This window comes from Bos indicus, chromosome 23, assembly GCF_029378745.1.
Source record: "Bos indicus isolate NIAB-ARS_2022 breed Sahiwal x Tharparkar chromosome 23, NIAB-ARS_B.indTharparkar_mat_pri_1.0, whole genome shotgun sequence".
Lineage (NCBI taxonomy): Eukaryota > Metazoa > Chordata > Mammalia > Artiodactyla > Bovidae > Bos > Bos indicus.
The window spans coordinates 24,567,187-24,639,275 of NC_091782.1; the positions used below are offsets into that span (position 1 = coordinate 24,567,187).

At 42.9% G+C, this 72,089-nt stretch overlaps 1 protein-coding gene across 11 annotated transcripts; it reads left to right on the forward strand.

Annotated features, from left to right (window-relative positions):
- Positions 1-954: 954 nt before the first annotated feature.
- Positions 955-29,949, forward strand: TFAP2B (transcription factor AP-2 beta). Of its 11 annotated transcripts, none has more exons than XM_070778099.1 (9): positions 955-1,220; positions 4,265-4,291; positions 5,484-5,942; positions 10,688-10,748; positions 18,395-18,614; positions 20,128-20,246; positions 22,363-22,504; positions 25,399-25,658; positions 26,716-29,949. In XM_070778099.1, the coding sequence occupies exons 1-9, from the start codon at positions 1,140-1,142 to the stop codon at positions 26,775-26,777; spliced, it is 1,431 nt and encodes a 476-aa protein (XP_070634200.1). In that variant the 5' UTR covers positions 955-1,139; the 3' UTR covers positions 26,778-29,949. The 11 variants fall into 11 exon arrangements, 10 of the variants coding, with proteins under 10 accessions (XP_070634200.1, XP_070634197.1, XP_070634204.1 ...); XM_070778103.1 differs by having other exon boundaries at positions 956-1,220; positions 5,775-5,942; XM_070778096.1 differs by having other exon boundaries at positions 4,265-5,942.
- The last annotated feature ends 42,140 nt before the right edge of the window (positions 29,950-72,089 follow it).

Here is a 72,089-nt window from a genome sequence, read left to right on the forward strand (position 1 = left end):
TTTCTTAAAAAAAAAAAAAGCTATACAAATTACCTTACCAAGAAAAAATACACTCAAACGAACAAACCCCCACATATCTTAAAGTATTTTTCAGTATCTTCTTGAAAAAACATTCTTAAACCTTCCAAAGGTTCAGGTGACCATTTCTTGATTCTCCGTGATTAAAACCACTTAAAAGTTATAGACAACAAATGCAGATATAAAACATCCCATCCCTCTGCAAAGAAGGCTTGAAAATAACATTGCGAGATTGTACACCTATGTTGCTTCCGACATCTGAAAAAAAAAAAAAAAAACCCAAAAACTTCATAAAATGGAGACTTCAGCCAAAGAAAGAATGGCACATGGAATCCGTTGAAAATACAAACAACCCTTAAAGGATGAGTAGGACAGACTTAGGTGGTTACACAGTATTTAAGTTTTTAAATGTGTTGGGCAGAATGACTGGGAAAATATAAGAAATGGTCCTTGTGGTGAGCCGGCTTTTTTGTTCTACAGTGACTAAGGTACAGTGAAGGAAAAAAAAAAAAAAAAAGTTGTGTAGCCATCAACACAGAGAGATCACCCTTAAAATCCCCAAATCCAGCTTTCAAAAGCCTCCTGCTGAACAAACAAGAACAGGAGCTTTTGTATTTAAAAATCTCAGTAATGGTCCTCTTTTAAAATCTACATAAGAAAATGGGGGAACTGTGGGCACCCTGGTTTCCCCAAATGAATTGTAAAGATTTTAAATCAGTGGGTACAATGATTCATCATTTTCAATATAGAGGTTTTAAATGTGTATATTTATATTAATCATGCTGACCAACTCTCTCTCTCCTTTAAATACATGTTTAGAGTCTGTAGACTCTTCCTGACCCAGGGGTGCTTATATAACTAAATGTGGGTGTCTGGGTGTAAATACGTGTTTATGATTTTTTAGAATATATATGTCTGTGGGTTGCATCTAACTCCAGTGTGTGTAATCATGTTTTTCTCTCAGCTGAGGCTTACTTCTCCAGCCTATTGTTTGAGACAACAGATATAAGTTGCGATGGGAGAGGAGCGTCGGATTTGGTGTGTATCCCCCATTTCCAATTATAGATGGATCATTACAGACAGCGGAGTCCTGAGAAGCCAGACATCTGCTCCTCACATGAATGCACTCACCTCCTAGAGACCAGGCTGCCATCATGCTCTGGAAGCTCGTGGAGAATGTCAAGTACGAAGATATCTATGAGGTGAGCCGACACCCCCAGATGCATCTTAGAGCTTTGCAGATAGAGAATTTGAGCTTCTTGACACCCCAACTCATCTATATTTTTAAGCTATTTGCTTGTAGATTTCCAGCCGGTTTTCTCAGCTTTCTCTAACTTTTCGAAAAGCTGGCTTGGGGAGACTTCGACATTCTGAAAAGGGACTTTAAGGTGGAAATCTGACTACTTTAACCTAGGAGATTTCTCTGATTTTTGGTATTTTATTTTTCTTTCTCTCTTCCTCGCCCCCCACTCCTTCAGGATCTGATGAGGAACGGGTGCTAGTGAATGTGGGCAGAGAAAATAGAGACCAATAAAGGCAGAGGCTCCTCGTTTTGAGTGTGGGAGAGAATTAGACTTTCAAGCCTCCTTCGCAACAGACTCGGGCTTTGAATTTTTATTTTTAATAAAAATTTTGAGATCGATAACAAACGGATCCAAGTAGAGCACGAAAAATTAGAAGGAGGGTGGTCAACGGACAGACGGATAGATGGATGTAGAGAGAGCGCAAGCCAAGGAGCCATAGCAATTTTTTTAATTTTCTTTTTTTCTTTCATGTTTCGCTTCTTTGAGACTCGGGGCGTACAAACGGCCCCATGTCTTGGCATTTTTAACGAAATTTTCTACCCGGGTTGAGTGCGCACGGTTCGTTAGCGCTGAGGCCAGGGGGACTCCCCTTCGGATGGAGATGCTGTCTGCAGCCCGGCGGGCGTCTGCCTCCTTGGGGCCGGGCGCGCGGGCCGTGCGCTCGGGTCTCGGGCGCCGACGGAGCGGCGGGGTGGCGGGGCTGCGCGCGGGACGGGCGGCCGGAAGGAGCGGGGACAGCGGCCCAGGCCCGCGGAACTTCGCTCCGAGCGCACCAGCCCGGGAGCCCCCGAATTAGGGGCTAGGGGGGAAGGGGAAAGCGAAGATTCCGAGGAGACGTCGAGAGAGGGAAGAGAGAAAGAAAAGCTTGGAGGAAGGTGAAAGGAAAGGGGCAGAGGAATTGGGGAAGGGGAAGGTGGAAGCTGGCGAGCGGGCGGTGGCCGGAGATCGGGAGGGAGTCGGAGAGGGGACGTTGAGAAGCCAAGGCTCGGGCGATCGGCACGGGAAGCGCTGGGTCGGACGAAGCGGTCGCGGTGGAACGCAGAGGATCCCCAACCCGCGGGGGACACGCCACCCCGCCCGCTCCGGGACGATCCTAGAAAGCCGGACGGGGAGCCGCCTTGCGGACCCTGGGAGTGGGCTCCTCCCGACTCCGCCGGCCCAGCCCCGCGACCCAGACCGCGGCTCCGAGGAGCCGGCGCGCGCCTTACGGCCACTGGTGGAGTTTCAGAGCAGCGCCCCGCGCCCGCGCCAGGAATCTCCCAGCTCTGCCCAGCCCCAAATCTTGATTTTGGGGGGTGTGTGTGTGTCTGTGTGCGTGTGTGAGTGAGAGAGAGAGAGAGAGGAGAGAGGAGATTCGTCTTTCTGCGCAATGATGACTTGGGACTTTCCTTTCCTCTTTGTGGTTGTGTATTGACTGGAACAGAGAGCCGCGCCTCCGCCTGGTGGGGTTTGTTTCGGTTCGGCCTCCTTTTCTTTCTTTAACAGCCGGGATAATGGTCAAGTCGAAGGCGCTAAAACCGTCCTAAAGAATGTGAGCGCCCAAAGTGGGCTTGGCGCGGGCTGCGATGGAACCACGGTGTAAATAGCTCCGGGTATATAGAGGGGCTTCACTGGGTTCCGAAAAGTAAGCAGGATAAACTCGTTCTAAGAATCCAAAAGTAGACTAGCTAAATGGGAGGGAGGAGGGAGGAAGAGGGAGGGGTGGAGTGGAAGGGGGAAAGAGGGAGAATAAAGAGGGTGGGAGAGAGGAGAGACCGACGGAGAGAGACAAGAGATACTGCAGGTACTCCTATCTGCCTAATTTTTCTGCTCAAAAAAATATAAGAGAACGCGAAGCCGGTGGAAGGAGTCTATTTAAGTCGGAAGGAAGGTTGAACTTTAACAGAAATGGCAGTCAGGCCAGTTGAACGGGTTCCTGAAACGTCCAAAAAGGTTTTCTGTTGCCCCTGGCTTTGCCTGGAAAGGATAACTTTAGTGTACTTGAAGATTGATTGCATATATTTTAAATTGAAGTTAAAAAAATCACAGACTGCAGGAGCACTAACGAGGGAAAGGCTACACAAGGGATGCAAAGCCCCCCATCTCGCCTCTGTCCTTTAATAAATAAGCATCATCTCCAGTATACTGTGAGTCTGTAAACGTCACTGTAAACAGCCGGGCCCACCGGTTCCTTTGCTCTCCCCTCCAAAGGGGGAGGCAACGCCTTTTTATTTTGTTTTGTAATCTGCGCGCCAAGCACCTAGGGCGGTCAGTTCTTCCCATTAGGAAAGTCCCTCTCCAGGAACCTAGACACCTACGGTTCAGCACAAGACCCCAAGGATGCTCTCTTCTTCACCGTCTGGTTCAGGGGAGCAGGGGCTGCTTTACGCGCGTCCCTGGCTCAGTTAATTGAAGTTCTGCCTCTTTCCTGCTAAACTTTTCCCCCGGTCTGCCTTTGCCAGCCCCCTCGTCTGATTACATCTAGTAATTCTCCACTGAATGAACGTCATTTACAATAGTAGGGGAGCTCTGCGCCCGCTGCTGCTTCACGCTCCATTTGTCCTCCATTCTCCCTTTAAAGTACTCGTGTAATATTAATAGTCATGAATATCAATTATTATGAGGCGGTGTAGGCAAGCGGAGGGAGGAAGGGGCGCCCGAGCAGTCTGAGCCCAGCTTCGGGCGGAAGAGGACTGCTCCTGGAGTCCCGAAGAACCGCAGAAGAAAAAAGGCCAAAAAGACAAGCAAGAGGCCGATGAACAGCTCTGTCTGTGTGTGACAGGCGTCGCCAATCTCGTTTGGGGGTGGGGGGGGGATTTTTTTTTTTTTTTTTTTTTGATGGCTTGTCCTGGAAACACCTCAAGCTCGGCTCCTGTGTCCAGCTCGTTTCTCTGCTGGACTCCTTGATTTTTTTTTTTAAATCATTGTTTGATTTTGAGCAGTAACCAGGCTTTTTTTTCCAGATGTTAGTCCACACCTATTCATCCATGGTGAGTCTGGATTCACGTTGTACCAGAATTGCATGCTCTCTCCTCTCACTGTCTCTCTGTCTCTGTCTCTTGTGTGTGCGTCTCACTCTCGCTCTCTGTCTTCCTTCGAGCGCCTTTGGCTTGGTAATTTAGCACCATAATTGGACGAGGCTGCAGCTGCTTCTCTGCATTGTGTGTTTGTCTGAGCTCCATGAGTCAGCTGGGGAGTAGGGGGAGGCCGAACAGAAAAACTTTTTATTTGCCATCGCAGTTGGGAAATTTAGGTGACTATTTCTCCAGAAAGAACCATGGGGACTTTACCATGGCATTTCCAGAGAGGAGAGGGAGAAACACACACACTCAGGCACACCTTCCCCTTTCACTGAGTTCAGCAGTCCACTTAGGACCAACACTAAGTTGTCTAGGCCTTTTGTTTTTATTTTTTGGTTTCCCCCCCTCCCAACCCCAGGTCTTTCATCTTCACACCCTGGAGTAGGGACAATATTAGATACTGAAAAGCAACCTTAGAAAGAACTCCTTTGAACTGCAGTTCAACTTAATTTAAGACGGACTCAGGATATGATTTTTGAATGAGATCCATTTCGACCCAACACTACATAAATTATTTAATTCCTCTTGGGGAGGAAGGGGTGACAGGAAACTCAGATCAGGCAGATTCCTAGGTGTCCTGGAATGACCAGGTGGTGTTGGGGAACTCCTGGCCAGCGGGCTGGGTTGCCAGAAAGGCAGAAGTTGGTTTTGAACGAGAGGAGCAGCACAGAAAATAGTAGGAAGTTTTATTTGTTATGCTTTGGACCTCTGGAAGAGTTAGAAAAACATAGTCTAAAACACCCAGAAGAACAAATACAGTGTATTAGACTCCTGTATTTTTCATTAGGGAATTGATCATCTCCCCCAACCCCATACACACTGTTACTTTACCTCATCCCTTTTGCCGGCTTTGCACCCCAACAGAAGGCTTAGATGTTGGTTCAGTGGGTGAGTCGCCCCCATGTTCCCCCAAAGCCTCGCGTTTGGAATTGCTGAAATCATGTACCCTCTGAGTCAGCTTGGGAGGCTAAGTTTCAGACTCTTGTTTCCCCTGTCCTGGGAAGAGGATGCCCAAGCCGGGTTTCTCCATCTGTCGCTTGTGTTTTTTGTTTTTGTTTTTTTTTCCCTTCCCCTTCTCTCTCTCTCTCCTCTCCGCTCCCAGGACCGGCACGATGGCGTCCCGAGTCACAGCTCGCGGCTCTCCCAGCTGGGCTCGGTGTCCCAAGGACCTTACTCCAGCGCCCCGCCGCTGTCGCACACCCCGTCGTCAGATTTCCAGCCGCCCTACTTCCCGCCCCCCTACCAGCCGCTCCCTTACCACCAGAGCCAGGACCCCTACTCCCACGTCAACGACCCCTACTCCCTGAACCCCCTCCACCAGCCCCAGCAGCATCCCTGGGGGCAACGGCAGCGGCAAGAAGTGGGTTCAGAAGCCGGTTCTCTCCTGCCCCAGCCTCGGGCCGCCTTGCCCCAGCTCTCGGGCCTCGACCCCCGGAGGGACTACCATTCGGTCCGCCGGCCCGACGTGCTCCTGCACTCAGCACACCACGGCCTTGACGCGGGCATGGGGGACAGCCTCTCGCTGCACGGCCTCGGCCATCCCGGCATGGAGGACGTCCAGGTAACGGCACACAAACAATAAACAAGTAACAAATGCCCAGGGAGCGGGGACGGGTGGGGAGGGACAGCTCTGTCTTTTGGAGGGGTGGAGGGAAGGTAGTTTGTATAGGAGCAGATGGACTCGATGTATGTAACTGTGTATTACCTGTATGACTCTCTAGTGGCATTTTCTGGGGTTTCGATGACGAAAGCTAGAAGTGTGAGAGATGAAAAAATGAAGGAGAAAAGTGTACTGTGTTTTGCTAGTTTGGGGTCATTAGAATCAAAGCTAGGTGGTTTTGTCTTGCCTTAGCTAGGGTACTCCTTCCAGTTCTCTTGGCTTTGTGTAACCAGGCCGGGTGCCCTCTCAACCTACCCCCCTGGGTCTGGCCCCCTGACGTGGCAGGTGGAATCCTGGCTGCCCGGAGGCTGGAGCTGCAGCATGGAGGTGCAGGGACCTCTATACAGGTTCCTGCTAAATTTGCAAAGACTCTGTTAAGCATGACAATGCACACTGGAAGAAAAATGTGTTATTTTGTTCAAGCCAGGTCTTACTTTGAATGTCCCATAAGCTGTAGAACCCTTTTCCAAGAGAACTGAGCTCCAGAGGCAGCATCTGAGCAATGGAAGATTTATGGGGAGAGACCCAGAAAGTCATAATTCTGTTTGGGGGTTCATGAGGACACATACCATTTTGGAGGTTCTTTTCCCCCGTTTGGACCATGAAACGGCAGTTGAGCCACATTCTCCACGTCCTTCCCCAGTCCTTCTTTCTGCTAGCACCCTCCTCTCCCCAGTGTCACCAGTTGAAGAGGCATCACATGTTTGTTTCTTAAAACAAAAGGCTCCAAACACCCCCCCACCCCATCACTATCCCATCTGCAACCTACACAATGGAGCCTGATTTGGTGGAGAATACTTGGTTAAATTAAACAAAGAAACATCAAAGAAATGATTTCTGAAAACTGGGTGATTCTGAGCAGGTCTCCTTTTGCTCTTTAATTTAGTCTCTAGAAAAGATAAATACGGTTGAAAGGTTTTCAAGGGATTCTTCAATCTCATTGGCATGGTTGTCTATATCACGCACCATTATAGACATACCTCTAAAGCGAAGGAACATGAAATGGGAAAGAGAAAGGGTGCATGAGTCCCTTCTCTTTACCTTGCTGAAGAAAATGTATTTTGAACAGTTAAAATGTGGTGATAGCATTAAATGCTGCCTGTGTCTCGTCTATGATGGTTTACTGATTTAGGGGAAATTTAGTTATTTCCAGAAATAATGGAATCACCTGAGTTGTGGCTGGATTACCCATAGTCATAAGTGGTAGTTTTGTTGATTTAATCAAGTTTAACTGTTTCTGTCCTGAAGGTATTGCTCATTTCAGAATATCATATGAGAAAGGAAATATTCAATAGTGTGTGTGTGTGTGTTTTTAATGCATTGGGGTAATACTTGTCTAGGGGGAAAAGTTTTTAAATTAACCTTTGTGGGTATGGTTCAAAGTGCTAGATAATGAAAGTGGATCAACTCATCAGCATTGCTGTTGGCAACGCTACATTGGCTATGTCACTACCACTCTGCAGGCGGGGTGGCTCAGGCTACTAAACTCAGAGACTGCACCCAAAGAGGGAATAGGTTTCTTTGCTTTTAGTCATTTTATTGTATTTTTAAGGCAGAATTGTGAGAACTTTGGAGGGTTTGGTCAGATGCAAGAGGCGAGAATAAAACAGGTCAGGTTGGTGTGTGTTTGGGAGAATATCCTCATGGAAGTTGCGGCTGGAGCTCAGGCCCGGGAGGTGGAGAGAGCCCAGAGCAGAGAAAGTGAAGGCCCAGGGCCCTGGCTGCTCCCCGCCCACCCCATCTCTCCCCGTCCCTCCCCCGGAAGCATCTCAGCAGGTCCCCTGGCAAGGTGGGGAGGCCCGGGAGACTTTCTCGGGGTCGACCCTCGGTGCCAGGGGTCAAGAGGAATTCACCCTGAGTCTTCCCAGGAGAAAGGGAGGATCTCTGTCTCCCACGCGGTGACAGGCCTCTTGACGCCGGGTGTGCTTGACAAGACACGGGGCAGGTGACAAAAAAAGACAGGGGAAGAGATGAACCAAAGATGAGACCCCTGAATCCAGAGGCTGCGCCTCCTCTGTTCCATCCCAGAGGCTCCCCTTCTGAGTTAGGGATCAGGAGCGCAGGGGACTATGTGGCAGGAGCCGCTGGTGGTTTCAGCGTTTCCCATTTCCTGCCTCTGCGGTATGGGTGGGCTGCGCTGCCCCCCCCCCCATCTGTAAAAAGAGACCAGAGGTGCCTCAGCCTGGACCCCAGTCACTTGTTCCATCTCAGGGGCCTAGTGTGTGTCCCGGATCTATGTCAGTCCAGCCGCGATCCAGCAGATACCAGGGAGCTGCCAGGCCAAGGAGGGGGGAGTGGCCTCTCAGCCAAGGGTCCTCACCTGGCCCAGGGTTGGGGCAAGATGTTGTGTGACCCAGACACACACGCGGGGCACCGCCCGGATCGTGAGAGAAGCAAAAGAGAAGAGCTAATTAACCAAATGCTTCTAATATTTTTTAAATGAAACTATAAAACCCTGTCAATTTCTATTTCAATTTACTCACAGGGGCTATTAAACCAGCAAATCGCTGTTTGGGTTCTGGTATGCTACATTTCACCCATTTTGTGTGTGTGTGTGTGTGTGTGTGTGTGTGTGTGTGTGCTCTCGCGCGCGCGCACACGGGCACGGGCAGGCACGCAGGGAGTGGGGACAGTGTTAAAAACTCAGAAAAAAGCATCAGAAAGAAAGAGAGCTGGAGATGATACTCAGTTTGGAGTTTGTTCAGTTGCTGTGAACACCTCTTTCCTTCTTCTGGTCTTTGCTCTCTAACCTCTCATCACCTCTCCTACCTGAGTGTAAACATATGAAGATGTTAAGTCAAAGCCCCTACACACACGCACACACACACACACTCAAACACACCCTACTGTCTTAAAGCAACCCCTGGTATCACTTTTAACTAAAGAAGTCTAGTAATTACGAGTCTGAGTTGTTTTTCCGAGCTTCCGCATGCAGTCCTAATTAAATCTTTACGATCCTCCCTGTGACGATTAAGCGCCAGCATGCTGCGTGAATATCCTGTACAAAAACCCAGCAGGCGGCCGTAATTAGATAGAAAATCAGACAAGAGCCTTCTCATTAACTACCACAACTACCCCACGTCGTTGATGAGGCGTATATACATATTTACGTACCGACGTGAGGGTGAGGTGTGGGGGGGCACGGTCCTGGCCCGTAAGATCGCGGGTCTGCCCGTCCACAGACACAGGCGAATATTTCTGTCCTGCGTGGACACGTCGCCACTGTAGACACGTGAGCACAGAAAGGCGTGAATCTTGTGTGTGCGCGCCCGGTGTGCATGGTGGGGTCTCCTGGGAGTTCCGAACAAGTTACATGAAGCATTTTTTTTTAAAGCATTTTCTTTTTACTTTAAGATGGGGATGGCATGTTGCAACATGGAAAATGGTTCTTATGGGGAATAACAATTTTCTTCATCTTTCTGAGAACAGAGGAGTGGCTATTAAAAACAAAAAGAAACAAATTAACATGCCCCCTCCGTGATTAGATCATCACGTTTCTACTGTGCTGCTTGTTTGGGGTAGACAGTCTCTTCCTTGTGATGAACACACACCCTGTCTGGGGATGCAGCTTGAGTGGGTGGGAGGTGCTGTCTAAACACAGCCTCCCTCTTAAGCCCTTTGCTTTTTACTCCTCTGTAGAGAGGGTGACAGATTGGTCCAAACAGGTTTGTAAGGATCAAGGAAAGCGGCTGGATATTGCAGGAAAGGCTAACCCTGATTTTCAGTGGGGAGTAGAGGGTGGGAATCCACCGCCTTTGGATGCCCTGGGATGCACAGCTAGAAGCCTAGTGCATCCTGACAGCAAGAATATCATTCTAACAGCCATTTCCCCTCTGAAGTGCAGCCAACATCTAGGGTCAAAATTTTCCTTCTCTGGAATGCAACTGGCAAGAAAGGTGACTGTTCTTTGCCATGACCCAGGTGCTGCTCACCGGGAGATCCTGTGTTTGTGTGTGTGTGTGTGTGTGTGTGTGTGCATGTCTGTAGTTACTGCCTTCCTAACAGGTGTGCTTCTTGTTGGGCAGCAGCAGTGGCAGGGGGAGCAGATTGTGCAGGTCCCTTGCAGGGACTGTCCTGCAGCAGGAAGCTCACAGAGCACTGAGATGTGTGTGAACCGCAGTGGGTGTGCGGTCCTGACGGTCTGCAAACGTGTTCCTATGTGTTGCTGTTTGCATTCCATTCCAAATTGCTCAGACTTTAATTAAAATCCTATAATGTAAACTATTATGTATTTGTAAAATGACTCTGGGGTTAAGATGCACTGGGATAGCATAGAAAACAGACATCGCTGTGACTAATATCGGTGGAAATCTTTCAGCGGCTGCCAAATTTTCACAATTCATAAGAGCGAATAATATAAGTTTATGTGTCTATGTAATATCTATGTTTAATATAATCACTAAACCAATCCTGCATCCCAGATGCCTCTCAGTTCCCTCTTTCCTCTTCTTCCATTGGAAGAATTTATAATTTGGGTGAATTTCATTTCTGTGTCCATTTGGAGGTAATAATAATAATAATAAAACCTCCCTTTGTGAATTAATATAAATGGAAATAACAGAAACTCCAGTTTGGAATGACATGATTTATGTGTGCGATTCTTTAATATCCAGTCGATTTGAATAGTGATGTTTTTATATCCACAGTCAGTTGAAGATGCCAATAACAGCGGCATGAATCTATTGGACCAGTCTGTCATAAAAAAAGGTATGGATTCTTCTCCCCCCACCAAAGTAAGCAAAGTTTTCCTGTGCATTCACGTCTTTATGATGCGTTTTCACTTTGAAGGACTTCATTGTTTTATAAGACACCAGTGTTTGTTCACAATCATAGGACAGTGGCTATCTGGATGAAAATGCCTGTTGGGAAGAAGGGATGGGGGTGGCGGACTGAAGGCAGAAACCCTGATGAGAGAGACAGAGACCATTGCCATTTTTCTCACAGTACATTCGCTAGCAATCCTAGATACATCATAAATAATTGAACTACCATTCTGTATGGTTGGGAAACACTGCTTTCAAAAATATGAGGTAATTATTTCATTGATAACTGGAGTTTGTTGAGCCAAACCCTATGCCATTGGGGCAGCTCCTTCTCTCCTTGCTTTTGTATTTTGGGGTGGTAATTTTGTTCCCAGTTCTCTGTGTTTTACGAGTTGTTTCTTCAGATTTTTTTTTTTAATTGTGCCAAATGTGTCGCTAAATATGCTCTTCCTGAGAAACTGAGCTGGCCTCTGAACATTTCTCAATCTTCCTACATATGCATTCATGATTTAGTGTGACTGTGGAATCACCCCATACTGGTAAAGGGCATGTGATATTAACAAATGTTTGCAGTCTCTTGTACAGCTGTAAGCAAAATAATTAACTAATTAAACTAATTAAATGTAATTACAATAACTCATTTCGGGCGTATTGCAGCTGCTTAATTTTTCCCCCCTCTTCTCTGACAGTCACTGAGAGAATGCCTGGCGATTAGTGTGGCTGCCAAAAGGCCCAAATGTCATTCACATGCCACAAATTTAGGAGCTTGAATGTGTAAACAGTGCAATCTTTAATTATCGCAAGAACCGGTATTTGGAGCTACAGTTTTAACTACTGTAACCCTTTTTTTTTATCGATGCTGGAGAAGGCCTGTCCTTCTGTTTGGTGTCAACAATCCCTAGCTGCAGTCACTTTTGATTCATTTGAGCCAGATGACATTCACAAAAACAATTAAAAGGGAAAGGATGGTTTGAAAAGTAATGCAGAGTCAAGCCGGTAGAGTAGGAGGGTGTGTAAGCAGGATGAGGTGTGTTCAATTTTCTGCTCTTACAAAAGCAGAAAAAGTCACTTTGAGAGGTGGGAGGCGGAGAGGGGAGGCTGTACTTGAAATGATGCCATTTGGCTTTTGAATGTAATATCCTGAAGACGACTAGTAGGGTTTGGGGTAAAAGTATTTAAGTGTTCCTCCAAATGTCTCCGACTCTTCCTTAGATAGTATCGTTTCGGATTTTTAATGCCAGGGTTTGGGTTCGCTGGGACACTTGGGCTTGCGCTTTGATTTGCAAGTGCACTGACAGCTCACTTTCACCATTCCCTCCTGGGTCTTCTCTTCTGGTTAATTGCTGGTTGATGGGATGGGGGGCGGTGGGGCGGGGGTTAGTATGGGGAGGAGGAGAGGTGCTTCTTCATTGGCTTTCTTGGTTTCTTTTCTAGTTTCTGTCCCTTTTCATGGAAAGCTAGAATCCCTTAGCTCAGAGTTCTCTATGGGGGCTGAAACAGCATTGGGGCTGGCGGTGGGGCATGCCCAACTGATGACCAATTAGAAATATTATTAATAGGCCAATAAAAATATTTGGAACTGAACTTGCCTAACAAAATGGAGCTGAAAATATTCTTAGATGTGGATGCTTTGGTTTCAGGGCTTGTGTATGTTTGTCAGTGAAATGTGAATGTGTGTGTATATATGAGGATCTCCAGGAATAAGAAAAGAATATTGACTAACGTGGCAGTTTCTGGTTTTGGAAATATGGACTACTTTTTATGCCCCCTGCAAACCTTTTTAAAAATGCACAGCCTAACACATTTAAGTGGCACCCCAGTCATTCTATTGATTTAAGGAGTGTGGTATGAATATGAAGTGTGAGGTCAAGTCCATTATTTAATATTTCAGGTATTTGCTTTATTACATGACGAAAAGATCCTAATATTATATTTTTATCTTTAGAGAGCCATGGGCAAAAGTGGAATAAGTGGTTGATTTACTTTTCTAGATCACTATGAACCACTTAAAATAAGGTTATGGATTCATTAGCTCTTTCCCTGCCCTCTGGTCTCCCGTCTTTGCCCCTCCCCCACCTTTATGAGGAAGAGATTAATTTCATAAAAGAAGAGGTGAGAACGTTTCCTGGACGAAATATTCTAAATTTCAACAACTGGCAAGGGACCTGGTTGCTTTATTTGCTTTCTAATGGGCTTTTAGAGAGATTTTTAAAGGTCTACCTTATTAATAAAGTGGCAGCAACCCGCCCAGGTTCAGGTTTCTCTGCCTCTGTGTGTATTTAAGGGAGAAAACTTAGACATAAAGGATATAGGTCTCTGTGTGTGCACGCGCGCGTGTGTCTCTCTAATTATGCAAGGTCTCCGTCCTAAAATTTAACCCTGTCCAGTTTTTCACCCGTGTTGATATCACCCCATTGATTGTAGGCTAGCTCTCTTGTTATGTTTGCTATCTGGGCTTAGCTGACATTTCTGAAGTAATTTAGTTAAGAGGAAATGAGTTGTTCCCAGTAGAGAGAGCAAACGAGTGGAGTGAAGGTAGCCAACGTGATAAATGGCTCTTTCATTTGAAGATCTCCAGAGCTCGTTTACGGCTAATTTTCTGTATTGGCCCCCTTTGAGCTATTAATGCAATCGGCAGGGACTGGGGCCCCTCTCCTCTTAGCTGCCCCATTAGAGCTCCCATTAAGCCAGCGAGTCTCAACTCCATGGCAGGAGTTGGGGGCGGGGGGAGTAATGAAAGGTGCTTTTTAAACTCTCCTAATCTAAACCGGCAGAGGGTGGTTAATACGATTTGAAGGGGGCTGGTCAATGAGCAATCAATAAAGTAATAATGAGAAGGATTCGGTACATTAACAGTCTAAAAATCCAACAAGACATTAAAAAATCATTCTTAACTCTCAGTTCCATTAAGATTAGGAATCTGGGCCGGGCAGGGGGTGGGGTGGTGCCCAGCTCCTATAAATGATCACTGCCACTCTTCCACCAGCCTAAAGAAGGCTCACCTAAGCTTTTAGAAAAAGTTTTTGGTGCAATTAGAGGCCAATATGCAATCGACTGGACATCTTAGACAGCAGAAAAAGATGCTGGGATTTCTTGGAATGACTGGCATGGCTGGAGTCCAAGGTCCAAGTGTTGACTATGGGCCATTTTCACTGGTCTTAGGGATATCCTGTTTGGTTAGTTTCAGTTCAGCTTCTTGGTTCTCTCCCACTTTTTTCCCGTTAGTTCTGGCCTCTTCCCCACATAAACACTTTGATTGGTGTGGATTTTCTCCGGGTATGGGGGGTGATAGAGAAATTGCCAATTTCTATTACAAGGGGTTCTTTTGAGATTCCGCCTTCTGACCTAGGAGGTCAAAGCACCCAGTCTGTCAGAACCTTTGAGAAGGCTATGAGTTTCCTCTCAAAGGAAGAGGTTCATGTTTTCAGAGCTGACTTGGGTCCCTATCGGCCTTTATTCAACTAGAGACTCTCAGCTACATTCCAGCCACCCAGGGAGTAATCAGAGTTCATCTAATTTCAAAGCTGGAAAGGTTAGACACTCTTCTCCAACTCCCACCCCCACCCTCCAGTGAGGAAATTGAGACGGAGAGAAGACAAATGACTCTCTCAAGGTCCCACACACTGAGTTAAATGATGGGATCCAACCCAGTTTCCAGCCTCTTAGGCTTTGCCCCTAAAGGATGCCAACACTGGATGTTTGTAGTTTTCTTCTGTTCTGGCTTTCTCTGTGAGAATCCTTTTATGTTTTTTCTTCAGGATTTCAGTGCTCATGTTTATACACATGCTCTTATACACATATGGAAAAACATTTAGCCCTCAGGTAGATGAGAAGCAATGTAAGTATGAGGAAAAGGGTGATCTGCTGGTGAGAAGTAATTATTTCAAGCAATGCTCCACCTCTTGCTGCTTCCGGGTGTGCAAGTGAAAGTGAAAGTGAAGTCACTCAGTCATACTCTTTGCAACCCTGTGGACTATTGTCCACCAGGCTCCTCCGTCCATGGGATTCTCCAGGCAAGAATACTGGAGTGGGTTGCCATTTCCTTCTCCAGGGGATCTTCCCGACCCAGGGCTTTAACCTCTGAGCCACCAGGGAAGCCCCAAAAGATACCGCGAATAGCAGAGGTTTCCATATTTAAGTCCGAGCACCTTTCAGAGGGACTTAGGCTTCAGTCCATTAGATGGGTTCATTTCTTCCTTCTCTCCCACCAACAGATCAGAACCACAGAAGACCTGCCTCCAGTCAAACACAAAGATATCAGAGCTGTGATTTCATACTTAAGTGTAAAGATGAAACGCTACCTTATTAACACTTTGGCTCTATAGAGTCCACTAATGAATAATATTTTCTCCAATCGGTTTTCCTTCTACTCTTTCAAATTAAACTCCAGTCCCTGTAATGAAATATTGATCGATTTTTAAACCTCTGTTCTTCTGCCCCCATATAATGCAAGTTAAAAGGGAGGGGGGCAAGTTTTGTGGGTGTTACATCCAGAAGTTGGCTACGCTATCCAACTGAGAACTGAAGAGGAAAAAAAATCCCACCCAGTTTTAATGTATGCACAGAAAATTGTAAACATATAAAGAACTGAAAGCTTCACGCTGAGTTTTGCTATGCTCCATTTCCTTACCATTTCCTGCTGTCGCTTTAAACCTATCTTAGTCATCTCTGGGTTCCGTGAGCAGGAGCAGTGTGCTCATAATTACTAACAAATCAACCGGGCCCTGTTGCTCCCTGGGTTTATTGATAAGCTGGAGGAAAGCAGAAGGGAAAAGACAAAGAGAATAAAATATGGGGTTAATCAGCTGAGGAAAGCAGGTGTGAGAGTGGAGGGGAAGGTAGATGCTGGAAGTAGGCTGGACTTAGAAGAGTGTGAGACAAGACATGTGCAGAGTCTAGCTTAGGAAACCATTCAAAGGCCAGCATTTAGCACCTGAGGATGAGAGAGTGGAGGGTGTGAACAAGACTGATACTTAAATTCAAAAACAGAAATATAACCTGAAGTGCGTCTGCTCAAACAGTCTTGTCGGGTGGGGGTGGGGGGAGAAGGGGAGTGAAAAAACATCACCACTCTCCCCTTCCTTCTCCCCCTAGACAGCAGAGTGCTGAGGGATGCTGCCTGGGTGGGTGATATTTAGGTGATAATGTATATGCAAAAGGTACAGCCCTTGGGAGGGAGCTATGGACATTCCCCAAAGGAAATTGCTCTTGTCAGGTAAATCAGGCAATTAACAATAGTGAAATTGAGGGCAGGCTATAAAATGTCTTGAAAGGCCTGGCTTTTCAAGAGATTTGGCACCTGGGACTGTGAAAAGCAGGCAGAATTCCAATTCTCAGCAGATATTCAGTTATCCAGTATCGTAAATAGGAATTAACTTACTATTTTCAAGTTGCTTGGCTGTGGGGGCTGGGGGGGTTCTGTTAAAATGTTCTTTCTAAATACAGTAGGATTTAAATTTTTAAATGTTGCTGAATATCAAAGACAAAGCTTTTTATACAACTTATTTCTACAGTTCATACCATATTAAAACTACAAAGGGCCATCTGTATTTTGCAGAGAAGTTTTCCAAGGTTACCATGATCGTACATTATTTGTTTATAGTGCCTGCATATGAATCTGAAATACAGAAATCAGGACAGTAGTGGAAAAAAAGACATATTGAAATAGATGTGGATATTGTGTAAGAGAATTAAATGACAGGGTGTTCCCACCCCAATCATTATTTTTTAAGTGACTTTAAATCCATATTTTACTCACATTTCCCTCAAATGGGAAGCACTTCACTGACTGTGATGAAGGGAATCAGAAAGAAGAAACCCCACTTTGTAACTGCCCCACCACCATGACAGTGCAGAATATTCACTTGGTTACCTGATATCATTCATTCAGCCCTGGGAGAGACTATATAGAGAGATCAGAAACTCTAAAATGTCTACTAAGAAGTAGAAAAAGGGAATGCTTGTCTCTCTGTCCACTGTCCTCAGAAAACCCTTTCTCCAGGCGTTTGTAAAGAGCCAAATGCAATTTATAGGAAATAGAAGATTTGAGACCTACCTTTTAGGAGTCTCTAAAATATCATGAAGGTCTAAATGCTGGGATCTGTGGTAGAGAGAATAAGCTGTTTCAAGAACACTCAGGGTGGTTAGTCTGTTCTAGTAAAGGGAGGTTATATAACTTGCTTGACATGTGGGGTTCTAGGTTCCAGGGAGTAGAAAAAGCATATCTTTCTCTTACCAGGATTATAGAGTGAGACAGACTCTTTATTAAAAAGGAAGAATGGAAGCATCCTTTTTCATGCCAGAAACACTGCATGTTTCAATAAGTCCCCTGGCCTGGTGATCACTGGAGAGGTGCTTGAGGGGCTTCAGATCCCCATGGAAGAAGCTAAGGTTTAGGGCAAGCCAGCAGGGAGTGTCGCCTGCCCAGTGGCCTGCAGAAAGAAAATGGGCATCAGCCGTGTAGAAGTCCAAGGGAGGGAGACTGCCAGGGGACTGGGAAGCTGACCGTTCACTGTTCCTGGCTCCTAGCCTCTGGTTCTACCGAGCCCCGCCTCTTCCTAAGGTGCAGATGACACTGAAACACAATTAAACAGAAATACAGGCTGGAGAGACTGAATGCGCCTGGGTAGCAGTGGCAACCAGCTGTCAGCTCTTATTAACTTCTGCATAAAACATACCTTGAGTGCGGTTTGTTATCAATTACTTGCCGAAATGAAACAACTGGGGCAAGGCAAGACCGCCGCTCACATGAATTAGAGTGATTGGTTGATTGATCAGGGCACCTGTTGTAAATCATAACTGCTCCAAACAATCACCAGCCGGGTGCTTTACGTTAATTTGTAAACAAAATTCATGTCACCGCAGAATTGCTTTCACTGGAGAGGAGCATTTGGGTTCATTTCTAAATGAATCTGTTGTTAGGATATAGCAAAGAATGGGATCCACTGTAGAGAAATAAGCAGCTCTTTTGGGTCCAACTGCCCCAATTTAATGGTATTATTACTTGGCTGTTCTTGGGCAGAGTGACTGATGGGGCTCACCATCCTGATCTTTGCCAGTGATGGCCATAGATTTGTATCAAATAGGAGAGGAGGGAAGGGTTCCCGTAAAGACCATTGGTATTGCTATTTTATATCACTGATAGGGAGCATCGCCTTCAGGTTTCAGCACCAAATGTGATTATCAGGAGACAGATGAGGACATGAAGATTCAGAGAGCTTTAGTGAGATGTCTAAGGTCACACAGCCAACACGTGATGGAATCGGACTTGTCTGGCTTCACAGCACAATCCAAACTCTGGGTTGCGTGCTTTTCCTGATTCGTGTAGTGAGCGGGACTGTGGCAAGCCACTCTCACATGTCCACACACTTGGGGTAAGTTTCCAGAGGTGATAGCTTTTGCATTTTGTTTGTACACAGAGCTCGGAACGCACCGCGGAACCATGGGAACACACACCTCCTCCTGCAGCTTTCCTCTTGGCGCCTGGCCTGTGGCCTCGCCCCTGCGCAGGCAGCGACACATTCATTCTATCGGCGGTCACTAGGATCAAAACCCGGTCACCTTTATGGCATTTTTTTTTCCTCTCTCTAGTTCCGGTTCCTCCCAAATCTGTGACTTCTCTGATGATGAATAAAGATGGCTTCTTAGGAGGCATGTCCGTCAACACTGGCGAGGTGTTTTGCTCGGTCCCAGGCCGTTTGTCTCTGCTTAGTTCAACTTCAAAATACAAAGTAACTGTGGGAGAAGTTCAGAGACGGCTGTCGCCCCCCGAATGCCTCAATGCGTCTCTCCTCGGCGGCGTCCTCAGAAGGTAACCCACCACCCCAACCACTTTTTAATGCCGCGCGGTTGCCTAGCAACCGAATTCTGCAGCTTACAGCCGCCGCCGCCACGTGCTCCCCGCCCAGCTCGCGCTTCCTTGCCCTCCCGCCAGCCATGCGGGCCTGGGGACCTTCCACTTCCCCGCCCTGTACCCGGCGCCCCTCTTCCCACTCCCAGGACCCTTCGGAGCATTCTCTACCTTGAGTGGGACCCCAAATCTGCACACACTTACCTAAAACAAGAGTATCATGGCGCAACCCCCTTCTCACCTGCAGTGTGCTCCGATCTCTTATTTTGCTTTAAAGTGTACTTGGCGCCGACTAAGTTGATCCTGTCCCACTAATGCATCGTACCCCGCGGTTTGAAAAGCTTTGTTCTAGACTTGTGTGACTTCCTTTCCTCAGTACCACTACCAAAAATAACAATGACACCATTTTAGAAGTATAGACAGGTATTCCTTGGGGCCTTTCATATGCTCCCCAGTGTTGGAGAAAGACAATCCATAGACTCCTTGCGGAAACTGGGGGAGGAGTTGGCTTTTATCTTAAAGATTCAAAGCCTCCCCAAAAGTCCCTGCCAACACCTGAACTCTTCCGTTAGTGCCTCCGATATGAAGGTGTGACATTGCATGACATGAACTTTTCAAGTTAGCCTATCTTGGGAGTTGAAACTCCCCTTCTTCCCTAAAAGTGGCCGGGTGAACAGCACAGCAAGAGAAGTCAGAATAGGTTTTTTCTTGTATTTTTAGCACATAAAGGGGGATCACTGGGAAGAAGTAAGGGTGTGACTCACCCTTTTTCATTTTGAGTCCTTTTGCTCTGCTTTACTTTGTAGTTCAGTTTCACAGGAGTCCTTTGAGCTCTACAGTGTAGAAGTTTCTTTCAATTACCCCTAGGAATTGAGGGTGTGTGTGTATGAAACTTACTGAGATTAAGTGAGATGATCAGTATAAAGCACTTATCATGTAACTAAACTCCTCTGGTGCTAGTTTTACTATCATCGTTAGATTCATGCTTCAGTCTTCCTTCCCCTTTTAACCCAACTCCATTTTATTGTGACTCTTGACCTCTTACTCTCAAAGCCCACCTGTTTCAGGCTGAGCCTTCTCCTTTCTGAACCACCCAGTTCTTCCTGTCTTTCGGCAAGGTTGTACTTGCCGGCTTTGGCTCACCTCTCTGGCTCCATGACCAGGAAAGAGCTGGGCTTGTGCACGTGCAACTTCTACCTTCTCTGGACCCACAACCTACACCCTAATTATTCCCATCTGGTGTCATTTTTTATTCTCATGAGATAAAAGAACGACTCGATTTTTTTATGCTCTGTATTGCAGAAATTAAGCAAACCTCAGCAAACTATCAGCAAATAACCAAAAGGAAGGAAAAAAAAGTGCTAACCTCAAGTTAAAACCTCTTCAAGCTCCACTGGGCTTTAGATTGCTAAATCTAAACTTTGTTTCAGGAACACTCTGAGGTTAATCAGAATGTTAATTCTTGCAATTTCAGAGCCAAATCGAAAAATGGGGGGAGATCTTTGAGAGAAAGGCTAGAGAAAATCGGTTTGAATTTACCCGCCGGCAGACGCAAAGCAGCAAATGTCACGTTACTCACCTCCCTGGTGGAAGGTAAGCAAGACGTGTGGCCATTTCATGAAGTGGCAGAGTTTAACTGTTGGCTGAAAGCTGACATTTTACACGTTTCATGATTAACTGGAAATCATTGCACTTGTTGTGCCCTTATGAGTTGGATGTCAAGCGTTTGCTTGAAAAGTTCAAAGGTCTTTTTACTGAGAGGGAGTGGCAATTGTCCGGAGGCCAAGGGATGTGTGCAAGGGTCCCCGAGCTCTGGAGAGTGCTCAGGTCTGGCCTCCAAGCCAGTGCAGGTGCCTCCAGGCGCAGGACATGGTACCTGAAACAACCTCTAACAAACTCAAGAATAACTCTGTAACCAGCAATCCCTTCTATACCCCTTCTCCTTCCCAAATTTTACCTCTGAATCATCAGTAGTACTAAACACACTGTTGATTTGTGAAATTACTGTTGCATTCATGATCTCTAATGGTTATTTTAAAACTCATGTCACTTCCAGGGCCCCTATCTCCCACTGATTACCTGGGATTTATTGAAATAGAGCTTCATAAGACCAGTGACCTAGGAGAAATACGGGTTGGGGATGAGGGGAATGGGAGGGGGGAGTTAGGAAACATGGAGGGGAATCATGTATGATCTTCAGTTGTAAATTTAAAGGCCCATACTTATAACAAGCACATTCTAATTTGCTCATCATTTTGGGATTGGAGATGATATTTATGGTATGTAATAAACAGGATCTTCTCCAGAGTCTAGAATAAGTGGATCTGCATTTGAATTTGTGGGTTGTGGAAGACACAGGAAATACAGCTAGAAGGACCTAATAGAGGAAGTTGTAGAATCTTCTCTAGAGTCTAACATGTAGGTTTTGGGTTTTTCTTCTATTTTTATGGATACGATATTATGACACTACTTCGGGGAGTTAGTTTTTGGAGCAGGGGATCTTAGAATATTTAGGCAGCAACCATAAAGTCATCACATTGATAGGCATTGCACTTTGACATCTTTCAGGCAAAGTTGCCTGGCCCAAACTTACCCTCTAGAGGCAGAGGTGACCAAATTTCCAGACCACACTTATTACTGGTTGCCTCTCAGCCTGGGGGTTTTACTTTTTGCCCTTTAGCATATTGCTAAAATCACAATCTTCATTTTGAAAAGCAGTCAAGGTAATTTCAGCCCAAGACAGGGATTTGGGTGGAAAGGAAAGGAACTGGAAAACCCACTGAAATGCCAATATTCCATTGGCAGTTTTCAGTGTTATGAGTTGTTGTAAGCTGGAAGTGTTTGGTTACTATGCTAATGATGATTAAAAGTAGTCATGCTCCTTAGAAATAATGTGGCTATGGGATAATTCAGCACATCTCTTTTTTATGTTAAGATCTTCCCTTGAACCCCTAAGGCTGTGTTTTTAAAGGGTAATAATGCTTTTTTCGAAAGGGGTTTCCACATTAACTGAGGAGTCTCTCAGCTGTCCAGTTTTTCTATAGCTGCTGTGTCATCTTTGTGCAGTAGAAAGTCTTTAACTAGGAGAATGATGGCAGCAACCTCTGAAGAGGAGAAACCTGAAACCTAACTAGCAGGAAACTGACAAGGAGAATAAACATTTCATTGCTGGATAGACACTGATCCATATATGATTTATATATTCTTTAATATATGTGGACATAGGCACACAAGGATCTATATTTGTATATATTAATTATAGGAAGATACAAAAGTTAGGAAGACTTAAATTTTATTTAAAGCAGGAGTTAACACGTTAGATGCTTAAAAAAGGGGGTGGGGGGCAGATCTGGCTTGAATGTTCAGTTCACTGTCTGTCTAGATGCAATTGCAAGGTGGCTCCCACAAGTGGCCCACCTTTCCCTTAGGGCTGGGGTGTGGGAGACCCGAAACTATCCAGGGGTTGCCTAGCTAGGATTTGACTGGAAGCGTGATCAGGGAGAGGCTGGAAGGAGCAGCAGGAACAAAGTGTGTTCCATCAACTTTAATCATGGCCTGAGAACCATGTTCATTTGGGCGTCTGCACCACCTTTGCTACTGCCCCCAAGAGTTGACCTGTTTTGTGAACAATAACAATAGACCAGGGAACACCTCCTGATCTTGGGATGGTCTTGGGTGCTGATTATTTCCTCTGCGGCTGTCTTTTCAGGAGAAGCTGTTCATTTAGCTCGGGATTTTGGGTATATTTGCGAAACGGAGTTTCCCGCCAAAGCTGTTTCTGAATATTTGAACCGGCAGCACACGGATCCCAGTGACCTGCACTCCCGGAAGAATATGCTGCTGGCCACCAAGTGAGTGTCCTAAACTCGTCCCTACTCCCAACCTGCGCAGCCACCTCGTTTGGGAGGAGGCAATGGGAGCTCCCAGCTCAGTGGCGAAAGCCGGTGGATTGCTGGTAGGGAGCCCTCCCAGCTCCGCCCCCCTGCGCGTGCCCACCCCTCAGCGTTGATTACGGGCTGTGTGCGTGTCAGTCTTATCTGTTTTCTAGATTCTGAGAAGGATGGCTTTATTAATCGGAATCCAGGCTTTTTAACAATTCACATCCCCAGCGCTGGGGGTGACAGGCAGACCTTTGAGGGGTGGAGCCTTATTCCAGTTCTTCCTGCATCCCTGGATGCTTGTTTCTGCCCAGGTTGCACATCTTCCTGTCCTCCCCACACAGCCACGTGTGCTTGCTCAGGGTGTCTATATGTCACCCACGTGTACCCATCTCTACCCTCAGCTCTAATTACTCTCTTTCCAACGTTGCTGTTTGGCATCTTCCACAGAAGTAGAATTTACTACAACTCCAGAGGGGAAACTAGTAAATCTCTGGCTAAATTTAGGTCTAGAGCTCATTTGAACTTTTACAGTGGGTTTTCTATTTATTTGATTTACTCCTGTCTTTGGCTTCGATGTCATATTGCTGGTGTTTTATGGCCGGTTCAGGCCTTCGGTGGGCGGCGCTGCGTGCGCCCGCACGTTTCTCTCGCAGGCGCGGCCCAAGCAGCGGCGCTCATTTATTTAGTGCTCCAGGACGCGGTTTGTTCCGTTGACAGCGTAATTTAAAGAAATATATGGAAGGCTGAAAAATCATTTGCTCAAATTTGTCCAGATGTTTTTGAGACGTGATTGGAATTTGATTGCCCCTTTCCGCAGGGTCAAAAAATATTAATGTCCCAGAACTTTAATTGCTTACAGACCCCAGTTTGGGCTTTGAAGATTTAAAATGTTTGACTCTAAGCATTTGTTCTCCGCAGTTCAGAATTTCCTTTTTGGCACTTTGGTAATGAGTACAAACTTCAGGAAAGCCTTTAACCATCCCTTCCAACGATCAAAACCTGGCACCCACCTCTTTTTAGAAGGTTTTCCTTGATGTACTAACTAGCAATATAATAGATCTTTGTCAGTAAATTGCCCTCCCACCCCTTGCCCTTGGTGGCTAGCGGCAGGGGAACTGTTGGTGCTTTATAAAAGAGTAAAGGTACTTTGGGGAAAAAATAAAGCCAAACTGGATAAATTAGATAACAGGATTCCACAAACAACTCTGTGGTTTCCCTGAGGAGTGCTTGTGGCTTCTCTTAGGCCAGCATTTCTTAACCTGAGGTGAGCATCAGGATTGTCTGGGGAGCATTTCCAAGATAATTATTCGTGGACCTAGCCCCAGGCTCCCTGAATGGCAGGGAGGGTGAGGGTGAGGGTGGAGGCCTGGATGTGTTTGTTTGAACCCCACAGGTGATTCTGAGGAACCCCTGACTTAAGAAACTGCCCTATTTAGGTCAAAACTGTTACCTGTTTCTTCCTGGTTGGGATGATATATGCCTGCATTTTGAACAGAGAAACCAGTGAGAGCATGCCTGGTAGTGTCTTCTACCCATCAGTCTTAAAACCAAAAACCTTTTCTGGCTGTTGCAGGTGGGGGAGGAGGTTTTTTCCATCTCCTCTGGCTGTTACTTCTCCTGGGAGTAATCCCCTTGGAATAGGTGCCTCAGAGTCACTCACATGAGCCTCCAGGCACTGGCCCTATTCATCTGTTGGCCAGGCCAGGTGTCACCAAGTGTCAGACCATCCCAGGGAGGCCTGGGATTGGAGTCCTGTAGTTTTTCTTTTTTCACCACCCTGGAGACCAGGTGGAGGCAGGCTGACAGAAGCCTGCCAGTCTATGAAAGGCTATGACCTTTGGGATGCCATGCCTCTGACCAAGAGGCGAACCAAGCCTTTGGGCCTTCAGGGCTAAAATCCTTTTGCCCATTTCTTATATTAAAAATTTCTCAAGTAAGTTCAGTCCATAGTTAGGTATGCAAGATTTCTAAGGCTGGGAGATTTGGGTGCCTTGAGGAATTAAAAACCTTCAACAAATAAAAATCTCCTCTCCCTGGAGTCTTAACCATCTACCTTTAGGTTTTATTTAAACAATGTGGGACTCCTTTTATATGGACAACAATCCTGTTGTATAAAGATCTTCCGTAGCCTACACTTTAAAAGAAAGGGGAAAAAAGGGGAGATGGTGGTGGTGGGAATACCTCCCTTCTCAAATACTGCAGGTAAACAGCCTTTTGCTTTGAATGGAATCAGCATTCTCTCCTGGAATAAACAGTTGCTTGCCCTGGGCCATGCACAGCTCCAGCAATCTGCTTCTGTGAGAGGGACAGGCTTGTGGCCCAGGGCCCTAAATCTTTCTGGGCTTTCTGAGCCTGATCGCCAAGAGGTTGGAGAGGCAGGAGAGAGGAGGGGGAAAGGGCTTTAAAAAGAACTGTCAGGTAAGAGCTAAAAATGACTGAATATTCCAAATCAAATGCTAAAAGCCTAGCGATTTTCCCAAAGCGAGGTTTATGCAGTTTCCTGCATAATGAAGGCGGCGGGGTCGGGGTCGGGGGGGTGGGGTGGGGCGGGGGGCCGGGGGAGAGCGGGAAATGGGCAGGGGAAGGGGCTGCCAAAAAGGCCGGGCTTTGGGATGGAAGGGGTGCCTCACCTCCCCACCCCCGCTTTCCTTCCAGTCCCAGCTGCTCGAGAAGGCCGGCCGGGCGTTGGGAAGGGAAACAGAGCGGAATCGCCCACATTAGCCTCGCTCCCCGGCTCTCCGGTGACCGGGTGCCTCTGGGCTTGTGTGAGCAGTCTCCTTTCTAATGCCAATGACAACAACACTGAGGGTGGTGTTTGTTTGTTTGTTATTGTGGTTGTTGTTCCTCTTCCGCCCCATTTGCAGGCAACTTTGTAAAGAATTTACGGATCTGCTGGCTCAGGACCGGACTCCGATCGGGAACAGCCGGCCCAGCCCCATCCTGGAGCCGGGGATCCAGAGTTGCCTCACACACTTCAGCCTCATCACGCATGGCTTCGGCGCCCCGGCCATTTGCGCCGCGCTCACGGCCCTGCAGAACTATCTCACCGAGGCGCTCAAAGGCATGGACAAGATGTTCTTGAACAACACCACCACTAACAGGCACACGTCTGGGGAAGGCCCAGGTAGTAAAACTGGCGACAAGGAGGAGAAACACAGGAAATGAAAAATTTAAAAAAAAAAAAGGAAAAATGTTTTAAATACAAAAAGAAAACAGAAACAAATTTTAATTTTAGCTTTAAAAATATTGGATTGGCTTTGGAAGAATTATATTAGGTAGATACACATACAATCAAAATTTTAAAAAGCAAAACTAAATAACTTAAAAAAAAAAAAAAAACTGAGGCGTACCACGGAGCAACAGTATCGGTTCTCAGTGTCTATTTCAAGATACACTTGGAGACCACCGTCCGGATTTTCCACTTCGGTTCTTTCGAGCTTAGTAATACTGATAATAATAATAATAAAAACATGATTTTTTTCCCTTTGGAAAATAAACATAAGACTAAACATGAGAAAACGCTAACTTATTGGAAGAAAATCGGAGAAACCTTGTCGGTGTCAGTGCTTTGAGAGCTGGTTGACTGAGACGCACGAACTTTTTAAATTTTTAATATATTTTTAGGAAACTGGCAGTCCCCGCCTTTCCACCTCACCTCACCCCTCTCCCAGCTACCCTTTTCTACGTTGCCCTTCCTCCCTCTGGCTGTCACGGGAATCTTCCGGGATGAAAAGGCGTGTGGTTAGCCCTCAGGCACGGTGATTGCGGTCCCCTCGATGCCCCCGCCCCGCCCCGCCCCGCGTCCTTAACTCACCGGTGCCCCAGCTCCCGGGCCGTTTGCATAATTAGGGAGGGCGAGGGCGGGCGGGGCGGGAGGCCCTCGGGGACGCAGGCGGTGGCTGCAGCTCTGGGGCCGGCCGGCCGGCCGAGCGGAGGCTCCCGCGGCCGAGGAAAATCCGGACCAATAAGTTGATTGAGACTCATCATCAGTTGCTTTCAGAAACCTTACTAGTTCCCAGCCTTACCGGCATCTGCCTACCGAGCATCTTTCATTTGTTATCCTATTTGTCATCTACCAATTTTAAGAACTATAGTAAAACCAAAACAATATGAATACGTTGATTAGTATGTAATTCCTTCGGAGGGGTATGTACCATTTCATTCTCTTCTGTTTTCCAAAGCTTTGCCCGCATGGTTTATGAGCTTCTTCAAAGAGGACTTGGGCTTCCTACACAATCTATAAGGTACAGAGAAAAAAAAAAATCCGATCCCTTTTTAATCAAAGCCTGTGTGTCAGAATTCTGCAGGTGCACTTCTTTAAAGAAGCTCAAAGGGAATAATTTAGAAAGTGGCCAATAAGAGATTGAAACAGCTTTGAGTCTAGTTGTTAACAGATACTTCAACAAGGAATTCCGGAGGAGTGGGGAGCTGCTAAGTGAATTTTAGGGGAGAGGAGTAAGGGCCTTGGAGCCCAATATTTTAGCATTATTGACTCGCCTTTAAAATGGATTCCATTTCCTTGGGCTCTTTGGCAATTTTGGGAAAAGCAGCAGCTTTGCGAGTGGTTGAGTGGTCCTGGGAAGAAGGGTGGTGCAAGCTCCTGTGTTTCAGCAGCAGTTACTTTCTTACAAGATGCTTTATAAATGCGGCCTCCCCCCCCCCCCAACCCCCGCCACCAGACATGCACTTGTTTTGACAATAATGGTAAAATAATGCAAAGTGAAAGGAGATGTACTTCAGCTTTGAATGTTACCGTCTGGATACACTGGGGCTATTCCCAGTGGATAAAGTCTCATGCACTTAATCTCTCTCACTTCTGGCAGCCCAGCTCCTTTCTTGGGCTTCACCTGAGCATTATCATAAAATAAGATCTGAAATCCATTGTTCCCACCATCCCCAAAGCAGTGGGAAATCCCCAGGGGTATAAGTGGGTGAGATAGATCTCTAAAATAGAGTGTGAATGAACGCATCTCTTTAAACAAAGTAGGCATTAGGAGCTTTGCAGCATCTCTTGAAGATAAAGCTCCAGAGGTCTGTTCTGCAGGATTTACAGTTAGGACCCACTGGGCCTCAGGCCGGCACCCCTGGGGCCTTGGCCTGGGGAGGGGGAAGGTTGAAGGGTGGGACTTAGGAACCTGCTGAAAGTTTTGCGCTGACATGTTTATGGGGGAGGGAGTTAGGGACCTGGTTTTAGGTCACCAGGAGGGCCCAAGCAACGGTTGATGTCAGACCCCAGCCCATCCACTGTCAGCTCCTTCGAGGACCTCTGGATGTGCAGGGCCCAGCCTTAGATGAGTTGATAAGAGTACAAAGGCCGGGAGCTAGACTTCATGGAGCGTGTAGATAGATGCTCCATCCCTTCCGAGCTTAGAAGCCTGCGCCTTTGTCCGAGGGCCTGGCCGCTTGCATAAGACATATTCTGATTGCCAAAGGCAGAAAGGAGAAACCGCACTGAAAACGATCGTCTCCTTTCCTTGCAGGGCAACGCGCCCCACGCGTGTGACGTGCGAGAGACGCGATGGATGCGCCTTGCTCTTACTGTGCAGGTCCCGAGAGCGTGGGGGCCACTCGCGCCCAGTCGTGTTGAGGACATAGAATCAGCCGCTGGAGGGGCCGCGGGGCCGCGCGGGCCCTTCCCGCTCTCGGTCTCACCCTAAGGGCTAAGGCGACCGAGAAAGCCCGGTGCTCCAGTAGGTAATGGGGGGGCGCCCCACGGGCTGCAGGCTAGAGGGGTCTCAGTGCTGCTTGAGCCCCTAACTGCCAGCGGCCGCCCGGGGCGCCTGCTCCCTGAGGGCGAGTGGCCTAGAAATGTCCAGGGGATCGGAAGCTTCCCCCGCCTTTGCCGGGATGAAAACTCTCCACCCTCAGGCTCCTAAAGGCGGGTCATGGGTAGGAATTGTCTTACTAGGCTGCGCAGCCTCCTTCGTCGCCCTTCGCCCCTCTCCGTGTGCGTTCCTCCCGCCCGAGCTGAACAGAGCCCTTGGCATCCCTTCCCTGCAACTCCCCACCCCACCCCACACACACGTGGATAGAGCCCACTGCCGCCTTTCCCTCCCTCATTTCTCCTTTCATGTATGACTCCCGCCCCCTTGCTTTCGTTAGGCCTGCTACGTTTATCTGATAATTGAGTTATTAAAAGATTTGGTTTCCTTGGGCCCATAAATCAATAAACAGTGGGATTAACGCAAGAGTTTGTCTTTTAAGTCAAGGGAAACGTTTAAAACAAGCCCATTTGAGCCTTGTTTTCAAACTAAACAGGTGAGTCGCAGCTCTCCCCTGCACCCCTGCCCTCTTAAGACACTGTATCCAAACCTCTTAAGTGCCCTGTCCCAAAGTAAGAGCTAAAGGTAGGAAGGAAGAGTCAGGATATGGCAGCGCTGCCTTCACACTTTTCCACTCTATAAGTTCCTTTGGAGGTTCTAAGGGTCTTCTGACCATCGTCTGTCCAATCCTGCCTCCTCTTATATGTATGGTGGCTCTCCTGGGAGAAAAAGAGCGAAAAGAAGAGCTGTTTTGGGTGAGGATTTCATCATCCAAGTGATCATTAACTTCTCTCCCAAACTGGGAAGGTAACTTTCTCCCTTGAAGTTAGCTTGCATTTTCTTTTCCTTCTCCCTGGCACCACATCCTTAGCTTTCTCCACTTTCAAAGTTTCAAAGACATGGCTGTTTTATTTTCTTTGGCTAAGGAAACCACTTTCTCTCAAGCAATTATTTTAGACCCTATGAAAACTTTGTTCGAATGGAAAACCTGAAACCCCCAACTTATCTATACCCTGTTCCTCCGGTACAAAGCCTTACCTAAAAGGGCAACTCATTCCTACTTAGCGTGTTTATAGCCAACTTGTCATCACATCTGATATTCTGTATGCATAATACATTATGTGGAAAGGAAATAACCTTAAACCATCTGATGTTGCCTCAAGAGCCCAAACAGTGTTTCCCCTCCTGTGCCGATGTATGTTAAATTATAGGGTTAAAAAAATAACAAAATTTGTTTTCTTTTAAAAAGTAGAATGAACACCATTCTTGAAATGCCAAAATCGACTCCTCTGTTGAGTTGGTTTCTCACTCACTAACATTGTTTTTGACACACAATCAAGAAATATCAATCTATTGACTCTTCAGGAGAAGAGCTCTGGAGGGTATCCATGTTAAGTTTGTATATATTTATTTATGCTTAATTTAATGGGAATGTGTAAATATGGCGAGCAAGTAGTTTGGGATTATTTATCTGTGAATCTATACCTCTGTGAATGGGTGGTTAAAAAACAAAAAACAAAAAACCGCTTGACCCTAGGTAGAATCCTCTCTGAATTTTTCTGTTCTTTATAGACAAGCTGTTATGGTAATGGGTAGAAATTGGTTTATTGTCCAGTGTTGATCTGATTTACATAAATAAAAGATTGTTGTGTTTTTGTTGTGTTTTCATCTTCAGTTTCTCGAACATACTGTTTAATTCAACAGACAGAAAGAGTATAGACAAGGAGGTTTCCTTTTTGTCCCCCACTCCATCATATAAACACAGGCAGTGTTTTCCTTACAATAAATACAATAAATTTTGCTTCTCAGAAAAATGGACACTTTTGTTTTCACTAGAAGGTGTTTTTGACTTTTTAAAATTCCAAATTTTGACACTATTCTCTCCTATTTCTCACCAAATTTGCAATAAAAGCTTATGTTAGTTGCATCTCTTGGTTTATTTTGCCCTTAAAAAAATCAAGGTGTCAAATTATTTACTTCCTAGATAACTAAAAGACTCTGAGTCCCAGGCACTATGGATCTCTGGGTCCAAGTCAAATAAGGTGCTCCCCTCTTGTTGCCAGTGAGATGGCATTCTGGCATGATGTTCTTTGAAGGAGATGGTGCAAGAGAGTAGCCCACCAGACCAGGGCTCTTGTGCCTTATGGGGATCTGGAGGAGTTAACTGGCTCATTTCAGGACTGAACCCCACCCTGACCTCACCAGCAGTGCCAGGCCCTCAGTAAATACATGAGGAAAAGCTCCCTTGACCAGAGGAGGAAACAAGGTTCCTACCTGAGGCTCAGAGGATGACCAGAGAAGCCAGAGCACTTCTCATTTGGGTTAATGGGCTACAGCCCAACCCTAATGGGCTGCACTAATCAAACATCTCAATCTGTATTTCATCCCAAGGCTTGGGATGGCTTGGTGTATTCCCTAAGGCTTGGAAAGTAAATTTGTCCAAGCTGTTGCACACTTCGGACCAGTCACTGTTTCTCTCTGGACCTCAGAGTCTTAACTGTAAAGTTCCTTTCCAACGTTGTCTAGGTTTAATTATAAAAAGCAGGAACAGCAACATGTATATATATTTAAGGATAGCTAGCAAAGTTAAATCTAGATAACTGGTAAACCCAGATTAGGAGAGTGCTTCCATATAGTTGGTACTCAGGTAATTAATAATATGCCTTCTATATCAATTTTCTGTTTTTCAGGTGACTCATTCCCACTTGGACTTCCCTATAGGGAAAGACAGAAGGGACAATGGAATCTGCTTTCTGTGAGATTTTCCACTTCTTGGCTTCCTTACTAATTAAAAAAGGGGGATTATCATGGCTAGAACTATAAATGACTGAATCAAGAAAGAGAAGGAAAGTAGAAGGAATTAAAAAAGAAACAGGAGAAGGGTGATTAAGAGAACCTGCAATGCATTTATCTAGAAAGAAAATAGGTATATGCCTTTGTCTCTGGCTCAAATATATTGTTTCGTTTTCTTTTGCTTTCTTGGCCAGCGAAGGGTTGGTTACTACTGGGATTACACAAAGGCGGTGATAAGTAATTTCCATATCCTACCGCAAATTTACCTACCGAAGGGTTAACACCAGCTCTCCAGAAACAGACCGGCCATCTATTATTCCATAGGTAAATTCCAAATCATCCTCTCTTCCACCACCATAAGACAGTCACTTTTTCTAGGCAAAACTCAAAGTCCTGAGGGGCCTGAATGTGTGGAAAGAACTGGAAGAAAGGGAAGAGGTAGGTAGCCTAAGAGCCTTGCCTAACAAAAATGGCCCTGGGCTGCTAGTTACAGCACCTCTGCCCTTGCTTTTGTTACTGCCTTAACCAGGCCGCGGAAGTAGTAAGGAATGAAGGGAAACTGGAACCGCTAGGCCGTGGGCCCTGATCACGGGCCCTGCGGGGGTTCCTGGGTGACCTTGAAGGAGGTGTCTCTGCCGCCCCAGCCTGCCTGGAGGGAGCCAGCCCGGGTGCGAGGCTTCCAGCGCCCCAGAAGTCAGTCTGCTCGCCCGCCCGCATTAAAGGCTTATGGGCCCATTAAAAATAATGCTAGGACGAAGAAGAACCGATTTTTTTTATGCGGCCACGTTCTTTTTCTTCATTTGCCAAAACGTCCCATGGGGGTCCTTCCCCAGGGACCCCAGGCACCAGAGCTTAAAGCCACCACGGATGGGACGTGTAATCTTATTGGGGGCGCTCATGACTCCCAACGAAGGCGGCCTTCCATGCCTGGACTTCGAAGGCGGTTACCTGTCACGTCGAAGCCTCAGAAATTAAACGTGAGGCTCACAAGTCCGTTCATTTTAGCTTCCCATTAATCTATAAGTGAGCCAGCGCTGGCTCTATAAATACAGTCCTATAAAATTGAACGCGTTCCCATAAATCTTCTACGTTGTTTATTTACATGTATTTCCTCGTCCTCCATCGAGCCTCGTTTCAGCTTGGGGAAGACACTTCGCCATGGAGTGGGATCTCCCCGCGCCAGCTTCCCGGCAGGAATCCTGGGCTCCTTGGAAAGGAATTGCGGGGGGGCAGAACACGGAGGGAGAAAACTCATTTTTCTTTCTTCACTTGTTTCCTTGAGTCTATCCCAAACTCACGTTCTCCATATTTCCCATCACAACCTCCACGTTGATTTATACTGTCATAAACAGCATTCTCGCGACTATAACTTCTCTTATAGCTTGGGGTGAGCTCCTTTTTCACTTCCCTAGCAGCCACTACTTTTAAATCAGGCCTCATAAATAATCTCAGCGCTTCCAGAGGAGGAGGTCAGTCAGTCGCCTCCCCGGGTCCACTTTCTTGGCTCGGGTCCCTCCGTGCCCCTCCCCCAGGTCACAGGCCGGCGCTCTCCCACCGCCTTTAGCCCACATTTCCAGGACGCAGCCGCAGACACCAATGCGGAAACTGGGCGCCCGCGCTCCGATATTCACACCCCCGTGCCCAGTCAGCGTGTGCACGTACCGCGCGTGCGCCGCCGCTGCCCAAGTTGAGCGCAAGCACGCGGCGCCGCAGCCCGCGTCTAGGCACGCTCTACCAGTGCCAGGGCCGAGCGTCAACAAACACGCACGCGCGGACGCCTACGCACGCGCACGCACGCACGCACGCTCCGCGGCCCTCCCCCCAGCGCGCGTATCTCATGGCCCAACTACTGCTCAGGGCGCAGTCTGCTCGTCAGGCTTTCTGCTGCGCGCCCTTGGGGTCAAGTTCGCGAACGGCCGCAGTGTTGGCAACCCTTTTTTCTTTTTTCATACTATTTATGCTGAGATTGAGGGGGCCGTTTTGTCACAGAAGTTCAGCACATTTTAGGCTCGTCCCAAACTAGCAAGATCAGGTCGCGATTTCTGGCCTTCTCGTTCAGAACCAGTTTGTTCCTGCCTACCGTGCTGCTTTTCGCTTTTTCTCTTCTCTCAGAAGGGCTGCTGCTCTCTGGAGCTGACTCGAGCGAGAGTCGTCCAGACCCAAGTAGGGGTCACACTTGCTGCCAGGAGAGGCCTCTGCATAAAAATGCTTCTTTAAAATTTTTAAAAAGCCGCATAATAGCCAATGGACTTGGCAAAGCGTGACTTGCTCGGGCCACACGGAGGGCAGCCTTGGCAGTCATCTGTGACTGGACCACCAGTTAACGTCGGAAACGTGCCTGTTCGCGGACGTATTTGCAAACGTTTAAAGGATGTGGCTGTCAAATGTCATTAGCCCACACGTTTTACTGGAAGGAGGGCACGACCATCGCGTGTATGCGTAGAATATTCTGGGGAGGTCAGAGTCTGCCTTCTGTAACAGTCACATGTCCCTTCCTGTGCAGACTTTTATCAAATGACTGGAGAAAAGAAGCCGGCACATGAGCAGTGGAGTACGGGGGTGTGGAAGGAGTGCATGCAAGACTTTGGGGTAAAAACTCGGACCCAAATCAGACACTACATAGAATGAGGTGGAGGATCGGATCGAGTCAACCCAATGAGTTCAAGCACTCCCCGTGTGAACTATCAGGTCCTGAATGCTAGAACCTGGCGTCCAGAAGTGCCAGTTGAGGCCAGGCAGCTTGAAAAAACCTGGTGAGCTGGAAGGGCTGGTGGCTGTTCAGGTGGGCAAAGTGAGTGCGACTATAATCTGAGTGTCGAAAGAAATAGGATTCTAGATAGCTTCTACACAGCAGTGGATTTTACTGCTAAACTGACCACCCATGTAGGGTTGGGCGGGAGGGGAGAGAGGTTTAACGGAATGACTGAGAAAATGCCAGTCAATGTGAAGAAAACAAGTAAAACCAAATCTTGGTGCTCTACAAGCCAACTCCTCTTTACTGCCCCTGTGTCAAAAGGTGGTAGTGCTAATTTTGAGAACAAAGCATCAGTCTTGGACCAGTTTGAATTTTCTGTATACATTATTTTCATTGATAAATAATTCTACTAGAAACGACATGTGAGACCTGGGTGGGGGGAAGGTTGTAGTTACAGACACACACACCCATACCCTACTGCCCCATACACACAATATCACAATATGGAAATTCCCCTAATAGTAGGACTACAAAAACAGTCACAACGAAACAGCATTTACCAATGTGAAGTTTCAAAAAGGTTTTTTTTTTTTTTGGTGGTTTTTGTTTGCTTTTGTTTTTTAGGTTTTAGGGACTTTTAAGAGACTTCTTTTGGCCAGAGATTCCTAAAGATAGGAAACTACCAAGATTTGAGGCAGAAGCACAGTTGACTCTGGCTTGGGTTGTTTTCACACATTTTCCCTTTTGCTGTTTTTAGGAAGAGAGGAGAGCACAGGCCAGAGCCATATCAACAAAATAGACCCGCTGAATGATTTCATTTGCTTTTATGTGCAATCTAAATATTCTTTTCTTCTTCAAAGATAAGGGCCATTTCAGACAATGGGGTCAAATAATCCAAAGAGGGATCAAGTTGATCTGAGTCCCTGTGACCTTTGCCCTTCCTTTAAAATAGTGAACATCTGTGTTTGGTGGCTAGTGTCTGAAAGTAATAAAGACAATTAGAGCATTTTATTTTTTCTTGAGGGAGAGGGGTTTGGGTGTTGGAGTAGAGAGGTAAAAACTTTGCTCATGATACTGCTGTAGGGATGAAACTAGGGAAGCAGCGGTCACTCGGCCTTGCTGCTTTGTAGGCCCTGAGGAGTTGAGTTTAGTAATGATGTACACTGAAGCTATAGGTAGTTCATACTGCTCCTTGCTTCATGAGGCTGGGGGCAGTCTTTTCTTCCAGTCCCGTCATTTGTCACCTATGCCCCAGAAGAAGACAATGTCCACCTCTCTCTCCCTAGCCTTGCTCTGAGTTTGCTTCCAGCACTGACAACAGTTAATGAGTTAATGAGGTTCCTGAACATGTCCTCACTTCCCCCCTACTCTTGTGAAGGCCCTTCTCTCTCTTGCGCCTAAGAACAAACTAAATCGAAGCCCAACCTAAACGACTTGACAAAACACCAACACCCACCACATGTTAATCAGTTTGTTGAAAAGTATTTCAGCTTCTACTGTGTAAAACTTCAAAGCCCACCCATCTTGAGGCCATTTGAAAGGGGCTCAAGTTCTGAAAGAATAGGATATTCCAGAGATGACCAATTAGAGAAAGTTATCTCCAGAACAAATGTCTAGTGAAATCACACATTTTCTCAGTCCATGGTATCCTCGTGGCACCTTTGCTGTGGGTTTTTCGTGATCCAAAGTTTGTTCCTTATAAAGGACAAATAGCTGATGTTGAATGAGAAAAACCTATTACTAATGCATGCATAAAACTACGTAACAATTTAAGACTCTTGGGTGAAGTTAAAGTTGAAAAGTGATAAACTACACACACACACATGGATTTGAATGCTCAGTTGAAGTGAAACTTTTTTCCTAAGGGAGTTCTTTGGAAAAGTCCTATTTTTAATATTCTAAAATTCGTACAAGGGGGTACGTCTAAGAATCAGAGCATGAAACCTTAAAATAAGGGTAGAGTTTTTTGGTCAAGTAGACACTGAACGCCTTCTCTGCATGTCCTCACTCTAGCATGTACACAGGAACGTGCATCTTCAGTGGAATCATTCCACATTTAATCTCATATGTGCACAGGCACACACAGAAGACTGTTTTCATTCATCATTTCTCCTTGATGTTAAACATGTGTTGGGAATTTTGGAACTCAGACTTCTCCAGATCATATTTGTGACTTTGTTCTCACACATGCAGTTTAGAAACCTACAAGGTGATAACTAGGTTATTCTTCCTCTCTCTCTCTCCTTTTTTTTTTTTTTTGCTCTTAATAACTCTGTCCTTCTTCCTTTCCTCTCCCCCACTGGTTCCCCCTCCCCAGCATTCTGTCAAGCAGTAGGCTGTAAAATAGTTATCCAGACCAGCAGCCAGGCAAGTGCCGTTTGAGAGTAATTTCTGCCCCAAGCGTTTAGCCCAGGGCAAAGCAAGCGTGCTCTCTAACTGATCAACCTGGATATTTCATTATTCATTAATTTACTGTTTAACCAAATCCCACTCATTATCAGAGGCAACGCTTGGCAGAGCCCAGCGAACAGTAGCAGTTGGTGTCAGGCGTGGAGAATTGGCCCATTTGATCCTGGGCTGTTTTATTATTCAACACCACTGACTGGGAAAAAGGTCCATGAATAATAAAGAGCCAAAGCGTGTTTGAACTGAGAAGCATGACACAGCCTTACAAAACAGCAGTTAGAAAATTAAAGGCAAGGTGGCCCAGACTTTGCATTTTTTATCTTGGCTATGGGCACAGACATTTATATCCCTACATTGTTTTCAATGATTTTTTTTTTTTCAAGTCTTGAAGACAGAGGCATTTGTTTCAGTCAGTCTCACCCTTTCAAAACAGACCATTGAAGAACTCAGGAGCAAACTCACACAGCAAGAAACAAACATGCCTCCAGATGGGAACTTGAAAACATAATTTCTAACCTCATAATCAGTTAGGTCCTTTGTGGCCCTTCTCAGCTATAGGGAAGAGGTGGGTGATTTTAATTCTTCTTTGGACCTGCCATCATTCATACCCTGGGTTGGTTTAATAAGATAATTCATGATGCTGATCAAATACATGTTGAGTTTCCTTTCTGTCCAGTTGGTTTCTTGACAAAATTTTGGCTCTATAAGCACCTGGCCACAAAAGTACATATAGCAAGGGTTTTAGAGATCCTGTAGGTAATATCTAAAACCTCATTAATATGAGAGAAAGGTCTGTGAAATATATGGATGTGAAGGGAAAGTTATGTTCCCCAGAAACACCTTTATTGAGAAACACAGGCAAGGGAGGTCATGAATTCTTTCTAGCTCTGTGAGATTTGTAAATGCACAGTTGTATTGAATATACTTGTTGGATTCGCTGGTGGTGGGTCTGACAGTATGACTGTCTTTTTAAATTTATTTTTAATTTTTATTGGAGCATATGACTGTCTTCAGAACTGACCTGTCCCGTCACTCTACTCTTGCATCTTTTTTATTCATTGCATTATAGTCCCTGAGTAAGTGTGATGAGACAGAAAACAGTAATGATAACAGTACTTCTTGTATGTTGCCTTCTACTGCCCAAATAGCCTACTTTCCACAGGGAAATAAAGCACATGAGCTGTGACTCTTTCATTTAGATGAACAATTGCTGTGTAGGAAGCAGTTTCTAAGGACCAATGAAGTCCATATGGGCTGCTTATACTCATAAAAGTAATATAAATATCATCTCCAGGATTCTTCAGAACTTGGTCAGGGTAGAACTGCCTTGGTACTAAGATGAAAAACCTGTCCACTTAAGTATAAACCTGTCCACATAAAAGAACCTGTCCAAATGTGGAGGTGGTGAGATCAAACCTCAAATGATTTTTAATGTCAAAATCTGTAAACAAAAGTTGAAAACACTAGGGGAGACTTGGCCTTTCCTTACCTCAGGATATTCTCTTGCTTGACTTGGATGCATTTGGAAACTATTGTTAATATGTTGAATTTAAAGAAGGACAGGATGTTAACATGTTAACGTTCCTTTTAACGTCATCAGCCTGACCACTTCATTTTGCAGAGAATGGCTTGTTCAGTTTCATGCATGTAGCTCCTGGCAGAACTGCCATTAGAACTTTAGTTCCAAAGTGCCCTTTCCTCTATAGAAGTTCTTAGGACTTTGGTTTTTAGTTTAGATAATAGCATCAAATTGTTTTTCTACATCTCTTTCAGTAGTTTTGAAGACGAGGCCTTAACAAATTCTGATCCCATAGGACTGAAGTACAGTATTTTAAAAGTAGATCCCTTACAACAGATACTCTTCTGGCATCACAATTTTTCATATTAGTTTCAAAAAGAGGGTGAAATTTGTTCCTCCAACTTAGTAGTTGGCATTGGAGGGTCAGGATCATCAGATAAAGAACTCCATAGTTTTCCCCTCCTAATGTGGTAGACCAGGTTGCTCACTTATTTTAAATAAGAGTGAGTGTTTCTGTTGTTATTTAGTTGTTAGGCTGTGTCCGACTCTTTTGTGACCCCAAGGACTGTAGCCTGCCAGGCTCCTCTATCCATAGGATTCTCCAAGCAAGAATACTGGACTGGGGAGCCATTTCCTTCTCCAGGGGATCTTCCTGACCCAGGGACTGAACCTACATCTCCTGCATTGTCTGGAGGATTCTTTACCCGTGAGCCAGTAAGTTAACATAACTCAGTATGAATGTGATTGAAGCTCATGACAGAGAAAGATGATGCCTTGCTAAAATAGCTTGTGGTTTCAATCCCTGTTAACACACTCTAGATGGTAAGCCAGCGAGCAAGATGGTAAAGAGTGTTTATGCCTGCATGCACATGCTCAATTCTGTCCAGCCCTGTGACCCCATGGACTATAGCCTACTAGACTCCTCTGTGCATGAAATTTTCCAGGCAAGAATACTGGAGTGGGTTGTCATTTCCTTCTTTAGGGGATCTTCCTGACCCAGGGATCAAACTAGAGTCTCTTGCATCTCCTGCTTTGGCAGGCAGACTCTTCACCAGATGAGCCACCAGCAAAGCCCATGTGTTTATAGATTGTTCCAATTTCCTTTACTCTGGCTTCACCTCAAGTTAGGACATAGTCTATTTTTCAGGTAATAATGAATTTGAAGTTTATATCTGGATATCTTAATATAGTATGCCTCATCAACATTTCCTTCTAAATCAAAGTATTCTTTATATAGCTAAAATAATTATAACATTTGCATTTTACCTTCTGAAGTATTTTCATTGACTTAAGTAACATCATTAAATTTGATTCTTGCAACAAATCTGAGATGTAAAATGGATGCAAAGGCACTTCTTTTGATTCTGCCAGGTGAGAAACCTAGGCTTAGATTGAGACTGAAGCTGTCCTTACAACGAATCAGAGAACAGATAAGATCCATGCTCTTTCCATTATTCCATACTGCCATACTTAATCTGATGATGTATCTGCAGAAATATGCAAATACTGTTTTGTTACAGTTCTTGAAATGCAAAAACAACAAGGCTAGCATATTAATGTATAACAGCATGATATATATTTCAACACAGGCTAATTTATATCGACTGAACAAAGAGCTGCATATATTTGTGAGAGGTTTGAACTATAGAATATTTTAAAAGGATGCAGCTTTATCTCTTTCAAGTATACAGAAGAAGTGGACCTGCAATAATTAAAGAATCATTTTAGAAATTCTTAGAGTACTGATTAGTGCATAATATAGCTTTATAACTATACTATCAATTATTTGTATGCAAATGGGTATCCTCAAGTGCTCAAGAGCACTAAAGACAGTGTATTCTCTTATACACTTTATGTACTCTCTCTGTAATCTGTAGTTTACACTGGCCATTTGTTCAGCACGTCTTTTCTCTATTGATATGGTAAAGAAAACTTCTGCTCAGCCAGACCTTTGTCAGGCCAGAAATTCTGATTTAAGTGAATCTGAATTAATGAGGTTTTACTTTACTTGCAACTTAACAAGTTTTGCACCATATATCTGCTTTTATATACACTTATAACTTTATTAATATATGTATTTTTATACATGTAAAAATATTCTGCAGAGCTACCAAATTGATTTACCAATGAACTTGAGACGTTTCAAATTATTTTATAGCTTCTTAGCATAGATTTGCCTTAGTCCATCTGTAGCAGTGGAGGAAAAATTCTGTTTCCTTAAGTCCTTTTATGAGGGTGCCAAAAGGTATAAAAATATGAAGCCATTTAATAGCCAGGCTCTTTGAAAATACCGAGCATACACAGTGTGCATGCTAAGTTTAATCACACTGATGGATTTACATGTAATGTCTCAATTCCAGACTCCCTCATTAGTGCAGTCAATCTTGAAGTTCTCCCTGGTGAGTGAAGGGTGAAGGTGGCTTCGACACCCATGAAAGAATGGCTGGATATTGCCAACACCCAGAAAAAGACAGTGGGAAAAAGCTCTACCATATGAGGCTATAATCCTAGCTGTGGTCAATGTGTTGAAAGCTTTATATTTCCTGACCACAGGATCTTTCTATAAAATGAACAGGGAGAAGGGATATTCCCAGGATTAGCCAGCTGGCTATTTCTATATGCTTATTAAAATTTCTGGAAGAAATGGTGGAGCCTTTAAACCCTTTTAAAATACATCCACTGGAGAAATAATAAACTTCCCCCCTCACCTGAATTTAGTATAAGAGGGCTGCATAAAATACTTCCAAACTTAACTTTTGACAGTTGCAGCAAAGAAATGGGATTATAGAAAATGGTGGTAAAAACAGCGGTAGTAGTAGAAGCAAGGAGGGAGTCCAGATGTCACCTTCATAGGAAATCTTTTTCTCTTTTGAGGACCTGCAGGTCAGGCTTTTAAATTTTGGACAAAACACAGTTTCATTCCATCCCATGCAGGGTGCAGGGACGGTCTTGTCTTTTGGAGGCTGTGTTTGGAACCTACTGTCTCTTTGTATTCAATATCCACACGCCATTTCCCTTGCTTGCTGAGAGAATACCCACACAAGAGTGGTATTAAGGAAACCACAGCACAGGCAATGCATTTGCCTCTTTGTTTAGGGAAGAAAAAGCAATTTAACAATTAACCTTCATCAGTAGACATTGGTCATCAGCTATCCTGTAGAAGTAGCATTAGAATCAGGTCCACCAGTGAGAAATCCTCAGAGTGTTTAGTCAGACCTGCCAGATTCAGGGATATTCTGTTTCATGGTGTTGTTCCTCTTCCATCTTCTTTTCTTTCTTTCTTTCTTTTTTGAGAGAGATTTGATAAGTGAAGCCTAGATCTGCACTCTTTCTCTCTTTCAATCTCCCTCTTTCTCTTTTCCTCTCTTCCTCTTTCTTTCCTCATCTCAGATAGACATAAATATAGAAGAACCAAATGATCTTCTTTTCCTTCTTCCTCTTCTCCTTTGACTAGATCACTGAGTCTGCACAACCAACTCTTCATTTTCAGATATAGGACTCTCAGGATATATGTAGGGGAGATCTCATGTTCTTCTCTGTCTTGAAGTTTTACCATTCCAGTTGAGAGACTATGTCTTTTTCTTCTAACTGGTATCCTCAGCGGATTCATTTTGATATTTGGCAAAACTAATACAATTATGTAAAGTTTAAAAATAAAATAAAATTAAAAAAAAAAACCATTGCATAACACATATGTTGGACTGGTGACTTAAGCAAATTCAAAGGAAAGCTTTTTGTGGCAAAGTATAATGAAAGTAGTAGTTTTTATTTATTTAGGTTTTTACAGTTTATGTTGTGTTTCATTTAACTCTCCACAGCAAGTTGTCTGGAATATTAAAACTGCACAGAGCTGGCTCAGTAAAGGGAAGTCGGTGAGAGAGAATAGGCTTTGTCCAGTGACAAGAAATGAAGAGATTTTCAGCCGATTCTCTGGTAGTCTTCTTCGAGACTGCCACACCAGAGTCCTTTAAATTACAACAGAAAATCACTAATCAGTTCAACTACAATAATGTAAGTGAATAATGAAAGAATGAATTAGATGAATTTTCAGTGTGTATGTATGTGTTTCCAATCATCTAGTACCTAAGGAGAGAGATGTCCAGGTCAAGGGCAGTGGTACAAAGAGAAAGAGAGGGCTCTGATTTTTGAGAAATATCTGTGCTTTCTGGCCTCTAATCATCAGGGCTTTATGCACAGGAGGACAAAAGGTAGATTAAATGATTATCCACAGAAAGAAGAAATTAAAGGAATATAGGATAAAAAGAAAAGCAAGATGTCAGGACAGAAGTAAGAAAAAAAGGAAAGACTGGATTCAGGAATGGGCTAGTGAGGTGCTAATAATATCACTGTTCTTTCTCATGGAAAGCCTGATATTTAGATTACTAAAATATTATGTTTAACTTAGAGTTGGCCAGACATTTAATAAGACTTTGAGAAAAGAAAAGGCTACCTCCCCTTTTAAGATCTCTTTTACTTGGTTTTTGATGCCAGAAATTTCCTTGTTATCAGACAGTTTTTCAGTTCTCTACTACAAATTTAAAAATTTAAATGACAATGTACACGTAAAAGAGTATATAGTATGGATGATTTTCAATCAAAGTATAAAGGATGATTTCAACTTATTTCCTGTTTGGATATAAGAGGAGCATTGGGTTGGCGAAAAAGTTCTCTGGGATCTTCCGTAATGTCTTATGGAAAAAGCTGAACAAACTTTTTGGCTAACCCAATATTTATAAATATCCTTTGTGCCTTTGACAATGGGATGGAGTTGCTATTGAACTAAAAATGAGTGGAGGAAGTCAAGGAGCCTCTTAATACATCAGTGGAGAAACCTAGCCTTAACTGTCTTAACCAGGGGGCATGAGCCTCCTGTTGTGATACTCTGAGAAGAAGAAAATGTCATATCGTTACTGTGGACTTTGATATCTTGCAAAAAGTGCATAATCTGATTTTGATCACAAGGAAACATCAGATAAACCCAAATCTAAGGATAATATGCATGAGAAGTGGTCTGTACTCCTGAAAAACACCAAACTGCCCTGGTTCAAGTCTGGTCATTTGTTGTTTTTTCTGTTATCACCTGGTGTCACATTGATCCATGCCCCATGTTAATGCATTCCATATTACAGTGGCCCATATAGACGTGGTCACTTATTTGTGTCAGAACTGATACATGAATTATGGAGAATTCTTAGCTCCTCTACAACAAAGTTTAGCATTTGAAGTGCAAACTCCTCATCTACTGATTTTCATGGCTTTAGCTATTTGCTTCCTATCTCCTACTGTATAGTGAAAGTGAAAGTCGCTCAGTCGTGTCTGACTCTTTGCAACCCCATGGACTATACAGTCCATGGAGTTCTCCAGGCCAGAATACTGGAGTGGGTAGCCTTTGCCTTCTCCAGGGGTTCTTCCCAACCCAGAGATTGAACCCAGGTCTTCGGCATTGCAGGCGGATTCTTTACCAGCTGAGCCACAAGGGAAGCCCATCTCCTACTGTAGGGATTCATGTTAATCCTGGACATATGATTAGCCTCTCATTTGATATTTATTTAGTTATTCTATAGCTGACTGAAAATAAATGTGTTTTCTTTGCAATAGTAATGGAAAAGTTTTGAAAATTCTCTTGGATGTAAGAGTGGGAAATAGAACAAACTTCAGGCTGAGCACTATTTAAAAAAAAATCTCCCCCACTACTCAGAAGTCATTTACTTTATTGTTACTTCCTGTGTTTTGCTATCAACGACCCCCCATGACATCAGCAGCCTTTGGTTAAAAGCTGTTCACTGGCTCCCTTGACAGGCTTTTACTATTTAACTGTTTCATGCCCACTTGAAAATGTCATATACCCACACTTCCAAATGCTCTCAGTGAGTTTCCCATGGCATAGGTTCTAGATCGAAGTCTTAATCTTTAAAGACAGGCCTGTTTATAAAACTAGCAGGTTTAGAATTGAGTTATAAGAAATGAAACGTGGCAAATGCACAGAATCCGTGGGGCTTCCCTGACATTTTTTTACTGTCAAATTTCCGCCATAACTAAGGGTGCACCGGGGTAGTACAATGACAATGGGAATTTGGGGATTAGAAAGGAGGAATGTGGAATGTTTCTGCCTCTCTATAAACATTCTGAGCCCTGCCTTGCTCTCAGACAACTAATGGAGGTACAACTATTGAAGCTTCCACCTGAGTGATTTCTGCTATCTCTGAGTTAGCTCTGTGCCAGCATCAGTCACCATTAGCAGGAACTGTCACAAATGTGGGGGCAGCAACACAGTGAGAGCGATTCTTCCTTCAGCAGCAGCAGGTCCTTGGGGTCTCTATAAACATAGCCTGCTATCAGGTTGGCTTACAGATTGTCAAAGTGTTTATAGATTGTCCTGAAAATGAGATGTCATGTGAGGGGTTCCCGGGGTGTGGCTCTTGAAATGAATTCAATGTGAAAAATTAAAGTGATGTGGGATCTTAGTACCAGTCAAAAACCTATGTAGAATCATAGATGAAAGGAGCTAGTACTGTCAATTATGTTATCATGGATGGGAAACATTTATATCAATCATTACGGCTGGAGGATGAGTTTATACTTGGGTAATTGATGAATCACATTAAAAAAAGGGGGGAGCAATATAGATAATAGGTGAGTAGAAAATAATGCCCCTGATGTTTGGGCCTAAAGTTGTTTCTGAGTCATAGTAGCTAACAGTCAGGAAATTTTTTTTTAACTGTGTGTGTGTGTGTAAGAAAATGCTGAGTACCTTTTCCTTTAGACATCCCTGAACATCCTAAGTCATTACAGGTGCTGAAGTCATGTAAGGATTTTAAAGCACTACTTACAGATTCCAGAAGAGAAGGCCTGTGTGGTCTGTTTTACTGCAAGCACAGTAAAAATTAGTGGGCCCTATTTATTCATTACTAATCTGGTGGCAGAGATGTATCTTAATTCCTCATGTGCTTTAAGTGCTGCTGCTATTATTTGTTGAGAAATTTTTCCTTTTTTTTTCCCCTATTAAATCTTCATTCCAGGAGTTGTGTTTATTTGGCACTAAGTTAAAAGGAGAGGATGTTGTTAAAAGAAGGGACCACTTTACTGTTCCTGTTAACACAGCATCTCAGTACCTACTCCTACTAAAACCCAATTGATTCAGTCTCTGAAGTCTGTCATCAAAGGGTAATTTTGAAACTATTAGAATTCACAGATACAATTTTTTTAAATCTGAAAACACATATCATGTTCAAATGGTTGAAATTTTGTGCAATGTTATTTCCTTTTTCTAGTTAATGGCCATATTGTATTTTAATTTCTATGGGATTCATAGAATATGTTAGAGATTCTGTCCTAGAGGTACAAATGCATTTAAAAAAAGAAAGGAAAACTTCTATTCATAAAAAGTTCTGTCTATGCTGACATGTAAGAGCATTTAAAATTGGAGCAGTTGATGGGCAATTTCATACGATTGAAGTTGCTAATAATGATGTATCTGGCCATGTTTTAAAACTGAAGTATAGAGGGCAAACAGAAATCTACTGAAACCCAAAGAAATACTACATTCTTTTCCTGAAACGGATAATTAAATTCCTGAGATTTTCCTTTTCCCCTAAAGAACTTAAGTGACTAATAAGGTGAAGTTCATCAGAAGCATTTTAACTTTCACATTGTATTATGCATAACTGAGTGAACATTCCCTCTATAGACTGAACGTTTGTGTATCTCCACTTCCCAGATTCATATATTGGAACTCTATCCACACCCCCAGTGATATTATTCGGAAGTGAAGTCTTTGACAGGTATTGGGATTACATGGGATTGTGAGGGTAGAGACCTTACGAATGGAATTAGTGCCTTTATACGTGTGATGAGAGAGAACTTGCTTCCCCTCTCTGCTCTCTAAGAATATAAGGAGAAGCCGGGAGTCTGAAACACAAAAAAGAATCTTACCAGAACCTGACCATGCTGGCATCCAGTTTGGATTTCTAGCCTCCAGAACTAAATTTCTGTTGTTTATAAAGCCATACAGTCCATGATATTTTTGGCTGTAGCTGACTGAGCTAAGACACTCTCTGAGAAATCCCTTTACTTTTTAACCTGGGGCCCAAATCAATGTTTCCTTCTAATATGGGTAAATTGTACCTCAGACATTGTATCTCATCAGCTTGTGCCTAACTCCCTGGCTCATGTAAGGGGCTCAGAAAGACCACCCCTGGTTACTGGCTTGTTTTGATCTCAACCCAAGTTTCAGATGTCCTAGGAATACCAGAGTTTAAAGCTGGTACTATTTTTGAGGGTACCTGAAAGAGCCAGGTGAATACTCTGGTTTGTTGGTTTCTCCCTGTTGTCATGGGCATTCTGGAAGTAGGGAGCCGTGGCCACTCACTGTGCCCTGGGCAACTCCAGAGAGGACCATTTTATGACTAGCTAGGGTAAAAGACACTGAAAGTATCCTGAATCACATGAGTAGAAAACCATCCTAATATATTTTGGATAAAAATGAAAAAGGAAATGGGACCAAAACATGTTTATTTTATGGGGGCTTACCAGGTGGCACAGTGGTATAGAATCTACCTGCCAATGCGGGAGACACAGGAGACTTAGGTTCGATCTCTGGGTTGGAAAGATCCCCTGGAGTAGGAAATGGCAACCTACTCCAGTATTCTTGCCTGGAAAATTCCATGAACAGAGGAACGTGGTGGGCTAGAGTCCACAGGGTTGCAAAGAGTCAGACACAACTGAGCACATACGCTGAGCACAACGTAACAGTCGTTTCAGTGAACATCAGAAAGAACCGTGATATGTGATTCCTAGATGTAATTAAGCTTTTGAAAAAACCAGAACAAATTGCCGTGCTATCTCTCTAAGCTATGAAAATAGGTAAACAGCACATCAGAGATTTTTTTTGTCAGTGTGAGAAGAACACTAGATTAGTGGTCAAGATACTTGGGCATCAGTGCTGGCTCTGTCATTAAGTAGCTACTTGACCTGGTAAAGCTCTACTAACTTCCTCAGGCCTTAGTTTCTTCACCTATAAAATGAGAGAGCTGGGTTTGACCAGCTGGACTGTGCACCCTGCCTCTCTATGCCTTACAAAGGCATTTTAAGAAATAATAATCATCTGACCTTCTTTATTTTATTTAACTTTTTAGTTCTCCTGTTGGGGTATGTACCCAGGTGACAGCTGGGGGCTCTGTTCTGTCAACTTATTAATGAAAATATTACTGAGTTTGTTCAGAAGATCTACAGATATGCTAATTGGCAGCTGCTCCATTCTTCTCAGGGAGTGATTCCAAGTGAAATATTTGGAATTGGGTTTGAAATACTTCTTCCTTTTTCCTGCCTGGGGGATTTATGTAAAAGAATAAAAAATTTACCCTAAGTCAGAAGATTCTCTGGTCTGATCCACTCTTCGAGGTCTTTATGAGCAGGCAGGAAGGTTATGGCAGTTTTTCATTTTCTACAAGATTGTCAGAGCTTGAAACAATAATGGAGTCTGGAATTGCTCTTCATAAACGTGTATGAAATTATCAGCAGAATGGAAGGGAAATGCAGCAGGTGAGATTAGAGATATAAAAATAATTTTCCTATTACAAAGTGGTTTTCTTTCTTTAAATGGCATACAGTGCTAGTCTACCCTGAAAGCCATGATAGGTATTTATCTGGTAATATATTTTTTTGCAAATAACTTCATGCTGTATTCCCTGATGCTTCAGGTGGTAAAGAATCTACCTGCAATGCAGGAGACCCAGGTTTGATCCCTGGGTCAGGAAGATTCCCTGGAGAAGAGAATGGCTACCCATTCCAGTGTTCTTGCCTGGAGAATTCCATGGCCAGAGGAGCCTTGGTGGGTCACAATTCATGGGGTCACAAAGTCAGACATGACAGAGACTAACACCTTCACTTTTCACGTTTCACACTGTATTACTATTGTGGTAAATTCCTCTCTACCTGGAGCTTTCCCAAGTGGTCAACACCCTAAGCAGAGTAGCTTCTGCCAGAGATGCAGGTGATGGTGCATATTCTTTAAAACTCCAGACCATGGACGAGGCACTCCATGAAACATGACATCCCCAATTCTAATCAAAATGACTTTTAAAATCTTGACTAAGTTTGCAAGAGAAATGGGGATAAAGCAAGTCGAGTATCTCAGGACAAGCCAACCACAATGCCTGCAAGGAACTGCGTTCGTGTAACCCAAAGAATGTAAATTGAATAATAATTTTGTAGAGTTTAAAGCCACAGAAGGATGCCTGGGGTTGATGTTAAATGTAGAAAAAAAAGATACTGTACTTAAAATTCTGTTATAGAAACTTGAAGACTTTGTCAGATTTCCAAGACTTTCTCTCTGCAGAAAAAACTATATTCTGTTGAACACATGCATGATATATTATACATGCAGACATTCTAGGGGTTTATGGGTGGTGGTAGAGGGAGTAATTATGGACTGCTGTTCAGAGAAAAGGCAAGAGAAAAGACAGAATAGCATCTTGACATCATGAGACATTTTTATAAAGGGAAGAAGCTGAGCAGTAAGATGCAGAGTGGTCTCAGAAGAGATGTGGCCACAGTTCTCCATATTATCCTCTGGAGAGTGGTCTTAGAGTCAGAAGTGTTGAAGACTTGGCGCTTAAACATCCTTCCCTGCTTAGTTTCTCTCTGAAAGTGGCCCTTCTCTTTTCTGTGTTTGCTTTTTCTCTTTTCAAGGAAAGATTTCAGCCCTGGCTATTAATTCCTCTTCAAAGAGTTTCTTTAATTTATAAAATTAAAAATTGTAATTCTTTAATTTCAAATGTTTTATATTCAAAAGTCAAGTAAGGCCTATTGTAGACAGTTTCTGTGTAATTCAATTCTGAAAGACAGCCTACATTTCTTAACGTAGGTGTCAGTATTGGAACTGACAAGAATTGTTCTTCTGTTCCTAAGCTAGCTAGATGTTACATATAACATTTAAGGCATCTTGTAGAGAAAAAAACTGTCCTTCTCTGGAAATGAAAACTGTAGATTAAAAGTTTGGCAATAATTTGTTCTGACTCACACAAAAAGAAAGATGAGCAGCATTGGGTAGTGTAAAAGAACAGTGACCCTGGAGTCAGAGAGGTGTGTCTGGCTCTACCCCTTACTAATTGTTAGATCTTGGAGAAAAGTGCATAAAACGCATGCTTCAGCTTTCTCATCTGCAAAATGGGTTTATAATATTTACTTAATAGAAATATTCTGAACAATTTAGTGAGTAGGCAGCATAAATTACTTGGCACAATGCCTGGCAAATTACAGAATTCAAATCATTGGTAGTTGAGCAAGATCCCCCTACTCGGATCCTTCCTTCCCCCTGAGTAAGAACTGTACTCACATTAACCGAGTTGTGTTCCCTCTACAGTAGTTGACTCTAGTAGTGTGTAAGCAATGCAGCTGTATTTGGCTCTGAAGTTTGGTACTCCCAAGTTCATGGGCAGGGCCTCTAATGTCTCCCACCTGTTTTGTTTCTTATTAGCACCTGCCTCTTCTACTTTTACTACTCAGGCCACAGATCTCTGTGCTGAGTGTAAACTAACTCACCTCTTGTTGGTTATACAGCAAGGTTACTCTTTCCAAGTGGCCTTCAATGAATGGTTTGGAGGGTTAACATAGAACCCACTACCTGCTAAACTATAACCTTTTTTGTACTTTTTCTGTATTTAAACTTCACTCTGTTGTCTAATTTGTTTAATTAAAGATTTTATTAGTCTTTAATTTTTATATTAATAACTATAAATACATAAAACTATATACAAACTATAATATCTATAGAATTATATTGGTACCATTTCTTTTTAAATTTTATGTTTTTTGTTTCCTCCTTTTAAACACAGGCCTCTGGGTAGGGGTTTGATGTGGTGATTGGCAGGACGGATGACATCTCACTGAGGCAGGCACGTGTTTTCCAAATTAAAGCTACCTATGATGGGACTTTTTTACTTTGGTCAACAGATTGCCCCTAACATAGATGAAGAGTGGAGGCCTTCAGTATAAATCTGGCTGACATAATTCGATTATAAACTGTTTGAATATGGTTCCCATGCTGTGCTTGAAATGAATTTGTGATTTTTGCTATATGTGGCTTTTTGCTATGTATTTTAAAGAAATAATGACACTTCATGGGCCTGTCCATTTAGGGCTCCAACCAACCAACAGGCCAAATCCCCTCCATCTCCCCCAGGACAGCCTGAGGCCACGACTTGCTCCCATGGTGTGTTTGCTGTCCTCCAATCCACTGACAGACATTTCCTTAGCCTGCTTCGGCTGCTAAGTTGCTTCAGTCGTATCCGACTCTGTGCGACCCCATAGACGGCAGCCCACCAGGCTCCCCCGTCCCTGAGATTCTCCAGGCAAGAACACTGGAGTGGGTTGCCATTTCCTTCTCCAATGTATGAAAGTGAAAGGTGAAAGTGAAGTCACTCAGTCGTGTCTGACTCTTAGCAACCCCATGGACTGCAGGCCACCAGGCTCCTCCATCCATGGGATTTTCCAGGCAAGAGTACTGGAGTGGGTTGCCATTGCCTTCTCCTTCTTTAGCCTAGATCCCCCTTAAAGAGACTGAGAAAGGACTTGATTGAGGTCATTATCTGGGGAAGTAAACCCAAGGAAAAGGAGCAGGGGACTCTGAGGTGAGAAATCAGGAAGACAGAAAAGCCAAAGGGTGCGTAATGGAACTGATCGTGATCACAACCGTGTGCATCCGGGAGGTGAGAGAGCAGTGTGTGCCCTCTAGCTTCCTACCCCATGGATCCGGAGTTGCCTGTGGAGTGGTAATTGCTGTGTACTTTGAGGGGCACGCATGCCTGGGAGGCTGCGTATTTCCTGAACACCCCTCGTGGGGAGCAGCGGGGATGAGAATGCCTGGAGGTGCTGCTGGAAGAGGCTCTTCCTGGCCCCTACAGAATGCCTGGAGGAAAAGAAATATCCTGAAAGGAATAAGAAGTCTCTAATCCAGAATTGTGCTCTCCTTTCCAGCCAGTCATAGAATGACCCTGTTTCCTCGGGAAACTGATTTGGTGAGAAACTGGAAACTTCTGACTTCACTCTTACAGTTAAGGTCCTAAGCTAAGCTTTAGTCACCTTAGGGTACTGTCCTGGGTTCCCCTGAGAGCAGAGCCTGTGGCAGATGTTTGGGTGGCATTTGGATGGTGGTCTTTTATTTGGGCACTTTCATCGTAAGGATCCAGAGTTCACGAGAAGGATTTAATATAGGCAATGTGTGTACTTTGCTTGCTAAGTCACTTCAGATGCGTCCGACTCTGCGACCCCATGACTAGCCCACCAGGTTCGTCTAACCATGGGATTCTCCAGGCAAGAATACTGGAGTGGTTTGCCATGCCCTTCTGTAGGGGATCTTCCCAACCCAGGGATGGAACCACGTCTCCTGTGGCTCCCGCATTGCAGCAGGATTCTTTATTGCTGAGCCACTGGGGAAGGCCAATGTAGGGAACTGGGAGAGTGAACTCAAGAATGCGGTGAAAGTGAAAGTGGCTGAGTCGTGTCTGACTCTTTGCGACCCCATGGACTATACAGTCTACAGAGTTCTCCAGGCCAGAATACTGGAGTGGGTAGCTGTTCCCTTCTCCAGGGGATCTGCCCAACCTGGGTGTCGAACCTCCCACATTGCAGGCGGATTCTTTATCAGCTGAGCCACCAGGGAAGCCCCAAGAATGCAGTAGATTGCATTACAGTTTGGTTACCCAGGGATGATGTGGGCCTCATCCTGCCGGGGCTTTTGAGGGAACCTTGTGAAATGTCTCTCTTTCATTATCTTCCAGGTTTACGAAGGGAAGTTTGGTCTATCTCTTTAGGTCACAGGGCTATTAGAGACTGAAAACAGATTTAATCCAGGTCTAGCTGATTCCTAAGACCTTTATCTCGTAAATGTAAGGCTGTAGTGCTCGCTTATATTGCATATTTTCCTTATGATAATCAAATGTTTATGCAAAACCCACCTCTCTATAGGATAGTTAGCAGATAGGTAAGAGTAAAACTATCACACATTTTTAGTTATCGGGCATAGTTTTGATCTCTAGTGGCATCTTTTATAAAGACTGTAATGTCATTATGTCCTGTCTGGGCTAATTCCCAGGCTATTAGACATAATGTAACAGTTAATGTCTCTTGGAGGAAAGCATTACTTGGTACGTGCATTGTCATTGTTTTTGTTTGTTTACATGGAAAACAATTAGCAAGTCTAATTTCTAGGGAGATATGTGTCATTATAGAGTATGTGAGATGTTATATGCCTTGGACATTTTTTCTGTAATGAGAATGAATACAGCTGTCAAAATAATGTTTTGATTAATCATAACATTGCCAATATTTTTGAGATTGTCTGAGTGTGTTTGTGGCTTCGTTGTTTATGTTGTAGGCAAGCTTAACCATCTGTGGATGGGGTTTTTTGATGTTAGTGGGGAAGTTGTTTATCTGTCTCTACAACTGCTTAGGATCTGCCTAACCAAAATTACAAAGGAGCAATGTTTGTCTTTAATGTCTTAAGCTTCTCTTTGGTATGCTTTTCCCTTTCTCCACACTCTCAGATGCCAAATACAGCTACTCGGTCTAGAAAGTCTTTGTTACTCATCAGATGTATAGTCCGCTATGGACTTAAATCAGTGTATTGGTATTATTACCCTTTGCCCCTCCATAACTTGCTCCGTAGGCTCATGAGTTACCATCCATAACTCAACAACCCTGAGTTATGGATGGTAACCTAAACCCAGAATGCCAGCTGCGCTCTTTGCTGTACTCCAGAGGCCCCCTTTGTAAGGCTGTCATCTCTGCTCTTTACTGGTTATCTCAGCTCATCTTCTGAGACTCAGCTTGGGGGTAACCTCATTAGGAAGTCATCCTAGATACTCCTGTCCTTTCCAGAAGGTTAGGATACCCTTTTTTCTGGTCCTAAAATCCTCTGTATAGATCTCTATTATTATACTTACCACGTGTTTCATGGCTGTTGTTTCCATTACACAGTGACCGTCTTGAGGGCAACAATGGTGTTTATTCATATTTGTCAACTCAGCATCTGGTAAATAATAGACACTTACATGTTTGCTAAATCAAATTTGAACTTAAATTTAATATTTTAGGGTAGGAGCTCTTTCTGTAGCTCCTAAAATAATATAAGACTGCCTCTTCTTTCCCTGGTGCAGTATCAATATTTCCATTCTACAACATCTTGCATTCAGGGTTTATAACTTGGTGAAGTGCTTCACTCAATATGCCAGCAAACATCAAGGCTGTATATTGTCACCCTGCTTATTTAACTTATATGCAGGGTACATCGTGAGAAACATTGGGCTGGACAAAGCACAAGCTGGAATCAAGATTGCCGGGAGAAATATCAACAAGCTCAGATATGCAGATGACACCACCCTTATGGCAGAAAGTGAAGAAGAACTTTAGAGCCTCTTGATGAAAGTGAAGAGAGTGAAAAAGTTGGCTTAAAACTCAACATTCAGAAAACTAAGATCATGACATCTGGTCCTGTCATTTCATGACAAATAGATGGGGAAACAATGGAAACAGTGACAGACTTTATTTTCTTGGGTTCCAAAATCACTGTAGATGGTGACTGCAGCCATGAAATTTAAAGATGCTTGCTCCTTGGAAGAAAAGCTATGACCAAACTAGACAGCATATGAAAAAGCAGAGACATTGCTTTGCCAACAAAGGTCTGTCTAGTCAAAGCTATGGTTTTTCCAGTAGTCATGTATGGATGTGAGAGTTGGACTATAAAGAAAGCTGAACACTGAAGAATTGATGCTTTTGGTGGGAGGGGGGTTTAGGATAGGGGACACATGTACACCCATAGCTGATTTATGTGGATGTATGGCAAAAACCACTACAATATTGTAAAGTAATTAGCCTCCAATTAAAATAAATAAATTAATTTACAAAAAAGAAAAAAAGGAATTGATGCTTTTGAGCTGTAGTGTGGGAGAAGACTCTTGAGAGTCCCTTGGACTGCAAGGAGGTCCAACCAGTCCATCCTAAAGGAAATCAGTCCTGAATATTCATTGGAAGGACTGATGCTGAAGCTGAAACTCCAATATTTTGGCCACGTGATGTGAAGAACTGACTCATTGGAAAAGACCCTGATGCTTGGAAAGATTGAGGGCAGGAGGAGAAGGGGACAACAGAGGATGAGATGGTTGGATGGCATCACCAACTGTATGGACATGAGTTTGAATAAACTCCAGGAGTTGGTGAAGGACAGGGAAGCCTGGCGTGCTGCAGTCTGTGGGAACACAGAGAGTCAGACACGACTGAGTGACTGAACTGAACTTGGTGAAAAGTTAAGCTTGATGCACATAGTTTCATTTGATTAAAATAATTTTAAATTATAGTGGTGCCGTAGAATGAGGTTGGCATGGAGTAGCAAATGTGTTTCTGAATTTTAACTGATACAAGAAACGAATTTTCAAACCAAAAGCATATCCTCTGGTTTTAGTGATGATGTATGCCAATTCTGAGTCATTGCCTGGCTAACTGGAAGCTTTAGAATATTTAAAAAATGTCTATACTCTGTAGATGGTGGGATATCCAGAAAGTTGTAACCTTGAACTTCTATATTCACTGTTCCTTCCCTGCTCCTTGCAATTCCTTCATTTATGGGACCATTACTATATATATATATATATGTAATTGCTTATATTTGAATGTTTGAATTTAGTGCTTAGGCAGCCTACATAACTCTAAATTTTAAGGACTGCATAAATACATGCTTATGGATTTTAAGGGAGTTTTCAATTCCCATTTCATAAATAATCATGTCATGCATTCTAAAAGAACAGTGTTGGGGGGAAAAATCACAAATCAAAGTCATTCATATCTAATACTCTTAGTGAAAAAACTTTAATATTGAAATAGTAAACATCAATTATTGCCATCACAATGACAGCTTGGTGGAATGAACTAAAATGTCAGGAACCTAGACAGATAAAATATGTGTTTTGTTGCATTTTAATTATTTAAAAATTTTCAAATAAATAACATGGATATACACATTTTTCTCATTTCATTCTTTACTGGTTTTGTTGTTGTTGTTCAGTCGCTCAGTCGTGTCCGACTCTTTGTGACCTCATGGACTGCAGCACGCCAGGCCTCCCTGTCCTTCACCATCTCCTGGAGCTTGCTTAAACTCATCTCCATTGAGTCTGTGATGTCATCCAACCATCTGTCCTCTGTTGTCCCCTTCTCCTCCTGCCTTCAATCTTTCCCAGCATCAGGGTCTTTTCCATTGAGTTAGCTCTTCCCATCAGGTGGCCAAAGTATTGGAGCTTCAGCTTCAGCATCAGTCCTTCCAATGAATATTCAGGATTTCTTTGGATTGTTCACTTAGGAAGGCTTTCCTATCTCTCCTTGCTATTCTTTGGAACTCCGCAAATGGGTATATCTTTCTTTTTCTCCTTGCCTTTCATTTCTTTTCTCAGCTATTTGTAAGGCCTCTTCAAACTGGTAGCACTACTAGAGTAAAAGTGAAAGTGTTAGTCACTCAGTCGTGTCTGACTCTTTGTGACTCCATGGACTGTAGCCTGCCAAGCTCCTCTGTCTATGGAGTTCTCCAGGCACAAATACTGGAGTGGGTAGCCATTCCCTTATCCAGAGGATCTTTCTGACCCAGGGATTGAGCCTGGGGCTCCTGCATTGCAAGCAGATTCTTTACCATCTGAGCCACCAGGGAAGCCCCCTATCACTACCAGCCCATTTTCAAGTCTTTCAGTGACTTTATTAAAAAAAAAATTTTTTCCCAAGTGGTTTGTGATTTAATGGCTTACTCCTATAATTTTTTCTATTACTAAGCATTTGTTTATCTAGTTTATCTTACATATTTTTCTGTGCATGTGATACTTGTCACAATTTTAATGTGTTAGGTTTATTCAGTGGTACCAAATGGGTTCCCAAATAGGAGTTTAAGTGTATATCTGTTTGTATGTTACATGTGATGGGAGTTTAAAAAAGAAGAGATGGTTCTTTACATTTTCTGTGTGTATCAGGATTCACACAGAGAAATAGAATTAGTAGGATGAGTGTGTGTGTGTGTGTGTGTAATACAAAGAATTGGCCTGCATGATTGTGAAGGTTGACTTAAGCAATTTCAAAATCTGTAGGGGAGGCAGTCATGAAGGAAAGATTATGGTCAGGGTGGTACTCAGTGGGCATAGGCCAGAGCTGTGGCCACAGGCAGACTCAATTACTCTCTGTCTCTGAATCTTTAACTCTTATTTTCAGGCCTCCCAAATGGTTAACTCAGACCCATTTCCTAACAGATTTTCCAGCGTACTTTCTTTACTTAAAGTCAGTTGTTCAGGGATGTCAAATACATCTGCAAAATCCCTTTGCAATAATCAGCATTTGATTGAATAACTGGGAACTGTAGACTAGCAAAGCTGATGTATCAAACAAGCAATCACACTACACTTACGCTTTGCTTAGGAAGAAGGAGAGACAAGGTATACTTTAATGAAGCATTTGAGCAAGCGGATAATCCACAGCTAGCAAGTGCCATTGGAATGCAAAGGATGTGAAAAACTATTGTTTACTGACATTAACCTGGGAAGGCTTCAAGCTAGAACTTGAGCTAGATTTAAGTATGGCAGCTGACCTAGAAAAGAGGCTATGGAGAACATACCAGATTAAGAAAGATGGATATAGTCATTGGTTAAAGGATGAGGGTCAGGGACAGGAATGAGATTAGATTGATTGGCAGGAGTTGCAGACCCAAAAGTCTCTATGAACTTGGTCAAAGTGAAACTGTTAGTCACTCAGTTGTGTCTGTCTTTGTGACCCCATGGACTAGGCTCCTCTGTCCATGGGATTCTCCAGGCAAGAATACTGGTGAAAGTGAAAGTTGCTCAGTCATGTCTGACTCTTTGCGACTCCATGGACTATACAGGCCATGGAATTTTCCAGGCCAGAATACTGGAGTGCATAGCCTAACCTTTCTCCAGTGGATCTTCCCAACCCCGGAATCGAGTGGGTTGCCATTCCCTTCTCCAGAGGATCTTCCCAACCCAGGGATGGAACCTCGGTCTTGCATATTGCAGGCAGAGTCTTTGCCTTCTAAGCCACCAGGGAAGTCCATGAACTTGATAGGTAATGTAAATTAATGAAGTGGGGAGGCACGTGAGGCAGTCAGGAGTGATGGGACTGTGCTGACCTGAAAAGTCATACCTAGTTTAAAGTCATTCAAATGAAAACAAACAAAAAGCATTGTTTGAGTCAAACAAGTACACTGGAGGTGTTGCTATAGAATGAAAATGTTCTCTCCCTCTACCTGCATTTGGAGGTGATTAGGTCATGAGGGTTGAGCCCTCATGAATGGGATTAATGCCTTTATAAAACAGACCCTAGAGAACTCCCTTGTCTCCTCTACTATGTGAAGGTAGCCAGAAGAAGGCCACTTGCAAACCAGAAACTGGGTTCTCACCATGCACTGAGTCTGTCATGATCTTGGATTTCCAGCCTTAAGGACTGTGAGAAATACATTTCTATTGTTCATAAACCACCCTGTCTATAGTGCCAATATTGTAATTTGTAAGAAATATATGTTTGACCATTTGGGCATCTAAATATTAGATGACCAAATACATATAGATATATGTAGTACTTTCCCCTTATCCATATGAGATGTGTTCCAAGACTGCTAGTAGATACCTGAAATATACACTATATTTTTCCCTGTACATATGTACCTCTGATGAAGTTTAAGCACAACAATAATAATAAAGTAGAACAATTATAACAATTTATTGTAATAAAAATTATGTGAATGTGGTCGCTCTCTTTTTATAAATTTCATGCCTTTTTCATCTTAACTAAGTACTTACCAGATATTCTGGCTGTTACTTTGAGGTGTGATGGCTTGAGGTGTAACAGCAAAACTAGCATGAATTTCTTTTTCCTTCTTCACAATTTCATGGATAGAAAATTATTTTCCACCATAGAGCAGCATACATTTTTTTTTTTACTTTCCTTATTAAGTAGAGAACTTTCACTTTTTCACTTAAGGGAAGCACGTTAGGGCTTCTCTTTGGCACATCTTAATTGCTGGCATCACACTTTTGCACTTTGGGATCATTATTGAGTAAAATAAGTTCCTTGAACACAAGCATTGTGAGGCAATGACAGTGATCTCATAACCAGGACCACTACTAATGGGTGGAAAGGCTGATGGCCTTTATCAGGGCACGTTTGAAAACAATGGTGGAAGGGGTGAGAGCATTTTTATTCATACCCTTATCAATTCAACCAGGTTTACTAAACAAGTTGTTTATATACATAATATATTAAGACCAATAACAACTAACACATCCTCAATAATTACCATGAGCCATAATAATTACTATTAAGCACTTTCATGTACTAATTATTTTAACCTGTCCAGTGGGTGCTATTACTGTTCCTACTTTACAAATGAGAAAATTTCAGAACAGAGAAAGTAAATAATTTGCCCATGGTCACACATCTAGAAAGTCACATTCTCTATTTAATAGATGCCTTTGGTTGATGTCTGCCTTAATCAGCTCAGGCTGCTACAACAGAATACCATTAAGTAAGTTCTAAGATCAGTTTCTGCAGGGAGAAGGGTTCCCTCCGCTCCCCCCAACCCCCACCATATGCACACAATTTCAGACACCAGCAAGGTGTTGGAGAATTCCAATTGATTCAGTTCACTTCTGACACGACCCAGAGATAGCATCAGATTCTGCAGGTTAAGAGCTCAGACCTACAAGACTGCCTTCCAATTCAGGACCGATCCAGAAATTGTTTTCTTCTACTGTTGTTCCACCTTGTTTATACATTTGTCTTTCCCCATTCCTTACACTGTTTCTGACTTCTGTGGAGCTGACGGAAGGGATGATAGGTGAGGGGCAGGTGCCTTTTAATTCATGAGTCCTGTGGCTATAGACTCTCTTGGCTGCTGGACACCCTCTGTCACTTCAAGAGTCTGATGCAGTCTCCTACAGGGGCCCATGAGTTCTTTCAAGAGTCCCCTCTGGGAATGTTGTGTAGGTGCCATTTTAAGACCGACCTCTTGTCCTGTAGCTAGGCGCTTCTGTAGTCCGCCAGGTAGCCTTCCTGGGCAGAGTCCTTTCAAGATGTTTTGGGTCTTTGACTTTTAGCAGCATCAAAGACTCTGAGAAGAACAGGAAATCTTGTTTGCTCCAACCTCCAAATATATTTAGACTCTAACCCCTGTTACCAACACTAATGCTGTGACTTTGGTGCAAGGCACTGCCGTCTTTTACCTGAATTCCTGCAGTGGCCTCCTCTGGCTGCCTGTATCTACTCTTGCCTCTCGGGATCTATTTTCAGTACAGCTCAGAGTGGCTCTTTTGAAATATAAGTCAGATAGCGATCCTTCTTTGTTCTAAGTCCTGCAGTGGTCCTCTGTTTCACAGTCAGTGCCCTACCCATGAACCTTCAAGTTGCGAACTTTCAAAGCTGTGAACATAGGTTCTACCACCGTCAGGCCTGAGTGAAATGGCAGCTTGGCTTCTGTCTCCTATTGCCAGTGATCCATCACCTCTGCCGTCTCCCCACCCCCTCTCCTTTCTCCAGTCAGTAACTCTTCCTGCCTGTTTGTTTGGTGCTGGCCCCTGTATGCCAGCTGCTGTACTGTATTACTGTACTTTTTAAGGTACTGTATGTAAGATTAAAAATGTTTTATTTTTTAAAAATATTTATTATTTTTAATTGATTGATGATTGGTTTACAATATTGGTTTGATTTCTGTCATACATCAACATGAATTAACCATAGGTATACGTATGTCCTCTGCCTCTTGAATCTCCCTCCCACCTCCCGCCCAGTCTCACCCCTCTAGATTATTACAGAGCCTCAGTTTGAGTTCCCTGAGTCATACAGCAAATTCCCATTGGCCATCTATTTACATCCCTGGAGGAGGGCATGGCAACCCACTCCAGTATTCTTGCCTGGAGAATGTTCATGGACTAAGGAGCATGGCCAGCTATAGTCCATGGGGTTGCAAAGAGTCAGACATGACTGAGAGACTAAGCACAGCACAACACATCTATTTACACATGTTAGTGCATATGCATCCATGCTGCCCTCTCCACTTATCTTTCCATCTCCCTCTTCTCCCCTACCCTTGTCCATAAGTCAGTTCTCTATGTCTGAAAAATATTTTGTATTTTTGTGTTTGTTTTTTAGTGTATTGTTTGTGTAAAAAATATCATAAACCTATTATAGTACAGTACTATATAGCTGATTGTGTTAGTTGAGTACCTAGGCTTAACTCTGTTGGACTTATGAACAAATTGGACTTTGGAACATGCTTTCAGAACAAACTCATTTGTATGTAGGGGATTTACTGTAAAAGGCAACATTCTTACAGTGGCTTGCAAACTATTACATGACTGGCCCCCTCCTCTTGCCTCTTGGACTTCATCTCCTACTCCTATAAGCCTTCAGTGCCCTGATCCAGCCCCAGCCCCTCCTTGGCTTTCTTTAATAATGACAGGCAGGTAACCTCCTTAGGACCTTTGCATGAGCTGTTTTCTCCACCTGGGATGATCTTCCCTCCAGTTGTCCATATGTTAATTCTCTTATTTTTCAGTCTTTTTTCTCAAAGGCCATTTTCCCAATGAAGACCACCCTAATCATAGCTTTAAAATTACAAACCTGCAGTTACTCCTATTTAGTCTTAATGGTGCTCTCGTTTTCTTCTTTTCTTTTTCCCAATACTCTTATCCTGTTTAATATGTTAGGAAATTTTCAAATTTGTCATGTTTATTTTCCTTGTCTGTCTTCTTCCTACAATCGGAAGCTCTACAAGGGCCGTGGTCTTTCGTTTGTTCACATATGGATCCCAAGTGTTGAATAGTGCTTCACAGGAAGGAGAGTAGATACGAATTTAGTGCAAATATATATTTGAATGAATGATTCATGGTAAGTTAGGTCATCTGTTGTCTTCAGCTTTGAGCCACAGGAGAAATGTCCAAATTCCTAGAGAACAGAAAATGTCTCATTTAATAAATATCCTGATACATAAAGTATTTACAGTGTTTTCACAGACATTGTCTCATTTCGTCCTTATGACAATCCTGTGAAGAGAATAGGGCAGTTTTTCTTTCCCTTGATTGCCCTTGCCTTCCTTACTCCTTGCACCTTTCTCCCGACTCCCTTCCCTTTTCTTCTCCTTTCTTTTTCTTTCCACTACCTTTTTTTTTCAGTGCTTAGTCAGTGCCAAGTTCATAGACGTTTTCAGCAGAGGTACAAGATGGAGCTTTAGTACAGGGAATATTGGGGTGGGGATACCTTGGAGGTATCAGCCAGAGATGCCTTCCTGGGCAAATGATGTCTAATCTGAGATACAGATCATAAGTAGAATTTAGCCAAATGGGTGAGGAGGAGCAGAAAGGGTATGGAGAGCATTTTTGGCAGTGGGAATAGTAGAAGCAAAATCATTTCTAGCTGTGGAAATAGATGCAAAATCAAAAAGTGGATCATGGTGCTTTCTGGGAGCTATAGAGTAGATCACAGTCTTGAAGACAAGTGAAGGCAGTTGAAGGAGAGGGATGGAGAAAAATGGGGCAGGACACATACTTTGAAAATAAAGAAATGGAGGCTCAAAGAGTTTACATCACTTTCTATGGTCATGTGATAGTAGGGCTAGAACTGGGTCCTTCTCTGCCTCTCTACCACTTCATTGAGCTCACACCACGCACGCCACACATTTGAGCCCAGGACCACCCAGTCTCCTTTTTACCAATACTAATGACAGAGAAAGGCAAACACAGACTCAGATTCCATTCATCCCTTTACCAGAGGCTCCTTGAGGAAGGAGCATATTCTCAAGTAACAGCCTTCTCAGGGAATGTTCTGCAGAGGACGTTCAGAGGGGAACGTTTTGGCTTGTGGACCTAATCCACAGCTTTTTATGTCTTCCCTGGATTTTTATATTCTTTAACATTTTTGACCGTTGGGTTCTTTGGTTTCTTTGTACATTCATGAACTTTGGTTTTAGGCCTCCACCACTGGCCTTGCTGGGGGAATCCTGGCTCCTGGCTGGATCCTCAGCAGTGGCCTGCAGCGCAGGCAGTTGTATAGCGGTTGTTCTGGAGTCGGATGGATACACGCTGGCATGTGGTGATTCTGCTGCATTTCCATTTCAGCTCCTGCAGCATAATACCTTTGGCTGTTAAAAACTTTTTCACTGTATCATATTTTATATGCTGCTCTGATCCTTTGTTAAAGGATTAAGATATATGGTAACAACTAATAAGAAAATAATGATGTGGTCCAAAAGTGTACTCTGGTCCAAGCTGCTTTTATATACTAAAGGAAGAAATGTTCTAGTCATTAAACAAATTTTCCCACTGATACAGGAAGCCAGTTTATTGTAATACAAATGTGGTTTCAGCTGTATACTATATATTGCTGAGAAGTTGACTTTAGCAGTCCTGGAAAGCTGTAATATTTGCAAAAGGCTTTTAAATTACAGACTATCCTATAATTTGTCTGGTGCTGTTTTACTCATAGGTGAATGTTGGAGGCAGTTTCAGAGAAACTTGAGACAAAATTAGGAAAAATGGAGTTTTAAGAAATTTATTTAGATTATTGTAGTTTAAAAAATCACAACTCTGCCAATCATGTTCACAGATATATTAAAATATTTAAAATACTTCTAGTATATTAAATGCATAGGAAGAAATTCTAGAATGAAATGCATCAGAATTTGGACTATTAAAAAAAGCTTTTCTATATTTTCCAAATATTCTACCATGAACATGAATTACTTTTATAAACACAGAAAAATAAAATGAGATTTTCATTTTAACAGCAGAGAACAGATACCAATGCTGTTGAACTAAAGGCATTTTCTGGAATGGAAGAGCTCCAGCTAGACTCTGCATGTCAGTAACATTTATGAGCTCACTGCCCCATTCACAGTATCCCTTACTGCTCAGTTAGTGATACTTTGCCTCTTTAATACAAGCAGTATAATAGCGGACAGACATTTCAGAACAAACTGTAAGAAGGGCTCCTGTTGGAACCACTTTATTTAAAGGACTAGAAGACTAATTAGGAAAATCTCAGGGGATGTCTACTTTTTCAGACATTTCAGATGGGAATGAAAGGAGTCTGGAATTTTGATTAGTGAGTTTTGATGATGAAAACTTAAATTATTAATAGACTATTTTTTAGAGAAGTTTTAAATTTAGAGAAAAACTGAGCAGAAAGCACAGAGTTCCTATATACACCCCTGCGTTGACCGCCCCCCACCCCCACCAGAGTATCTCCTATTAACAGCTTGAATTAGTGTGGTGTGTTTGTTACAATCAATGAGCTAATATTAACTTTAAGGTTCACTCATTGTGTGTACATTCTGTGGATTTTGACAGATATATAATGACATGGATCCACCATTAGAATATCATCAAGAATAATTCTATTGCTCTAAAAAATCCCTTTTTAAAATCTTAAAGGCCTATGGAGTTTGTATTGACTTCCCATTCTGGTGCTCTCCATCTCTTAAAAAGATGCTCCATGGAGCGTGCCTTAGATACTCCACTACAAGGAATCTGTGAATTACTGACAGATTTAGCAGAGGAACAAATTCTAAAGGGTTCATTTTGGAGTTCAAATGATGACATTGGAAACTCTGGGCCAACTCTGAGAGAGATTATATTATTAAAGAACTTTGGATAGAATATAAAAGGTTGCAAAACATCATCACTTGTGGAGGAGCAACTGTTAGTGATGATGTAATGAGAACTCTAGCGGTGGGTGCTCCACTGGGGAGCACTCTCTGACATCTCTGAGTGAGAGGGACTTTGGACGGGGCCAGTGTCGAACCAGGGGCTAGACAGCATGGGTGTGCAGTGGTCCTTAATTATGTACTTCTTGTGTTGTTATTAGAAGCTTTATCTGAGTCTTATCTGCAAAGTGGAATTTAGCCTTTTATCTGTGGCATCATTGTAGCATTCTCCGACGTACGAGGTGCCTAGTAGCTGCTTGAGGAGTGATGATGTGAGTGCCTGTTGAGAATCCACAAGGGAGCTCTATCTTTTGACTTGCAGTCAGGAATAAGAGGGAAGTGGAAAGCCAAAGAGGTGAAGGACTGAGCTCTTAATAGTGTTAGGCTCTGTGAACAGTCGCTGGCTGGGAATCTAAGAATTCACAGCCTGAGAAGAATCAAAGTGTCTTTTTTCCCACACAGGTACCTGATGTGGCAACAGCTGCCTCCTACTTGAGGGGCAGATCAGAGAACTAGAAGAAATAGCTCTCACATCTGGGTTTATTTGCTTTATTCTCCTTTATGGAGTGGAAAGTTCATTAATAATTGTATTAGAAACTCAAGCAATGAACCTGGATCATTTTAAAAGGGAGATAAATATTCTTGAGTTTTTAGCAAAATAGACCCATCCTGAAAGTCACTGTCTTGATGCCAAAGATCAGATTGGACAGTGAGTGTTACAAGCGGGTTTAGTGGTGGTTGATGTTAATCTCTAGGGACAGTTTACCTGGTGTGACCAGGGATTCGAATGCATCAAATCCTCATTGGCCCATTACTTCTTCATGCTTTGTAGCTGCTACTTGAGACCAAGTGTTATACCTCTTTTCAGCTGTGTGGCTACTCAAAAATGAGTTTGGTACAAAGTGTAGGGATAAACAAGTAATCACAGAATACTCTGTTCTTATCAAACTAAATAGTATGTTCTTTCAAAGAACTAGCCATTAGAGTTGGAGGAATCATCCATTTACACATTTGTTTCTAATAAAATTAGAAACCTTGAAACAAATACCCATGGGACTTTTCAACTATCTGGAATTCCAATGTAATTTATTTGAAATAATAATTGTGCCTGGAACATAGTAGGTGTTTGAAAATATTTACTGAATAATTGAATGCTTATTTTCTTCAACTGCACCTTTCAAAGGTTAATAATTCACCCTCACGTGTTTACACAGAAACCCATAATTTCTACAATGGGAGGACAGAGTTTGAGTTTTTATACAGGGCTTACTAGTGCCAGGAACTTTGCTAAGCACTTTACATAGTATTGCGTTTAGTCTATGCTACAATGCTGTGAGGTAGGTATTTTAACCATATTTTATAAAAGAAAACTTAAAGCTCAGCATGATCAAATAGTGCAGAATCCCAGAATGGTGAAATTAGGATTTGGTTTGTGCTGAGCAGAACTCTTTCAACTCATGTTGGTCTCTTGCTTTTCCTCATGGCAGCCATGTGAATTGAGATGTCAAATAATAAGAATAGCTCCCTCATTTCCTCTTCCTAGGAAATCGTCTTCTCCCATTTTTTTCTGGTTTCAAAAATCAGCTGGCAAAAGTTGCATGAGTACTTAGTAAAGGTTGGAAGAAAGACTGAAATGATTTTGGAGAAACAACAGGGCTTTCCTCCTAATATTCTCTCAAATATTTGAAAAGTATCATGAGAAAGTCTGGCTCCAGGGCTGATGACTTCAGGTTCAATAAATCATGATGCTTTCAATTTTCATTAGAAATGGAATGCTTTCAGTTTTTATATTCTTAATGATATTTGATGCTTTTGAACTGTGGTGTTGAAGAAGACTCTAGAGTCCCTTGGACAGCAAGGAGATCAGACCAGTCAATCCTAAGGGAAATCAACTCTGAATATTAATTGGAAGGACTAATACTGAAGCTGAAGCTCCACTACTTTGGCCACCTGATGCAAAGAGTGGACTCATTAGAAAAAACCCTGATGCTGGGAAAGATTGAAGGTGGGAGGAGAAGGGGATGACAGAATATGAGATGGTTGGATGGTACCACTGACTCAATGAACATGAGTTTGATCAAGCTCTGGGAGATGGTGAAGGACAAGGGAGCCTGGTGTGCTGCAGTCCATGGTGTCACAAAGAGTCAGACACGACTGAGCAACTGAACAACACCAATATTTAAATCATCTTGTTAAGGGTTGAGAACATACATTCTGGAGCCAAGTTGCCTGAGTTTGAATCCCAGTTCCTCCATGTATTGGCTAGTTGACCTTCGAAAAGTTACTTAACTTCTCTTTCTTCGTCTCCTTCCTATAAGATGGGGATAATCATAGAACAACATGGGGTTATCATGAGGATAAATTATGTTAAATTTTACAAAGCATTTAGAATAGTATCCAGCACATAATAAGCTGCTATATATTTGTTAAGTAATTACATACATTTTTCTGTTCCTAAAAGTGAGACCTTGTTAAAAAAGAAATCCTTCAATATAAGTAAACGTCAAAATTCCATTTGTTTTCACTTCTGGATATGACAATAGAATTATGCTTCAAATGAAGACCCCGTGTATTATCAACGTAAAAGAATTAATGTATTTGATTACTTGTATGTCTTATTTCTTTGCCTGAGAAAATTTGGAATGGAGAGAGTTTATTCTTCTGAATTTATTGTTTGACTGTCTCTGCTTGCAGGGAAATATCACTGTGACCAGTCCCAAGCTTTAATCTTAGTACAGATTAGGAGGTGGGATTTGGCAAGATCAAAAGCACAGGACAGCATCACAAAAGATAAAATAGTTTCTGAGTTTTGAACTAGTTACAGGGTGGTTACATTTGACATAACTGACATGATAATTACCACTGAAAATATGTTTTAAAAATCTGAACTTCTAAATGCTGGGCTGTCACCTTTTCTAGATGACTGAATTCTAACTCAGGGAAAAAGTAACTATGAAAGGACTGAGTTGATATCTGAGCAGAATATCAAGAAATACCTTGTATGTAAACCTCATTTCCCATATACAAGCTTTTACAGCTTTTATCAGAGGTCTGGTCCTAGTGCCGATTTTAACTGATTGTATGCACTTTGAAAATGTGCAGAAAGCACGATGGAGGCAAGGAATGTGGAAACTGTCAGATTACCTGTGTTACCTCTTTGGAATCGAAGGTTCTGGAGCTTTGGATTCTGTCGTGACATTTAAAGTAATTCTGACCTTTCCCAGTGTTTCATTAAGGGCTAGAGCCCCTCCAAGTTAAGTATATACCTCTTCATCTTTAGGAAGATATGTTGTTTCTTTGGCAACCAGTTCAGGGAAACTTCCAAGTGTGCAGACATATAGATGATGTCTACATAGTCAGTATTCAGGGGAAAGGGAGAGGAGCAAATACAGAATACCTCTGCCCAGCTTTCCTGCCTGCCAGAGTTGACTGTCACCATCAAATAGACATTGGAGCTTCAATCTGTGCCTTTTGTAAAGTCCATTTGGCTCTCTAATGAACATCTAATTCCTTTAACTATGCATTTTGGCCAATAAAATGACTTTATCTGTCAGAGAGCCAAATATAGTTAGTATTTTACTTAGTCATACCGAGGATGAGATTATTAACTGAATCAGAAAAAAAATTATTAAAATAATAAGTTTCTTTTTCCTATGGAATATTTTGGTTTTGTATTTAAAATTTGAGAGGATGGGGATTTGATTCTCTATTCCTCTGCTATTACTATTTATTCTTAGTAAAGCCACTCAATCTCTTTGAGTTGCAGATCTTTTTTTAAACCTTTTATCTCGTATTGGGGTATAGCCGATTAACAATGCTGTGGTAGTTCCAGGTGCGTGCGAAGGGATTCAGTCACACATATACATGTATCCAGTCTCCCCCAAGCTCCTTTTCCTTCCAGGCTTCCACTTAACACTGAGCAGAGTTCCCTGTGTTGTACAGTAGCTCCTTGTTTGGTTATCCATTTTAAATACAGTAGTGTGTACCCATCCATCCCAAACTCCCTAACTATCCCTTCCCCCCATCCTTCCCCTTGGCATGGGTTTCAGAGTTTTTATTTCAGAAATGTGGAGTGTATGCTATTTCTCATGCATTTGTGTATGTTAGAATGGTATATTTGGAGTCTATCTAAAAATGTTATTTAAGGACTTTGGATAGATGGGTTTGAAAACTAAAAGAACAAAAACTTCATTTAATTTCTTTAAAAATTCATTTATAGAGTATTGGCATTGGCATTTATGTTAGGGCATCTCCTAGTCCATGCCTCCTCCATCTAAAAATGAGAGAATTGTGTTCCAGAGGGGACTCAGGCTGGTCTTGGATCTGTAGCAGCAGCGCAACTGGGACCCAGGGCTCCTGACTGAGCCATACACAGACTTAGTTCTGCTCACAGAGGGCACTGCTTAAAATAGTTGGTTCACCATGGAATCTGGAAGCAAGCCAGTTGATCTATGATTTTTATCCTTTTTGGTGTGACTTATTAGCTGTGATTTTGCACAGGTTGCAGTGTTATAGAAGGCGGCTGTGAGAAGACAGTAAAATTCATGTGTTTTTAGACCTTGTGCTGCAATCAAGGGATGCTAGAAGAGAAGGGGCTTTTGGGGGCACGTGATGACAAATGTAATACATCACAACCCAAACTTCGACTGGCCCCAGCAGCAAAATGTGTGATGACCATAGCCTCTGAGAGTATCAGAGGGAGAGTGTCCGCTGTGAAGCCTTCTCTAGAGAACAGCTCACCAACTCCCAAGTTACTTGCAATATTGAGCTCCAAGTGGCTAAGAAAGGAATAAACTATATGATTATTGGTAAAACCATAACAGCAGAGGCAGTTTTCATGCAAGCAAGATAGCAAAGCATTCTGCACGTCTGATAATTTGAAAAGCTCTTCTAAAAAACATTACATTTTATACCTTTTGGGGCAGAACCTCGCATTACTTGGTTTTTCATAGCATGATCACAACGTATTGTAAACTGTCTGCCCCAGTACTAGCTTGAAGTTCAGTGGAGACAGAGGCCTCTAACTTCATCGAATGTCAGCACATAGTGTGTGCCTCATGAATATTTGTTGAAATAACGAATACATATATCACACTTCCCCCCCAACCCCAGGCCTGAGTTTAATAGTGGCCAGGATTAAGATTAACATAGATAATGGGGATGTATAAGATGAAAAGTTATCTGTTTCAATTAATTAATCAAACAGTATTTTGAGGGACTGCTAAGACTAATATCAAGTCATTTTTGTGTTGCTTTTTCTGATTGCATGTTTTGCAGGTTTCCTCTCCATTAACTTTCCTCTCCACAATGTCTAGGTCCTTTATAATACTACAGAGCAGATTGAAGCTGCTCCATAATCTTAATAGGTGGCTAATGTCTTCTAAATCTAAGTCATTGAATCACGACCCAAAATGAAATTTATTCAAGGTGGGTTTGGTTATTCTCAGGAGCCTTGTGATTGCACACTAGGAGGGAACCTTGTGGGGTGACAATAGAGAAGACAGAAATCATGGAAAAAATGAAGGTGGCCAGCTCGTGGAAATCAACTGTGGAAATCAATCAACTCCAGTATATCAGGAGGGCCAAATCAGTGGTGGGGTGAGAGAGATCTTTGATCTGCAAAACTCAGGCTATGAACCCAAAGAAATAAAATTAAACACCCACAACTTAATTTCCCTGAGAGTGTCTAACCCTCTATAATAGCTAACCATTCAAAGAATGAAGTTCTTATAGGCTCTGAAAGCACGCCATTCCTCGTCACCCCCCCCACCCCCACCCCAAGGAGTAGGCCAATAAACTAAAATCAATGGTTTGGAGCTTTCTTCCATTCTGAAACATAACAGTATTGTCACAGTAATTTGAGTAGGAATTAAACACTAAGAGAGTAAGAGAAAAGATAAACTAAATAATATCAACTCAGTTATTTTCAGCATTGCACACACTCTTTTGTATCATGCTGTGATATCACTTACTAAGTTTTCTGGTTGTATTTTATTTTTACCACCCCCTTCACTTTTGGGTTACATATATACTTAATGGATGATCTAAATATGTATTTTTTTTTGTCATTCTCTCTCTCTCTCTCTTTAATACTGCAACTAATGAGGCAAAAGGCAATCCTACCCATCTAAATACGGCAAATCGGCAACTTGTATTTCCCTAGTTCAGCTGATTTTTGTTATTCTTATACATGTTTATAGTTGCTATTTTTCAGCTGTTAAGTGAACACAGGTAGAAGGAAAATGAGTTTGAATCCAAACCTGATGTTCGAGGTCCCGGGAAGATTATGTCATGGGACTGAGAAACCTTGCAAAGTGTTTAAGCAGCAGAGCATTTCTAGTGGCGTGCAAAAACACAGAAGTGAAACCACAAACCCAAAACATTTTGCAGTTACTGGCAAAACTGTGTCTTATCTGATAATGCCGGAGAATAGCTCAAGCAGAGGAAAGAGTTGCTAAAATGGCAATAAAGCGCATACGTACATCCTGATTCTCTAACAACTGATGACTTGTGTCCGATTTCCTGTCCTAATGGTTTCCCTTAAAATTTTGTAGGAGAGGTACATAAGCCAAAGGAGGAAAATAATTCTATTTGCTCTCTGAATGGGGTGATAGAGATTATGGGTTATTTTGGGAAGCAAACTAAAAATCTTAGTTCAGAAGCTTAAATGTGGACCGAGGGACTGTGTCCTGTTTCTCCCTGCTGGGTTCATTTAGGATAAATCCCAGGCTGTCCTGCGTTTTAGTTGGAGACTCTCACAGTGGGGGTGATTGGGCTTTCTCTGCCCTAGGCACAACATATGCTACTTCCCATCCCTTTAATAGGCATTAGTTCTGCAGACAGCGCTGGTCAAATGTACATTATTCACAATCACTTTAATGCAAATATGCAAGGCTGAGGGAGAAAATATGTCACAAAGAGGCAGTCATCCATTTCTGCTCTTTTCTGGTTCCTTTTTTTTTTTTTTTTTAATAAGCTCTCTTCTATATGTTTGATTTTAAAATAAAAACAATGTAAAAATAATACAAGAATACGTAGCATCTACTGTGAGAACTATAAAATAGCTCCCTAACAATTCCTCAGAAATGCCTTTTGTTAAATGCCAATAACTAGAACCCTATAAATTATTTTGTTTTTTATTGTTCCCTTTTCTTCTCTCTTTTTGTGACTCTGTCTTTTTAATTAAGTGGAATCCCTGCGTGTACTGACACTGTCGCATTTGTAAGAAACAGAAGAGGAATCAAAGCAAAGGGTAGAACTATATTTAATCTGTTAAATGAAAATAAAACACACAATTAGTTTTGTACTGCAAAAATTAGCTTCTGCCTCATTTTCAACCTCTATTTAAAGAACTGTTTGATTTCTCAATAACAAGACATCTGATCTGTAGCAGAACATTTAGAAGACAGATTTGCAAATGTATATTACACAGGCATGCATGTTAAATCTGAGCAGAGATTATGTGGTATTTGTCTTCTAAACCATGAAGATATAACTTACTTTGCCGGTAGTGAACCTGAGTCTTGCAAAGTCATCTGCCAAATATAGGAAAGACTCCTGGATTTCTGGTACTCTATTTCTGAGAAGTTAAACAGTTCTGTTTTGTTTTAGAGTGTATCCGGTGAATTTATTTATATACAACTATTTGTCACACAAGACAGCTTGACATGCTAAGCCTTGCTTTACATTAAGCACATGAAAGTTCTTATATGTGCAGAATGAAAAACTAAAATGTAACCATCTGCACATGGTATTTGGAGGTACATAAAATTGTGCCAGGGACCCTGAGAAGCCCATATGCGTGAACAGCAATACAGAACTAAAAAAAAAAAATATGCAGAGTAATAGAACATTTGGAAGACATTGTACTTCTTAAAATAATACAATTAAAATGTTAAGCAAATCCTATGCTAGGCTAAGGTACAAGTGTAGCAAACATTTGCCATATGAAGGGAACAATGCGCTTTTATTGTGACTCCATTCTGTTTATTTAATGATCTATGTCAGTGTGCTTACATATCATGTAATGCACTTTCCTGTCTTTTCAAAAGCAGTCACTCTAATCTACCTATATGCTTGCTGTCTTATTGTTATGCTTATGATTAACTTAGAAAGTAGGGGGAAAAAAAGCCAAATGAAGTGTCAGGTCACCCATTATTCTTTACTATGTCATTTTAATGTAGTTGTAACCGAAGACAATTACATTAAAAACACAACTTTTATTTTTTCCTTCTCCCAAAATAATTTTTTCACTGAAATAGCCAATTACCCAATAGATGGGGGAGGTCTTTTCAGCTATTGGTGCCTGGTGATTTACGTGGACACCTATTAATACTAATGGAAGGTTTGTGCGTAAATCTTCCACTCCACGAGGATAATGGCCTCCTATTAGTCTCCTATAAAAGGGGCATAAGCAAAGTCTGTCTTTATATATGACTTAGGTAGTGAATTACTTAAGGGAGATTTACATCATGTCTAATTAAATAGTTTAATGATTTTGGCAGAATTTTGTTTACATTGTTATAAACTTAAAAAAAATGCCAGGTATGTCTTTGACTCCATATAAACTGCCAGAGTTAATTGAGGGCACTATCATTTTTAATTAAATACCTGAATTTTCAGAAGCAAACATTTCATGATGGTGAAAA

Coding starts and splice junctions, on each gene's coding strand:
- TFAP2B (XM_070778096.1), top strand. CDS start 5,283: ATGTTCCCCCAAAGCCTCGCGTTTGGAATTGCTGAAATCATGTACCCT. Junction 18,615..20,127: donor CTCGGCGGCGTCCTCAGAAG/GTAACCCACCAC, acceptor TTGCAATTTCAG/AGCCAAATCGAAAAATGGGG. Junction 25,659..26,715: donor CACGTCTGGGGAAGGCCCAG/GTAGTAAAACTG, acceptor TGTTTTCCAAAG/CTTTGCCCGCATGGTTTATG.